The following is a 70,387-nucleotide window of genomic DNA, read 5'->3' on the forward strand; positions in this document are numbered from 1 at the left end:
GATCTATAATCCTATGGCCTGGTTTAAGGGTTGGGATATACTGAGCCAGTTGATCCATAATCCCCACCCCATCTAGCCCTGATATCTTTAAATGGTGAGAATCAATCTTAGATTGTTTAATAGCCTATGATATAGACTATCAGGACTAAGTGGGAGTGGGTGATGAGTTGATTGCCTCAACTGTTCACTACTCTTACAGTAGGAATCTTGCTTGTCATAAACTATATTGTTAATAATACATTTGGGGACAGCTAGGTGGCACAGTGGATAAAGCACCAGCCCTGGATTCAAGAGGACATGAGTTCAAATCTGGCCTCAGGCACTTGACACTTACTAGCTGTGTGACCCTGGGCAAGTCACTTAACCTTCATTGCCCCACCCCACCCCCAAAAAAAGATGTATAGGGCATCCCAGAAAATAAAATGGACAATTTAAAAAATGGCAGCTAGGTGGCGCAGTGGATAGAGCACAGGCCCTGGAATCAGGAATACCTGCGTTCAAATCCAGCCTCAGACGATTGACACTTACTAGCTGTGTGACCCTGAGCAAGTCACTTAACCCCAACTGCCTCACCAAAAAAACAAACAAACAGACAGACAAAAAAAAACAATACATTCTAGAATTTTTCCAGGAATATAAAGCAAGCTCACTAAACACTCCATCCTCTTCTTCATTTTGAAAACTGGGACATAATTTGCAGCACCTAGCAAGACATTTAATGAATGTTAGTTGAATTTTATTTAATTTTCTCACCTCCATTCCTGTAGCAAATCACCTGTTCTCCATAATTTTTCAACAATCTGGTAGTTAGGAAGATCATGGAAATGAGTCATAAGTGACCACTACAGCCAACATTCTAAACACCCTTACCATCACTCTAACAATAAGAAGAAGAGGGGCAGCTGGGTGGTGCAGTGGATAAAGCACTGACCCTGGATTCAGGAGGACCTGAGTTCAAATCCGGTCTCAGACACTTAACACTTACTGGCTGTGTGAACCTGGGAAAATCACTTAACCCTCATTGCCCTAAAAAAAAAAAAAAATAAGAAAATAAGAAGAAGAGGGGAAGAGTCAAGATGGTGGAGGAAAGGCTGTAACTTTTGGAATTCACCACATGATCTATCCACTTACCTCCAAAAAATACCATAAGACAATTCCTGGAACAGCAGAACCCACAAAAGAACAGAGTGATATCATTTTCCAGCCAAAGACGGCTTAAAAGGGTGGCAGTGAATGTCTGCTGTACCAGGGTGAGAGGGAGCACAACCACACTGCACAGATCCAGCCCTAAGCAGGCCACACTTCCAGAGCCTCAGAATCATCAGCCTCAGTGACTACTTCTGGAACTCAGCTCACAGACCAGTGAGGGGGTCCAGTGGTTGGCTGGGAGGAAATAGCAGGGGTCTCTGCTGGAGCTGAGGCGAACTGTTGTGTTGACCGCGTTCTGAACCAGGATGCAGACTTGAGTGGCAATGGCCCAGGGCACAAGCACACCAAGCTTACAACCACAGTGAATAAGATTTCTGCTTCTGGGTTAAAGAGTAATGGGGCAGCTAAGTGGCTCAGTGGATAGAGCACCAGCCATGGAGTCAGGAGTACCTGAGTTCAAATCCGGCCTCAGACACTTAACACTTACTAGCTGTGTGACCCTGGGCAAGTCACAACCCCAATTGCCTCACTAAAACAAAACAAAGCAAAACCAAAAAAAGAGTAAGTAGGCCTGTGGTTACTTACAGACCACAGCACAGGCCAGGCAAACTGAGAATGTTTCTCTCTTTAAATAATACTACCTGGTACCCCCTAAAGCTTGGGACAGTGCATCCTGGAAGCAGTGCCCCACTTTCAGAAGGAATTAAAAGCCAAGAAATAGGCTAGAATAATGAGCAGGCAGAAAAATATGAAAGTTTCTTTGGTGACAAGATCAAAATACACTCTCAGAAGAAGATAACAAAGTCAAAGCTCCTACATCCAAAGCTTCCAAGAAAAATATAAATTAGTCTCAGGCCATAGAAGCACTCAAAAAGGTCTTTTAAGATAAAGTAAGAGAGGTAGAGGAAAAAATGAAAAGAGAAATTAGAATGATGCAGGAGGGTTGTGGGGGAAAAAAAAAAGAGTCAACAGCTTGAAAAGCCAAATTGGCCAAATGGAAAAGGAGGTACAAAAGCTCTCTGAAGAAAATCATTGCTTAAAAATTAGGATTGAAAAAATGGAAGCTAATGACTTTATGAGAAATCAAGACACAATAAAGCAAATCCAAATGAATAAAAAAAAATAGAGGGCAATGTGAAATATCTCCTTAGAAAAATGGTTGACCTGGAAAATTGATCCAAGAGAGATAATATGAAAATCATTGGACTACCTGAAAACCATGACCTCCAAGAGATTGTCAGGGGAAATTGCCCTGATATTCTAGAAGCAGAAGGCAAAATAGAAATTGAAAGAATCCACCAATCACCTCCTGAAAGAGATCCCAAAAGGAAAATTTCCAGGAATATTATAGTCAAACTCCAGAACTCCCAGGTCAAGGAGAAAATATTGCATCAGCTAGAAAGAAACAATTCAAGTACTGTGGAGCTACAGTCAGGACAACACAAGATCTAGCAGCTTCTACATTAAAGTATCAGAAGGCATTGAATATGATATTCTGGAGAGCAAAGGAACTGGGATTACAACCAAGAGTCATCTACCCAGCAAAATTGAATATAATCTTTCAGGGGGAAAAATGGGACTTCAATAAAAAGAGGACTTTCAAGGAATTCTTGATGAAAAAAACTGAAATGAATAGAAAATTTGACTTTCAAATACAAGAACCTAGAGAAGCATAAAAAGGTAAACAGGAAAAAGAAATCATGAGGAATGTTAAAAGGTCAAACTGTTTACATTCCTATGTGGGAAGATGATACTTCTAACTTCATAAGAACCTTCTCAGTATTAGGCAGATGAAAGGAATATACTTAAAGGGCACAGGTATGAATTAAATATGAAGGGATGATATCTGTAAAACATTTATTTTTTTGTTTATCCTTTTTTTGTGGGGCAGGCAGGGTGGGGTGGCTTATGTCTAGGGCCGGATTTGGGCTTAGGGCCTCCTAGGTTCAAGGCTGGTGCTTTGTCCACTGTGTCACCTAGCTGCCCCATGATGACATCTTTAAGATAAAATTAAGGAGTGAGAGGAATGTACTGGAAGAAAGGGAAAGGGAGAGGTGGAATGGGGTAAAGTAGCTCATATAAGAAAAAGAAGAAAAAGCTTATGGAGTGGAGGGAAAGATGGGGAAGGAGTGGGGGAGTGATGGAGCCTTACTGTCATCAGAATTGTCTCAGAGGGAATAACATATACACTCAAGTGGATATAGTACTACAGTTTGCCCTGCAGGAAAGTGGGAGGGGAAGGGAGGACAGATTGGGGAAGAGGTCAGTAAAAAGCAAAACACTTTTGAGCAAGGATAGGGTGAAAGAAGATAGAAAATAGAGTAAATATCAAGGAGAGGGAATAGGATGGAGGGTAATGCACTTAGCAATGGTAACTATGAAAGAAATGATGAGCAGAATGCTATCAGAAGGACTTATGAAAAATGCAATCCATCTACAGAGAAAGAACTGGCGGTAGGGAGGGAGGGAGAAAAATTTGGAACTAAAAATCTTATGACAACAAATGTTGAAAACTATTTTTACATGTAACTGGAAAATAATAAAATACTTTTATGATAAAAAAATAAGACTCAAAAACTCAAATAGATCTGAAATCCCATCCACTTGAATGTGCCCTCCAAGAATGTAGATCACAGTCAATCCATGTCTACCCAGCCCTTCTTGCCCATGTCTTCCCATGAGATCACCACAGGAGTCCACCCAAGCCAGATTTAGGGAAGCAAATGTTATGCGCCAAGACAAAGACTGCCCCTTCAGAGCAAAATGCTTGAGGGATGATTCTCCTATCAATCCAGTCTTTGGAAGCCCCTCCTCAGGTACAAACTACTGGGAGAGAAGATTCAGACCTCACTAGAACACATGGCTTCCTAATAACTCACTTTGGAATTGTTTTCTAAGGTCCATTCCAGTTCTAAATATAGGATATCGTAATGTTAAAAATGTTTATCATCACCACCACCATTCATTCATTTATTCATGCATTCATTCATTCAACACCATTGAGATGAGAGCTGAGAGCACCCTTAAGACCAGATGCAGAAACAGAGCGGACTGTCTCACAGGGCTAGAACAAGACAGGAAGGAGCAGCATCTGAGCAGACTATGAGAGGTAGCAACAGTACCAAGACCAAGAAAACAAGGCAGATACTACTGAGCTGGAGCCCAGAGCTGAGGGTTTCTAAAGACAGAATCAAGCTTAAATATGAGCAAGTGACAGAAGGACCAAACCCCATAAGTAAGGTAAGCAAGCAAGCCCAGTCTTCCCTTGTGGTCAGACCAAACCATGGAAATCCCATAGAGCAGAACAGCAAGCTTCCTGGTAAGAATCAAGTGCCCTAAAGCCCCAGGGAGTCTTTAGGGGCAGAAAGGAAAAATTTATCATTCCCAGAAGGTGAAAGAGCCCAGACAGGAACTCATAGAGTAAAGGTAGCTATAGGACAGAATAAGTAGACCAAGACCAGAACGGAGAAGGGTCACATTTAAATATAAAGAGCTAGGTTTTGAAAAGGACTGAAGATATCACACACACACACACACACACACACACACACACAGCATACCTAGTAGTAGTGCCAAACCCAATTTCCCCCAGGCCAAGAGCTAAAGACCTTAGTAGGAATGGGTATCAGGGGTGTGCTGGTAAATGTTTAACATTCAGCTCTCCAGAAAAAATTGTACACTGTATATACTTCTTTGGGGGTGGGGGGGGCGGGCAGGGCAATGAGGGTTAAGTGACTTGCCCAGGATCACACAGCTAGTTAAGTGTCAAGTGTCTGAGGCTGGATTTGAACTCGGGTCCTCCTGAATCCAAGGCCAATGCTTTATCCACTGTGCCACCTAGCTGCCCCCTACTATATATACTTTTTAACATAAGTGGTACAGTAGATAGGTCTGGAGTCTAGAAGACTCATCTCCCTGAGTTCAAATCTGACCTCACATACTTACTAGCTGTATGACCCTGAACGAGTCACTTAACTCTGTCTCAGTTTCTTCATCTGTAAATGAGCTGGAGAAGAAACTGGCAAACTTCTCCAGTATCTTTGTCAAGAATGAGGTCACAAAGAGTCAGACACAACTGAAAACAGTCTGAACAGACACACTATCATTTTCTTCAGTCTGGGCAATCAACAAAACAATAACTCAAGCACTGATTTGTAGAGTTTGCTGATATCCAAGGTGTAAATGCTTAGAATGAAAATTTAACAACTGACTTTCCCAAGCTGGCTGAGGCTAGCTCCAGCATAACCCTCAAGGATATCTATTTTACCCCAGTCAGGGAAAGCTGAAGAACAGGAACAGAGGCAGATTCAGGTTAGACAAAATGAAATCAAACAGATTCCCAAGATCTCCAGTGAAAAGGCCTAAGTACCAGCAGTCCAGGCCACATTAACTGGGTTCTTTCTGTGAAGACTAGGTTACCTACTCTGAGGACTTCTAAAGTTCATGCTCATTTGTGTCTCTTTCCCCCTTTGTTTTCTTACTATTATTTTTTATTTATTCACTTTTTTATTCTGAACTTAAACACCAAATAAAAGTTCTTACACATAGTAAAAAGATGTACATAAAACTACAAATCTCTATTCTGTAGATCAGTGATATCCAATTAAAATGGAAATAGGGGCCACTAAACCATACACAAGGGTCCCAGCAGGCTATATATTAACTTTAAAAATCACATATTAACATTATCTATGCTTGAGTGTATTTTTTAATAATTCCCCATAAGTGTTGCCAGTTTACTGGGTCATGTGTTTGACAGCTCTGCGGTAGATCTTGCTTTTTTAAAGTATATAATAAATTCAACATGTAACTTTCAAAGCTGTTCAACTTATCTGTCATTCCCTCTTTTTTCCCTTTTTTTGGGGGGGCCACCCTATAAGCTAGCCCCACTCTCCTTCCTACCCACCTCCCCATTGAAAGGAAGAAAAAATAAAATGCTTGTAACAAATACGCATTTGTCTAACAAAACAAATTTCCACATTGACCATGTCCAAAAATGTATATTTCATGCTGCATTTTGAGTCCATCACTTTTCAGAATGTGAATAACATGCCTTATCATCAGTCTTCTCGTGTTGTGGTTGATCATTGCATTGATCAAAGGTCTTAAGTCTTTCCAAATTGGTTTGCTTTACAATATTTTTACTTTATAAATAGTTCTTCCGTCAGCACTTACTTTACTCCCCTTCAAGTTTATACAAGCCCTCCCAGGTTTGTCTGAAACATCCTTTTCATCATTTATTAGGGTGCAATAATATTTCATTACATTCATATAGTTTATTCAACAATGAATCCAAATGATGGATGCTCTTCTTATTTTTCAGTCCTTTGCCCTGCCTCACTTAAATACAATTCATTGCAAGTCATGATATCATCTTCCCAAAACCATGGTCTTCTTCAAGAATGAAGGACAAACAACAATAACAGCCTTTGCTATTATAAAAAAGAATCAATATAAATATTTCTGTAAATATATTTCCTTTTCCTTTTCTCTCTCTTAGGTATAGTCCTTATAGTGGCATTACTAGGTCAAAGGCTGTGCATGGGTTAGTGACTTATGAGGCATAGTTCCAAATTGCTTTCCAGATGGCTGGACCAAATCACAGGCCCACTGACATGTCTTTCCCTAGACCCTCCAATAATTGTCATTTTCCTGTTTTGTTATGGTGGAATATAAGAATTGCTTTAATTTGTATTTTGCTAATTATTGGTGATTTATCTTGGATTTCTTCCTCTGCAGATTTCTTGGATATTTTTGGAAGATTGTTTCTTCCTTAGGTTTCTGCCCCTTTATGTTCTTTTGACAGTTTGTCTATTGGAAAATGACTCTTAAATGTTTGAGTCAGTTCCTTATATTTCTTGGACATTAGATCTTTATCAGAGAAACTTAATGCAAAGATTTTTCTCCTGTTAATTGTTTCCCTCCTAATTTTAGCTACATTGGTTTTGTTTAGGAAAAAATTTTTTAATTTTTATAATTAAAAATGTCTCATTTTATCTTCTCTCTTTGGTCATAAATTCTTTTCCTATCCTTAGTTATGAAAATATTTTCTTCCTTGTTCTAATTTATTTATTATGTGACCTTTAAATCTAAGTCATGCATCTACTTGGGGCTTATCTTAGAATATGGTGTGAATCAGATATTACACTATATCTCATTTCTACCAGACTGTTTTCTAATTTTTAGTCATTTTTGTCAAAACTTGGAGTCTTTGTATTTATCCAACACTGTGCTACTATGTTAACTTTTTTTGTATGTCAAGTACTTAATCTGTTTCGCTGTTTGACCTCTCTGTTTTTTGTTTTTGGGGTTTTTTTTGCGGAGCAATGGGGGTTAAATGACTTGCCCAGGGTCAACCAGCTAGTAAGTGTCAAGTGTCTGAGGCTGGATTTGAACTCAAGTCCTCCTGAATCCAGGGCCGGTGCTTTATCTACTGCACCACCTAGTTGCTCCCTCTCTTTATGCTTTAACCGTTGCCAAATTGTTTCATTAACTTAAAGTCCATCCATCTCCTCTAATTAGCAGGACCTAAAAGACATGAAATTATTTTAGCAGAGTCCAAGAGTCCCCAGGAAGGGAGCTAATCTGACCAAAGGATTTGGAAGGAAAAGGATCATAGGTAAAGGGGACCCAAGAGGGCCCTGGGACATTTAATCAATATGCCACACATTCTTCCATATACTAAAAAATTAAGTTGATGGAGAGATCTCCCCAGGCAGAACTTGATTTAGAATCCATATCTAAAAGTGGCTTCAGAGTCACCAAGTTCAACTTTCTTTCCCCAGGCAATAACCCCCTCTACTTAGAGCAGCCCTGGCAATGGACATCCAGCCACTCCTAGAAGACCTGCAGTAAGAAGCCCAGCCCTCTTCCTTATTTCCCTATTTGTATCTAATGCCACATCATCCTTCCTTCTAGTCACCCAGGTTCCTAACCTTGGAATCAGCCTCAGTTCTACATTCTCTGTCACCCAAGATATCCAATCACCGGCCACTCAGCTACCACTCTAGTTCAAAGCCAAATCGCCCCTCACCTAGTCTATTGCAATCACCTCCTAATGGGTCCTATTGTCTTTAGTCTTCCTCCTCACCAACCCACTGACACAAAGGTATCAGATTAATATTCCTGACCAAATCATTCCCCTGCCCAAGAAGCTGAATCAACTACTCTCAATGCCTCTGTTCGGCATTTAAGGCCCTTCACAATCTTGTTCGAAGGCATCTTTCCAGACTCATTTCACATCACTCCCCCTCAGATACTACTTTCAAGCCAATTTGTCCCATTTACTGTTCTCCATATAAAACACTCCACTCCCACATGTTTAACTTTTTAAAGACTGCACCCTCACCATGGCTTGGAAGGCTCAGCCTCATGTGCTACATCCTATGTGAAGGCTTCCTGATCCTTCTAATTGCTGTACTCCCTCCCTCCTCCCCAAAATTACACACATGTGTATGTGTGTATACTCACACAGATATACACGTGTGCAAATGTATATGTACACACATAAATTTTATGAATGTGCATAAATACATATTGCCATGCATAAATATGTAAGTGTAAATTTGTATGTACACATACACGTATATGAGATCCATAGGTATTGTCTCCCCTAACGTATTTGACAATACCTCTGCAATTGAAAGTCTTGGAGAATTGACCAAGGAACTAAGAGATTAAGCGTTTACCGAAGGTCACTCAGCCCGTATGTATCAAAGTTTGGGTACAAATCCGGGTTGTGTGGACTTGAAAGCCAGCTCTCTATCCACACCCCACACTGTCTGTCTGGGAGTGAGTACAGTTCTTTTATTCTCTTAGTGACTCCCATATCATAATGCGAGCATTATACCCCCTTCTGTCCTGACCTACCTCTATTCTCTGTAACGAAAATGTAAAAAGACACAGAAAAAAACCAGTTCAGCAAACCCATCAAGTCATCCACTTGTCTCTCAGATGCACAACTCTCATCTCCAATATGTCCACCAGGTGGCGCTGTCTCTGCAATTGCAGGCAACAGGGAAAAGAGGTTCCCAAAGAAAGATTCAGTTCCCACGTCTGATGGGGTTCATTAGCGGTCATTTTATCCATTCCCCACCTCATGCATCATAGCAGAGGGCCCCTCCCCCGTGCCCTTTCCCGTCTTGAGATCCCACAGGAACAAAAACACCTTGACTTACTCTTCTCAAAAATCCGATTCAACGTTTTTTTAAATGCCAGCTAGATGCAGGGCACTGTGTTCTACAACAAAGATGTAAATGAAATAGCCCCAGTCCTCAAGGAGTTTATGGTCTAGGGGTTTGGGTGGCTTGCATTCAATTTTTTTTTTCCATATAACTGAATCCTTCCTGTTTCAAATTCCATGTGACCCAACAAGCAACTCACAGTGATAGAGACAATAAACAAAAGCTGATTATATCCAGCCCTACCTGTGTCCAAACTGTGGCAATACGGCCTAACCTGAGATATGGTGAGTAATCACCACTGTGATGATTGGCACCCAGTATGTGATCTAATGCCATTTGTAGCATACAAGATTTCCATCCCAGAACTGGAGAGTAAAGGAAACATCATGACCTAGGACTGGAGAAGGAGGCTGTCCTCAATTCTAACCCCACTTGGGCCAATCAGCCTCTCTTTGGGAATGAAAGGAGGAGTCTTCATATGCAGCAGGACTAACCTTTCAAAGTCACCATTTTCATTATTTCCCCTTTTAAGAACCTGGAAGGGGGAGCAGCTAGGTGGTGCAGTGGATAAAGCACTGGCCCTGGATTCAGGAGGACCTGAGTTCAAATCCAACCTCAGACACAACACTTACTAGTTGTGTGACCCTGGGCAAGTCACTTAACCCTCATTGCCCTGAAAAAGAAAAAAAAAAAAAGAAGAAGAACCTCTAGTGGCTCCCAAGGACCCACAGAACAAAATCACAGGATCAAAGAATTAGAGTTTGATGACACCTCAGGGAAATGGTCATCCAGCTTCTTATTAAAGGACTCCAATAAAGGAAAGTTCTGTTGCTCCCAAGGGAGCAGATTCCAATTTTGACAGCTCCAGTTTTTAGGATTTTTCTTCCTAATATCAAACTCAAATCTGCTCCTCAGTAACTTCTACCCAATGTTCCTAATTCTGCTCTCTGGAATCAGCAGCAGCAAGCAGATGATGATGGCTAACATTTATACCTTCCCTATTACTGAAGAGAGCAATCTCTCTCTCTCTCTCTCTCTCTCTCTCTCTCTCTCTCTCTCACACACACACACACACACACACACACACACACACAGAGGAGTCTCTTGCCAAGGTCTGTCAATTTCACCTTTAAACCTCTCTCAAATAAGCCCTCATCTCTCCTCTAACACTACCACAATTCTAGTGAAGGCCCTTATCACCTCATGCTTGGATTATTACAATAGCCTGAAGGTGGGTCAGCCTGCCTCAAATTTCTCTCTTCTCCAAGCTACCCTCCATTCAGCCGCTAAAGTCACTTTCCTAAAGCACAGATCTGATCGTGTCAGGCTACTCAAAAAACTCCAGTGGCTTCCTTGTGCTTTCAGGAACAAACACAAAATGCTCTGTTTGACATTCAAAGCCCTTTATAACTTAGTTCCCTCCTACCTTTCCAATCTTCTTAACCCCTTTCTTTCAGCGCATACCCTTCAATCCTGTAACACTGACCTCCTGGTTGTTCCCCCAATGAGATACTCAACCTCCTGGCTCTGGGCATTCTCTCTGACCAATCCCCATGCCTGGAAGGCTCTCCCTCCTCTGCTCTAACTACTGACCTTCCTGGCTTCCTTTAAGTACCAACTAAAATCTCACCTTCTACAGGAAACCTCCTCCCACCAACCATTAATTCCAGTGCCTTCCCCATAGCCTGTTTTGCATATATTTGTTTGCCTGTTGTAGTCCCCAGTTGAATTATAAACTACTTGAGGACAGGGGCTGCCTTTTGTTTCTTTTTGTATCCGGAGTGCTTAGTACAATGCCTGGCACATAGTAGGTGTTTAATAACTGCTTATTAATTGATTAAGGTAGTGCTTATTATGTGCCAGGCTTTTGACTTTTGTCTTGTCACTGGACTTTGATGACTCCAGAAGATATAGTGAGGCTGACGACTTTATAAAACTCTGCCTCACTTATAACCAGTTCACTCAGACATCACCTGGTGATGTGATTGGTCCTCTTCAAAAACCAAGGACGAGGGGCAGCTAGGTGGCGCAGTAGATAGAGCATCAGCCCTGGATTCAGGAGGACCCAAGTTCAAATCCAGCCTCAGACACTTGACACTTACTAGCTGTATGACACTGGGCAAGTCACTTAACCCCAATTGCCTCACCCCCCAAAAAAACAAAAAACAAAGGACGAACAACAGCAACATTATGTGCCAGGCCCTGTGCTAAGCACTTTACAAATATTATCTCATTGGATCCTCACAACCACCCTTGGAGGTAGGTGCTCTTATTGTCCTCATTTTACAGATAAGGAAACTGAGGCAGACAGAGGTTAAGCGTCTTACCCAGGGTCACACAGCTGGTTGTTGTTTGTCCTTTGTTTTCAAAGAGGACCGATGATATCATAGGGTGATGTCCTGACTTGTTTGTGAGTTGGATTTAAGTGAGGGAGAGCTGGACAAAGTCATCAGCCTCACTCTTTTTAATTTTTTTTTTAAGTGAGGCAATTGGGGTTAAGTGACTTGCCCAGGGTCACACGGCTAGTAAGTGTTTAGTGTCTGAGGCCGGATTTGAACTCAGGTCCTCCTGACTCCAGGGCCCATGTTCTATCCACTGCGCCACCTAGCTACCCAACCTCACTCTTTCTTGCTGAATCATCAATGTCCAGTGGCAGGACAAAAATCAAGATGACTGGCGATGCTTCAGGATGCAGCGGATGACCTTGGTGCCTTTGATGACCCACCTTCATGGCTGTTGAAATAAATTGTTTTCATCCACCCATTCCAGCAGGTAAAGTCTTTCCATACTTTGGGTAGACATCCCCGTAACTCACTAATAGGTTTGAGGTCTGTCAGTTATCCTCAACATTGCTTAGTCCATCTACCTAGACAGTTGTACGGGGGTGTGGCTGCTGTGCATGCTGCTTCTCGGAGCAGCTCGCCTGTGTGTGAGAGTAGGGTGAATCAGGTGACCACCAAAGATGGATGAGCAGCCCTCATATTAGAGATGCTAGTCCTCCTGAACACCCTGTACACCCCTTATTGTGCTAAACACAGAGAGACAAAGAAAAGCATAAACACCATCCCTGACCTTAAGGAGCTTGGCAGCAGATCGAATCTAATCCCTCTTGCTTATGACAGGTCTTCAAAGGGTTGAGGACAGCTATTCTGTTCTCCCTAATTCTTTTCTCTAGATTAAACTTGTCTCGTTCCTTCAACCAATCCACAAATGGCATGATCTCAAGGCCCCTCACCATACAGGTCACCCTGGTCCATTGGAAGGTATAAAACTCCAAGTGTTCAAAGTCTTCCCTAAAAGGTGGTACCCAGGAACACAATATTCCAGATATAGTCTGACCAGAGCAGGAGACAACGAAATGATTGTCTCCTTTGTGCTGAGTATGATGCCTCTCAGTGTAGTTTATGATTGTATTAGCTTTTGGAGGGGCTGCCATGTTTCACTTTGACGCATATACAAGGGCTCCCTCTCCTCCCTGTTTTGCCCTCCCTTCTAGCCCAGGAGATAGAATGGGAGCATTGTAGTTGAGGAAGCAGGGTGGGGATGTCTCAGGTTATGAAGGAGAAATCTGTACTGCTGACCTAAGCCTAGAAGACTTAGGGTCCCACACTTACACAAAATTACACAGCCCCAGAGACGATATAGAGCAGGCGAAGGCAGGCCTCAACTTCTTGGCCTAGGGAGGGGCCTCTGGTGCTTTCATACTAAAATTCCCATCCCCCAAACTCACATGCCTCTGTGAGACAAGCATGAGTATCAACTCCAGCTTGCCCAGGATTCTGGCCAGGCACTTCCCCACTCAGCACCACAGTATCCCTATCTCATTTTGACTAAGTCTCTGAAGTTCCTCCCAGAATACACCATTCTTGGCTCTCCAATTTAGGATGACCAAATAGTAAGACTTTAAATCCCAAGTAAAAGTGATCATTCCCTCCTCAAATGGCTCCCAGTACTTTGCCTGACTTTGCACATTTCTCACTCTTTGTATCAATAGTTGTTTCTGTACTTGTCCTTTAGACTGAAAGCACTTTGAGAACAGCAGCTCTTCCTTAGAGCTATCTTTGTCACCCTGGCAAGAGTACAAGTCTTGGAACATAACAGGAACAAACAAAAATTCTTCTCTTGAGTGATCATAGGCCCCTACTATATTGTGAGCTCGGTGAAGACAGCAATGCTATCAATTCCACTCTGTGTCTCCTCCAGGATACAGAACAGAATTCTAAATACCAGTGATGCTTAGTAAACGTTTCTTGATTATTAAAAGTATCTCCCTTTTCTATACTGCTTTACAGGGGGACTGCCAGTGAAGATGCACAGAGTTGGAAGATGGAGTGTTATATTTGAGGAACAGCAAGGACACCAATGTCACTGCATCATGGAGTACATGGAAGAGGACTGAAAAAGAAGGAAAGAGGGCTTAGATAACCAAATAGAGGATTTCCTATAATTCTGGAGATGATAGCGAGTCAATGGAGTTTATTAAATGGAGGAAAGGCAGCGGGTGATATGGTTGAACCTATGCTTTGGGAAAATACATTTGACATCTAAGTAGAAGATGGACTGGAGTAGGGAGAGACTTCAAGTAGGGAGACCAACTGAAAGGCTCTTACAACAGTCCAAAGGTGAGACAATAAGGACCTACAGCAATATGGTGGGGCATTGTCAGAGGAGAGAAGGGTATGTGTGTGTGTGTGTGTGTGTGTGTGTGTGTATGTATATGAAGATATATGTATATACACACATATATATATGAAGATAATAAGTATGTATAGTCTTCATATACGTACATATATATGAAGGTCATATATAGGTATATATGAGAAGGTAAAATCAACAAAATTTAGCAATTGATTGTATATGTGAAGTGAGAAATAATAATAATATACATATGAAGGTGTATATATATGAAGGTAATATATAGGTGTATGTATATATATATAGGAAGGTGTATGTATGTGTATGTGTATATGCATATATATAAAATATGAAGGTAAAATTAAAAAGATTTGGCAATAGATTGGATATGTGAGGTGAGAGATAAGGAGTCAAGGATGGCACCTAGATTGCTAGCCTGGATGACTGGGAAGATGATGGTACCCTCAACGTTAATAGGGTAGTTAGGAAGGAGAGAAAGTTTGGGAAGAAAAATAATGAGATCAGTTTCAGACATGTGCTTAAGATGTCTATGGAGACATCCAGTAGGAGATGTCAAACAGGTAGTTGAGTATGTATTTCTAGAGGTCATCTAAAGATTAGGAGAGAGATTAAGGCTGGTTAAGTAGATTTGAGAATCATTATCAGAGACATGATCATTGAATCCATGGGAGAAGAAGAGAAATGGTACTAAATAAATAGTGTAGAAAGAGAAAAGAACACAAGATAGAGCCATATGAAGACCAAGCAAAATAAACTGAGGAGTGGTTTAATAGCTAGGAGATGAACCTGAAGATAATAGTGTCACAGAAACCTACTAAAGAGAGTGTTTCAAAGAGAAGAGAATGATTGACAGTGTCAAAGGCAGCAGAGAAGTCAGGAAGGATGAGGATTGAAAAGAAGCCATTACATTGTTGGCAGAGCTGTGAACTGATCCAACCATTCTGGAACTGTGCCCAAAGGGCTATAAAGCTGTGCATACCCTTTGACCCAGCAACACCACTATTAGGTCTTTTCCCCAAAGAGATCATAAAAAAGGGAAAAGGACCCACATGTACAAAAACATTTAGAGCTGCTCTTTTTTGTGGTGGCAAGGAATTGGAAATTATGGGACTGCCCATCAACTGGGGAATGGCTGAACAAGTTGTGGTATATGAATGTAATGGAATACTATTGTGCTGTAAGAAATGATGAGCAGGCAGATTTCAGAGAAACCTGGAAGGACTTACATGAACTGATGCTAAGTGAGATGAGCAGAACCAGGAGAACATCGTACACAGTATCAACAACATTGTGTATTGATCAATTGTGATAGACTTGACTCTTCTCAGCAATACAATGATCCAAGATAGTTCCAAAGGACTCATGATAGAAAATGCTCTTCAAATCCAGAAAAAAAAAAACTATGGAATATAAATGCAGATTGAACCATACTATTTCGAAGGGGTTTTTAATTTTTCTTTTTTGAAGTTTTTCCTTTTTGCTCTGATCCTTCTTTTACAGCATGACTAATGCAGAAATATGTTTAATGTGATTGTACATTTCTAACCTATATCAGATTGCTTGCTGTCTTGGGGAGTGGGGAGGGAGGGGAAGGAGAGAGAAAAATTTGAAACTAGAAATCTTATAAAAACAAATGTTGAAAACTATCTCTACATATGACTGGAAAATCATAAAATACTTTTATGAAAAAATGAGGCCATTAGATTTAACAATTAAGAGATCATTGGTAACTTTGCAAAGAGCAGTTTTAATTGAATGATGAAGTTGGTAGCCAAATTGTAGAGAGTTAAAAGAGGAAAGGAAGTAGAAGCATCAATTATGGGAGTTTAGCTTTTCAAGGAGTTTTAACTTCTCCAGGACTTTAGCCTAAAAAGAGGTATAATATAGGGCAATAGCTAGCAGGGATGGATGGATCAAATGGGGTTTTGGGTAGGGTTTGAGGGGGTTGTGAGGCAATTGGGGTTAAGTGACTTGCCCAGGGTCACACAGCTAGTAAGTGTCAAGTGTCTGAGGCCGGATTTGAACTTAAGTCCTCCTGACTCCAGGGCCGGTGCTCTATCCACTGCGAAATGGGTTTTTTTGAAGGGGAAAGATGGGCATATTTGTAGGTGCTAGGAAAGCAGCCAGTAGAGAGGAAGAGACTGAAGATAAGGGAGAGTATGGATGATGGAGGGTCAATCTGCCAGAGAGGATCTGATGGAATAGAATCTTTTGTCCATGTAGAAGAATTTGCCTTGGCAAGAATAGGGACTGCCTCACCATGTGAGAAGAATAATGGAGGAGATGGGGGTGGGGTGGGGGGGGAGTGAGTGAAGTGAGGTAAAGAAGAGGGGGAAAAGAGGGAGCCCTCAGACAATTGCCTTATTTTTTCAGTGAAATATGAGGCAAGGTTCTCATCTGAGGGTGCAGGTGGGAAGAGAGCTTGGGGAGGTTTGAAGAGAAATGAAAAGGTTTAGAAAAAGTTCTGTGGTGAGATAGTAAATCATTAGGGAGATATAAAACTACAGGCTTGCTGCAGTGAGGGGCCAGTTGAGATTATGTCATATAAATTATAGTGGATATAGTCAGCACAGCTGCATGATTTTCTCCAGCTTCAGTGAGCAGCCCATGAGAAGAGCAAGGGCAGAAGATAGTAATCCAAGACTGAGGCTTAGCAGAGCAAGATTGATGAGAGGATAACGGAGCAAGGCACTCAGAGAGAGAAGGGACTCAAGAGAAAGGAACAGGGGGGCAGCTAGGTGGCGCAGTGGATAAAGCACCAGCTCTGGATTCAGGAGGACCTGAGTTCAAATCTGGCCTCAGACACTTGACACTAGCTGTGTGACCCTGGGCTGACACTAGCTGTGTGACCCTGGGCAAGTCACTTAACCCCCACTGCCCTGCAAAAAAAATAAGAGAGAGAGAGAGAGAGAGAGAGAGAGAAAAGAACAATGTAGAGTTGAACTGATGACCATGGGGTCAAGTTAGTAAAGAAAGTATAACAAGTGCAGAGATGATGACCTAGAGAAAAACTGAGGGATTTAGGAATTTGAGGTCATGGTGAGAATTAAGAACAGAGTTTGGAGTTGCAAGGCAGAGAGAGAGGTGGAATGACAACAGATTGTGATAAGATAAGGGAATTTCAGTGTTCATGAACATGGAAGTGGTTCATTTATGGGTGTTGGCAAGATCAACTATTTCTATGTAGCTGAGATGGGAAAGGAGGAGTAGGTCATGGAAAATGAGCAAGTAAAGGGACTGAGAGGTTGAGACATTTGAGGAAATATCAATATGGAAATCCTAGTATGATGGCAAGAAATGGAAAGGAGAGAAAAACTGAGCTGGGCACTGAACTCATTGAGGAAAGAAGGGAAGTGTCTTGGGGTCAATAAAGAAAAACAACCAGGATTTTAATTGGGAGATGATTTTTGTTTGAATGAAGCCCAAAGGAGAGGTTGCTGAGGGATGGTAGCAGAGGGAGAGCTTGGAAGTGACAGTTAGGATTAAGGAATATCCAACTCCCTTACTTCAGCAAAAGGAGGAGGGGAAGAGAAAAAGAAATGAGTGAAAGTGCCACAGGGGCAGCTAGATGGCGCAGTGGATAAGGCACTGGCTCTGGATTCAGGAGTACCTGAGTTCAAATCCCGCCTCCGACACTTAACACTTACTAGCTGTGTGACCCTGGGCAAGTCACTTAACCTCAACTGCCTCACCAAAAAAAAAAGTGCCACAAACACTGGAAAGAGTGGACAGTGAGAACGTGTCATTGTGGGAAACCAGGTTTCAGTGACATTCTGAGAGAGAAAAAATGGAAAGAATAGGAAAAGGGATTTAAGATGAAAGCAAGTTTGTTACCTATGGAGCAAGCATTCCAGAGAGCATAGTGGAAGGAATAGATGGCTTTAGAGTAGGAAATTGGGGAGGGAAGGGTTGGGTGGAATGGAAACAAGGGAGCAGGCAGTACTGGGAGCTCAGAATCCCTGGGATATGGAGAGTATGAGTGACCTTAAACTTGTTAATCATTGAATAATGAGTTCAGGTGGGTTATCAAAATCTCTAGCCTTAGGGTGTTGGCTCAAGCAATGTGGACCAGTGGAGGAGTAGATGATGTTTTTTCACCTTCCCCTGGAAGCAGGCTAGGCCAGGCAAAGAAGGAATCAAGATAGAATGGCAACTCTCCAACACTCCAGTCAGTAGTAAAGAGGCCAGTTGATAAGACCAGTGTTTGATGGAATGGTGTCTCTTTCCCTACCCTGAAGCCCTCACAACATCCCTCTGAAGGAGGTGCATGTGTTATTTATTTTTCCCTTTTACAGATGAAGAAACTGGGGCTCCAGAGAGGTTGTCATTTGCTAAAGGTCAAATGAAAGCTAGGTGGCATAGTATAGTGAGGAACTTGAACCAGGGAAAGACCTACATGAGCTGATGCAATGTGAAATGTACTGTATACAAAATAATAGCAATACTGCAAGATGGTCTGCTATGAATGACTTGGTTATTTTCAGCAATGCAGTGATCCAAGAAAACTCTGAAGATCTTATGAAAAATGCAGTCCATCTACAGAAAGAGAACTGATGGTGTCTGAATACAGATTGAAGCATTTTTTTGTTAGTTCCTTTATTTGAAGTTTTGTTTTTATCTGTTTTCTTTCACAACCTGGATAATGTGGAAATTTTTTGCATGACTACTCATGTATAGCTTATATTGAATTGCTTGAGTTCTTGGGGAGAGGGGAGGAGAGAACTTGGAACACAAAGTTTTAAAAATTGATGTTAAAATTTGTATTTACATGTAATTTGGGGAAAATAAAATTCTAAATAGAGTGAGGAACTTGGAGTCAGAAGACCTCCATTTAAATCCTGTCTCAGATACACTAGCTGTGTGAGTCTGGGAAAGTCACTTAACTAATGTCTGCCCCAGTTTCCTCATCTGTAAAATGGGAATAGTCATACCACTCACCTCCCAGGGTCATTCTGAGGCTGAAAGGAGTTCATTTATTGATGATGCTTTGTAAACTGTAAAGTGTTATATAAATGATAGCTATCTTCATCAAAGAGCACACAGCTAATAAGCATAAGAACTTAAAGTTGAAGTCAGATCTTTCCTGTACCAAAGAGCTGCTTTTGCAGAATCTCAGGGCTGGAAGGAGCTACAGAGGCCATTTATTCTAGCCTGAATCAGAATTCCCTGTAAGATAACCCCAATAAGTGATCAGTCAATAAACATTTATTCATCCACCCTTGGCTTGAAGAGGATTTCATTACCTCCAGGAACCCATTCTGCTAGGGGCAGTGGGAAGTTTTGTGGTTTGTTTGTTTTTTTTCTGACATGGAACTGAAATCTACCTTCCTATACTTGACCCTAGTTGAGTGTTGTTTGTCCTTCATTCCCAAAGAGGACCGTGACTTGCACTGAATTGGATTTAAGTGAGGGAGGGCTGTGCAAGGTCACCAAGCTCACTCTCTCCTCCATCTGTGTTCAGTGATAAGATAGATATCAGGACGTCTGGAGATGGTCCGGGAAGTTTAAGGCAATTGGGTTAAGTGACTTGGCCAGGGTCACACAGCTAGCTTCTGGGGTCACATATGAACTCAGATTCTTCCAACTTCAAGGCTGGTGCTCTATCCAGTGCCCTACCTAGCTGCCCCTACAGTTGAATGCAAGCTTCTAGAGAGCAGGTACTATTTCCTTTTTGTCTTTGTTCCCCCATCTCTCCTCCACCCCCTACCCCTCAGTCTAGCACAGTGCCTGGCAAACAGACACTTGATAATACTTGTTGAATTGCAGTGATCTCCCTGCCCAGGCACAACACAACTAATCCCTCTTCCCTGTGACAGTCGTTAAATATTTAAAGAAAGGAGGGAAGGTGAGACCAAGTATTTATTTATTAAGTGCCTACTATGTGTCAGGCACCTAGCGCTTAGCACTTTGTAAATATCTCATTTGATCATTTGAAGACAGCTTTCTAATCCATCCTGACTTCTCTTCTGCAGAGGGGACCATAGGACAGGCCCGAGATGTTCTCCCCAGCACCGAAGAAATCTGCAAAGTGGCGCTCTCCTCGTAGGACCAATCAAGGGGCGGGGTCGGCAAAGCGTGATTGGGGGGAGGGGAAGGAATGAGTGAGGGCCGAGGCAAAATGCAAGGAGAGGGCAACCAGAGCCACTTCAGACTGCAGTTACCCTGCCAACAGTGGCGTGAGCCCGGCACACGTTCTCTCTTCTCCGTTACCATGGACACGACACCCCCTTCTCCAGCCTCGCTTCAGCTTCCCGCCCCCGCCGCTGCGACTCCCGGGGCCCTGCGGCTCGGGTCTCCATGGCAACGCAGGAGCCCAAGTCTGGAGCTTTATTCACCTTCCTGGTCATCCCAGGACACGGTGTGTCTCTTTCCCCGTTCTCTCCACCTGCCCAGCACCTATCTGTGTCCTCTAGGACACTTTTGGGCCTGGGCAGAGTTTCTTGCTTCCTCACTGAAACAAGAGACTTGGGTCCATCCTTTCCCAAGGAGCTGAATCCACTGTAGGTTCTCCTCCCTCTCGTGAGACAAGGGGATGAACAGGGTCACCCTCTCCAGATCTCAACTGCCTCTCCCCCACCCCCCAAGCATGTTATCTCCACCACCACCAGCAGCAGCAGCCCCCTGAACCCCGCCGCCTGGGCTCATTATTGACATAATAGCATCATGGAGTAAACTGAGGCTGAGGTTGAGGAGATAATCTCTCAGAAAACAGAATGGATTCCAAATCTGAGCAGAAACCCAGGAGTCTTGTCTCCCAGGGAACCCCAAAGTTAGACACAAAGCCCAAGTAGTTCTTCTCTCCCCAGGGGGCTCCAGAAGCAGAACCCAGGAGTCCTACCTCCAAGACCTGGTGCCTGGCAACAGCTCTATGACCTCAGGCTCCAGGGCCTAGAGCAGAGACCCGCAGGCCTACCTCCCCTGCCCTCTGGGGGCTGCCCTCACTGACCATGGCAGGTGGCACCCCCCAGCCTTTGTCACTCTTTGAGGCTGACTCCACCTGGGCCCTCATCAAAGACAAGGTGGGGGAATGGAGCCAGTGAAAGGGGCCGGGTCTTGGACAGCCTTGGGAGGGACAGGTTGAAGGATGATGGCTGCCCCGGCTCTGACCCTTGCCCAACTGCTCCACAGGTCATCGAGGAGCGCTTTGGACCCAATGTGGTAGCTGTTCCCTTCCTGGCAGATGCAGCATGCTATGACCTACTCGGAGTGCTGGTGAAGCAAAAGTCAAAGCCACCTCCATGGCTCATCCGTGCCCGCCTGGGCCTTCCCTTGCCCCTTGGGCTAGGTCTGCCACGCCGGAGTCGGCGGGCTCTGCTACCTGTGGGACCACTGCCAGGGTTGCTGGAGCGTACAGGACCTGAAGGCGCCTTTGCCCACTGCACAAGGGAGTACTCGCCCAAGGGCAGGGCTGAGGTAGGCTATGAGGAAACAAGACTGGTAGATGGGCATCCCTGTCGCATCAGCCTGCAGCTGGGGGGCTTGCGCAAACGGGTGGCTTTTCTGCTACTCCCACCAGGTCAAGTAGGCCTCCAGCCAGCCCTGCCCTGGCTCCGTGGCACTCACAGCATTTATGTCATCTACCAGGTCTTCTCCTGCTCCTGGCTGCAGCTGGCCCTTGCACCCACAGCCTGTGAGCCCCGCCAACTGCACCTTCAGTGCCCCTTGCCAGTGGCCTTTTCTTGCCTCAAGTTTGCACTTCAGCCCAAGGGCATGCTGGGCCCACAGAGGCCACTGACTGGAGATAAACTGCCTCGGGAAGCCAGCTGGGCCAGGCCAGTTCCTGAGTCCACAGTGAACTCAGTGCTGACCCCATCCCTGTCCTCAACCCTATCCAATACCCTTCTTGATACTGATGCCCTGCCCTCCCAACAGCCACCCACACCACCCAGCCAGGGTCCCCCAGGACGGACAACCAGGTTCTCCTATAAGGGTCGCAACCCCTTCCGAAGGGGGCCAAACACGCTGTCGGGTACCGGGAAAAAAAAAGGTACCTGAGGAGTCAAGTCACAAGAAACAAGGGGATAGGGCTGGGGCATGAGATGGGGCAATAGAATTAACCACGTTATGGGATCTGAGTCCTTAGAGGACAGGACAGGACACAGAGTCAAGTGCTTAAGATGCTGGGACTATTATGGGACCTCAAATCTTTGGAGATAAGACAGAGGTGTAGGGGTCAAGGGGTGAATGGAGCTCAGGCCTTTAAGAACCAAGTCCCTGGAGCCTTGAGGGCTGCCATATGAGGCCTAGGGTGGGAGGGAGAGAGCTTTGGGGGAACACGTACAGTGGGTGGCCAGAGGAGCATCTAGATGATGGATTGGGCTGTAATGTAAAGTTCAAGGCATGAGGTCATCCAGGGGGAGGGAATAAGGGAATAAGCATTTTCTTAAGCAACTACTATGTGCCAGGCACCGTACTAAGCACTTTATAAATAATATCTGATTTGAACAAGGTAGATAGGTTGGGCAAGAGGATCCAAGAGATGGGTTCCAAGGGATCACAGGTCAGGTGAACTGTGACAGTATTTCCCCCCACCCCCAACAGAAAACTGGCTCTTCAGCCCCCGAAACCCCTCATCAGGTAACCAGGGCGGGGGCCCAGGGGACCCGGACCGGCACTCCATGTCCTTGCCTCTGCTGCAGGGCCTATCAGCGGAATTCGACAGTGATGACTAAGGGGAAAGTGGAGGCAGGAGGAGGGGCTCAGCACCAAGGGCTTGGTGCAAGGAGCCTAGTCCCCAATAAATACCAGCTACTACTCCCCCAAACCAACCCCAGACCAACATTGCCTCTTCCTTCTGGGTGCTGGGTGGGTGGGCCAGAGCCCCAGGAAGCCCAGGGTCTAGCTCTAATTAACCCTTCCAGGCCTGAAGCCTCAGGCATGGAGCCTGGGAGAAGAAATGAGGCTGCCCACTCCCAAGCAAACCTTCATGTGCATGCATCCCCACCCACCCAGTCATGAGCCTTGGGAAGCACAAAGGAGGCATCAGAGGTACTTAGACATTTCCCTTTTATACATATTGCAACAAGTTCTCCATAAAACATTCATCTCAAATAAATTAAAAAGTTATCTTTCTGCCTCCTTGGCATCTAAAAACGGAGCCCACCTCAGATCCAGCCCCCCTCCCTGGGCTCCTGATTGTCCAATGGGCAAGGGGGATGGAAAAGGAAGGACTAGGGTTCAGGGCTGGGCCTGGCAGGGGTCCTGGGCCCTTCTTCAAAAGCCTCCAGCAGAAAGGGCGAGGTGACTGCATGGGCCTGGGAAATGGCAGCCAGCTCCTTGAGGAACTCTGGGAAGACCACTGCACAATAGACAGCATTCTTGATGCGCAAAGCCTCACCCTGACGCTCAGCAGGGCCACTCCGGAGGTGCAAGGGTAAGGTCCCCAGAGCTGAATGGGAACCCAACCCCCCTCCAAGGCCCAGGGCCGGCCCAGGGCCTTCACGGCCCAGTTGTGGAAGTACTTGGGCTGCCTGCCGGGATCGCGTTGGACTGTGTGCATGACGAAGGAGCAGCTCTCCCAAGGATGGCTTCCGGGCCTTCACTAGGAAGTAGGAGAAATTAGAGAGAGGATTATGGAGGGGCCAAGGCTGAGCTGAAGATCCTAGTCCTACACATACACTCTTAGGGAGAGCCAGGCTTAGGACACATCCAAGAGCTGGGTTCTTTCTCTTCCCCAAGAATATAACCAGGAATGGAGGGGAGTGGAAGTTTGGGGAAAACAGGCAGATGCAACGTGCTTTCCTGGGACTAGGCCCACTTTCCACCTTTCTCTATTACCACAATTCCAGCAGACTAACCTCTACCTCCCTTTCCTCAACCCAAGCTTTCTCTAGTACTTTTGCCCTCAGGGTCAAGTGACAGGGAAAGAGATAGACAGCTCTTTCCTCTCCTTTAATCAATCTTCCAGTCTACTCTCCCAGTATAAGCACTCAATTTTTCTGCAAGCCACATCTACAGTCCTATCGAAGCCAATACCCATTCCTGCCCCTGAATCAAACCTGCCATTACTTTCTCTAATGAATACATGGGCCACTGACATTAGATCCCTCAATGTTTCTCATCTTTAAATATCTATTTCTTACCCCAAAATTCTCATCCTTCCTTCCTTCCTTCAAAGAAGAGTCTTCTACTTTGTCAAGGCTCACCTGTCCACCTGTGCCCTCCATGATCTTTTATCACCTCCTCCAGGACACTGCTCCCTCAAAAACCACCAGATACGAGTCACGCTTAAAGCCTCACAGACATCTTTGAATTCCAGGGCTGTTGAGTCCTGTCACTTCTCTCCATCTCCTTGTAGCATGGTGCAGTGTAAAGAATACTTGGTTTGGAGTCAGAGGTCTTAGGTTCAAATCCTGGCTTTGATACAACCAAATCACTTAACCTCTCTGGTCTCATTTCCTCATCTATTAAAAAAAGGGGAGGGGGAACTCTTAAATCTTTGCTCTTATGTTTCCTCTCACTTCTGCAACTCTTAAATCCTTGCTCGTACATTTTCCTCTCACTTCTGAGTTCAAGCTCTCATTATCTTGCCCCTGAACTACCCCTGCAGCCTCTTAGCTCATCTACCTAACCCTCATCTATGCCCCCCCCCCCCGAATCCAGCCTGTACCCATGGCCACCAGAGATCAGTCTTTCCCAAACACAGCTTGAGCATGTCCATCTTACCAGTCTGCTTCTCAAAGAGACCTTTTCAATGGCTCCCCATAAACTACAGGATAAAGTCCCAACTATCCATACCCTGCCCCCCCCCAATCATCCCTGGTCACCTACTCCCCTTTTATAGAAATTCTCCACTCCAAAACTTTCCAACCTCATTTCCACTTTCCCAAATGCTCCATTTCCATCCAGCTGCTCTCCTGTCTCCTGAAAGCTCCCCAGTCTCTCTGACTCCCAAACTCTGCTGAAGTTGTTTTCCCTTCCGAGAATGTCCTCCCTTTCCATATCTCCAAACCTTATCCTTCGAGGTCCAACTCCCTAAGGCTGCCTCTGTCCACCAGAGCTAGAAGCTACCTCTTCTTCCTCTCAATTCAAATCGCGCAAGTTGTCTGTAGTATTTATTATGTATGAAGTGATCAGACACTGCCTGATGGTAGTTTTGTCTATGTGAATGTTAGCCCCATGAGGGCGGCAACTGTATTTTCTCATTCTATGTACAGAGTACATATAGAGCGTAGTACAGAGCTTCATACGCAGCAGGCCTTAACAAATGCTGAAATGACTGATGTGACTCGGGCTTCACTTAACCTCTGTTGCTTCAATACCCTCATCTGTAAAAAGGGGATAATAATAACATCTAAGTGCCAGGCACTGTGCTAAGTGCTTGGCAATGATCTCATCTTAAGGATAAGATGGCACTTAGTAGGTGCTATGTAAATGTTGGCTATTTTCATTATTATTATTGTTTAGAAGTTGTAGTCCTCCACATGAGGATGGGAGGGACTTAGGGGCTCAAGACCTCACCAAAAGTCTCCACTAGGTGGAGATTCTGGGAAGATGGAGAACTAATGCAGGATGTCATCAGGATTAGAGATTTTAGGGCTTCACTGAGAGACTCAGAAGGATTAGAGGAACAGGGTATCTACTGGAGGGCTCAGAGGAATGAACAATTCCACAGGGCCCAGGGCTTGAGCATAACACCTCAGGAGGTATGGACTGGGTGTTTGAAAGGAGAATAAGGAAATCAGGATTGGGAGATGGGGAAGGAAGGGTGGAGGCTTTACCTAGCTGTCATAATAGTTTGGATGTCATCAGAGGAAAGAAAGGGAGGGAGGAGGGAGAAGGCTTCCAGAAGGGGTCAGAGAGATTGAATTAGAGGTCTTAAGAAGGAATTCAGAAGGCGGGAGGGGAAAGGACCTCACCAAGGGTATCTGGGCGTCGTGGGACAGATCCAGTCCCAGGACCCTCAGCCCAGTCCAGCTTGCCCCGGGCAATGAGGTACTTCTTGGCTTTGGAGAGTAATGCTGGGAAGTCCTCCTGAGAGGCTGCAAAGCTCTCAATCTTGTTCTTCACTGAGCCCAGCACCTGTGTAGCAGAACTCGGTGACAGCTTTTGCACAAGCCAGGCTGCTCCCAGACAGACCTCAAAGGTCAGGCTCATCACACTCTCCAATTCCTGCTCCAAGCCCTACAACTTGCCTATGTTCTTAATTCTGGGTTCTTTGGGTGACACTGGGCCTTTACCCTTACCCTCATTTTTCCTCTTGACACAAAATACATGAATATTCATCCACTGTACACAAACAGCCCTCTCCTCCACATCCCCATTGCACCACCCAGGATTTCTCTCTCTCATGAACATAAGATGAGGAATCTCAATGCTCAGCAAAGTTAAGTGCTTAACAGCATGGAGTCAGTTAAAATGGTAGCACCAAGACTTGAGTGTGGGCCTCTGGACTCTCGAGTCATTATACCACACTCCCTCCCTCCCTTCCTAAGGACTCTCCACTCTTACCTGAAGTAGGGACTTGACACTGGGCTGGAAGACCATGTTGGTGTTGAGCAGGAAAGAACGAAGCAAGGGTTGGGGATAACAGGCCAACTGAGCCACAAGCCCCGTCAGCAAGAAGTTGACATAGAGTGAGTTCTGCAGCATGTTCTCCAGTTTAGCAAAGAGCACAGCCATGAAGGGGCCTGGAACATGGTACACAAGGCTTACCCTCACCTCCCAAAATGAGATGACTCATGTATCTAACATACAAGACAGGACACCCACATATACCTCACAGAACCCAGACTTTACATACCTCACCTTTATCTTAATGATATCTTATGCATTCTTCTGTGTAAGCTTAATAGAACTGTGTATTGCTGAGGGGAGCAATTGGTTTACAGTGCCCTGCAGGGTAGGTGAATAACTCTACTATTAGTAAAATGTGAAAGATGTCATGTCGAAAAAGAAGTAAGCTTATTCTCTCTCCTCCGGGCAAAACCAGAAGCAAGAGGTAGAAGTTGTAGAAGTAGATTTCCACTCAATGTAAAGAAAAACTCCCTAACAATCATAGCTGTTCAGAAGTAAAATGGGCAGCCTTATAAGTTTACAGGGAAGTCTGAGAAACAAACACACACACACACACACACAATTGGCTTCACTCATTAGGGATGCTAATGTATAGGAATAGGTCACTTGAAGTCATCCCAGCATGGTGAAAAGAGTACTCTATTTGGAGTCTTAACCTGGGTGAGAATCCTAGCTCTGCTACTTTAGTACTTGGGTGATTTTGGTCAAAGAGCTTAAACTCCCTTAGTCCTCAAGTTGTGCCTTCTATTAAAAAAAGTAACTGGACTGCACCATAAGCTCCTTGAGAAGAGGAATTGCTTTAGTCATTTTATTTGTATCCTCAATGCCTAGCAGTGTCTGGCAAACAGTAAGCACTTAATACTTGTTGACTGATTGATTTATCTGTAAGATCTCTACAAACTCTAAATTCTATTATCTCTTTCAATTGATTATGATATGGATGATCAGAGAATTCGAGCTGGATCTTAGTGGTCATTTAGTCTAATCCCCTTTTATATCGAGATGCCAAATGATTTCTCCAAGATCACACAAGTAATAACTGGCAGAAATGGACACATACCCATGTGAGAAAGTAATGGAATTTGGCAGATACTCAAAGAAGGGAGCTGGGAGGAAAGAGAAGCCCCAGAATAAGAGGTGGAAAAGACCTGAGAGGCCATACCTGAAGTCTCAGGATCCATGATCAGAATGAGAGTTTTTAGATCACCTCTAAGTCCCCTTTCCATCTGAGCACTCTGAGTCTATGATAGAAACCACCAAATGGGTGGCAAGGCTAAGGTAAGGTGAAGAGAACAGAATGCCACCCACCCTCTAGGCAACATGGCTATCCAGGACACTGGACCAAGACACCAACATAACTTGTTACATACACCAGACAGAGACCCAGTAATGAGACTGGACTGCTAAGTGTGATTACACCAGGCCAATTAGGACAGAAGAAACAGGATGTGCTAAAGGAAATTACAAGATCTAGACTCAGGCCAAAGATATCAGAAGAGAATAGCATTTCCTGAGGCCAAGAATCAGAAAAATTTGCTGCTAAAGGAGATGACTCCAAAGTAAGATCAGGGCAGACTAAAGCCAAGAGAAGAATGTTCAAGGTCACAGATAGAAAAGTCCATTTGTTCTTTCTCCTGAGGACTATCAAGAAGGCATAGTGGAAGTTGCAGAATAAATAAGCAGTCCTGAAACCAAAGGAAAACAAATGCCTGACTCATATAAGACAAAGAAATGGTAAAGAGATGCTGGTTTGAGCCACTTCTGTCCAGAACCAAGAATTCAAGACCAACCATAATTCAAACAATGAGGAAAGGAGTCCAGTGAAAACCAGAATTGTAGCTAAAGCAGGAGAGCAAAGAAAAGAAAGAAGAAAGAAACCTGAAAAAGATCACAGAGGTCTCCCCTCTTTATGCCCAGAACTGATAATAGGTCAGGCCCCAACTCTACACCCAAATAGCCTTTTCCAGGATACATTTTAGTTGTTTTCTCCATGTTCTTCAGTTCAGTAGCAGGAAACATTTAGTAAAACTCAGACTGAGGGGGGAGGAAGTGATAAATTTGTTGATGGCTGTGGAAGCATATAGTGGTCAAGATGCCTCCTGGTGGCACTTCCTGGAGGTGATAGCTAATCAGAAGGGGAGGGCAGCAGACCCTTTACTTTGGTCCTAGAGAAAGGAGTTAAATTCTGGAGTTGAAGGACCAAGGGACTGCTTTGGCAACAGGGATATGGGGTTTCAGCTCTAATCTAGGACACATCATATACATGCCTCCCACATGTACACCAGAGTGCACATACACAGGCCTCCCACCCCAGACATGGCACATAATCCTGTAGATGACCAAACATAGATAAGCTTTACATAAATGAAACAGCATCTACATGCCTTCTAAATAGGACAAGATCACGGTACAGTGAAAAAACATTGGTAAACCTGAAACAACACAGGAGACTGATGATTCACTAGGACTAGAGACATAAATTCTGGGAGCAGGCCAGATACAGGAAGACATGGGTATAAGTCACATAAAGTCAGAACAGAACATTTGCAATGGGGAAACTCATGACCTCAGAGTGGGCCTTGGAACAAACATGACATGATACACCATGGGCCAAGAACGCTTACTCAGCACAAGATATAGAAAGCATGAGAAATTAGCGAGGGCAATCACACATGAAATGAGAAACACAAAAACCTAGGCCAAGAAACACATGATAGTGTCAGAATGAACAGAGCGCTAGGCTGGGAGTTAGGGAGGCCTTTGGGCTTGAATGTCACCTTCAGTCCTTGCTATCTGTGTGACCCCAGGCAGTAGATTCCTTACCTTCTTGGCATCTCAGTTCCATTGTCAATAAAGTGGGGCTAAGAATAGCAACCACTTTCTGGGTCATTATGAGGAACAAATGAGATGATATATGTAAATTACTTGGTAAACCTTCAATTCCTAGATAAATGTGAGGCCTTATGATTCCTATGGTCTGGACACAGATGAGACACTGGCCAAGAAGTCTCATCCAACCCACTAAGAATATAAGCCAAGGTGCACAAAGGTCAAGAAACCCCTCACTCAATACAGGATGAAAATGGGAGAAACAGGCAATAGCAGTAAAAGCACACTTGGGACACTGCCCAAAGACCCACAGCACAGTGATCATGAGGAAAAACAGCAGAATGAAAGGACTCACCTGTGAAGGGTTGGCTGGGCAGCTGACTGGGAATCCGAAGGGGGCTACTGAGGAGGGGGCCAAGGGGCTCGGGTGGGCAGCTGAAGCTCTCGTAGGATGCCTCCTCCTCTTCAGGCAATGGAGATTCATGCCGCGAATCTGGCCCAGCCCCCCCATTACTCAGTGCCACCTCCAACTCTCTTAGCTCCCTCCCAAAACCCTCCAGCCCAACCAACCCTCCAATCCCCCCCTTCTGTTCCCCTACTCCCTCACCTGGCCCCCGACGCACTTTCTTGGCCCCCTCAGGCCAAGGCCCTAGCGCTCCATTGACCTGGAGAGAGGTCAGCAGGCCAGAACCCTCTCCCTCCCCCAGAGACAACATCCGTGCCCCCACATGGCCCCCACTTCCTAACTCTTCCTCCTCTCCCTCTACCCCCTCCTCCCCATCCTCTTCCTCTGGCTGCAGGCTCCGTTTCTTAGTCCGAGGGCCCATGGGGCCAGAGCCAGGGTCCACAGGGCTAGGGTCAGCAGGGGGCTGCTCCCCATCATAGGGAGCAGACCAGGAACGGCAGGCATGAACACAATGGTCCACGCAACGCCGAGCCTCCCGAAGATACTCTAGGTAGTTGTCTTCCAGCTCTCCTGGTTCCTCCACAGGGCCAGGCCGGTGGCCAGGGCTGGGGGCCGGTGATGGGGCCAGGCTGGGAGAGCGGGGAGAGGGGCTCGGCGGCTCTGTGCTGCCCAGGCTCTGCTGCCGAAGGAAAAGAGCAAGGCGGGATGGTGTGGAGGGCCGGGTTACTGTCACCACTGATGAGGAGTCTAAGTTGGGGCTGCTGGGGCCTGGAGACACAAATGAGGAAAACAAAGGTCATCCTGGGAATCACTATGGAATGAGGGAAAGCTGATCATGGCAGAGGGCAGGACAGGCAAAGGAGGAAGAGTCAGGATGGAGGACACGGGAAATAAGAAGACAAATCAGGATAGCAGAACAGATCAGGACAAGCGAATCTTCTTCCACCTCTCTTCACCTTTCAAATCATCATCCCAGTCCCACCCCTCCATTCCCTAGGTCCCAAACAGAAAAAGAATGGAGAAGCTGATGGAGTGGTGCAGGCCAAAAACAAAACAAGGAGGGGGCTGGGATGGGACAGGAGGAAGATGGGGCTGGGGAGAGTTCTATTCAAAGGCAGGAGTTGGCCCAAATCCTTTCCACTCTAGACTTTCTATGTGGGATTAGAGATACTCTATGACAAGCTTCCTTCCAAAAAGCCAGTCCATATTTGCCAGTGGTTATCCCCACCTCGAGCCCAGGAAGCCTGCTCCAGGTGGGGCGGACTTGGGGCACGATGTCGGCAACATCGAGGGATCAAGGACAGGAACTTGTCAGCTGCCCGCCCATACAGGTCCAGGTCACGTACAGCTCGCTTCTGGCTCAACATGACATGGTTACATGGGACCAGATACCTAAGGGAAACAGAAAAGCAGCAGCTAGGGGTCAGATACTTGAAAAACAAGGAGAAACAGCAGTCAGGGGTCAGATACTTGAGGGACAAGGAGTCTGGAGACACAGAAACTAAGATTCAGGGAGCTTGGGGAGTTAGGGCCCAGGGAATCAAAAAATACAGGAATGAGGGAAGGCAAAGAGGGAGCCATGGATGGATGGGGCAGGGAGAAGGTAGTTGATGTTAGGAAGAGGACTATATTAGAGCCTTCTCTCATAACCTGCTCACACCTAGCTAAGAAAAATGCACAGCTGGGCCCACTGAAGTCTCCCAAACAGCGCCCTCCCTTCACCAAGCCCTCCTGGTGGGGGGGAGGGGGGGAAATCACTGAGGGTACTCGAAAGGGGGTTAACTATGCTCCCACTCACAGTACCTAAGCACCAGCTGCAGCACCACATCCTCACAGTTGAGGTTCAGAAGGGTCCTGAAGAGGCTCAGGGAGACCATGCAGAGCTGAAGGGAAAGGAAGGGGTCACTTCCGTAAAGGTCCCCACCCCCCACAAGTCTCCAGGCTGAGGGCAACAGTAGAGAGCTAGGAGGAAGAGGTCATCTGCATGAAATTCCCATTCCCTACTGCCCTCCACCACCTTTCAGGCAGAGACCATGTTGATATGAGGAAAGGCACAATCACCTACAACTCTCCCTCCCATCAGCTAAAAATAACAACTCACATTTCTATAGCACTTGAGGATTTACAAATGCTTTCCCCACAAGAGCCCCATGACACTGGCAAGTATTGCCATCCTTATCTTACAGATGAAGTTAGGTAACTACCCAAGGTCATACAGCTTACAAATGCTGGAACCTAGATACGAACCCAGACGGTCTGACTAGGAGTCTAGTCATCTTTCAAGGGATCATTTGCATTGAGTCTCACACTCAGCAGGGCACAAGGAGACAGCCCATGGGCATAGGGACCACAGGGTCAATAGTGAAAGACCCATTCTTTCCTTCCTAGGGGTGATGTGCTTATCGGTTTGAATTTTTGTCTCATTAGCTATGATGTCACAAGTTGGGTGTCCACAAAAAATGCTCTCTGGTCCTCTCTAATTCCACTCTCAACCACAATAGAGGCCTTCATTACCATTCACCTGAACTACTGGAGTAGCACTTACCAGGTCTTCCCACACCAATACATCTTTCACAAATTGCCAGAGTAATCTATCTGCTCAGTCCTTTCCTCAAAAATCATTAGTGGCTCCCTACGGCCTACTGAGCAAAGTTGAAATGACCCTCTGGCATTCATGGCTCCTCACAACTTTGTACCCCCTACCACCTTTCTGATCTTTTCCCATCCACAGTCCCTTTCACATACTCTGAACTGCCACAAAAAATGGACCACTCTCCAGCATCCTAGGAGTGTTTTTGCTCAACTGTTCCCTAAGCCTGAAATCTCCTCCATTCCCTCCTCTTATTCTGGTGCATTCCAATCAATCCTTTAAAACCCAATTCAAATGCTCCCCCTCCACAAAGTCCTCCCTCACTCCAAGTTGGCAATGACTTTCTAATTCTCAGACCCCAATCTACTGCACCCTGCTCAGTGACACTGCATATCCTAGTTTATCTACTGGTGTCTTAGGCCTCTACTAAACTACACACTCTCATGAGGGAGGCAGTAGAACCCAGCACAAAGAGTGGGGAGCCTAGAGTTAGTTGTAGGACCTAAGTTCAAATCCTGGCTTTGCCACTTGCTGCCTGGGTGGCCACGAGCAAATCATTAACCTCTCTAGGCCTCAGCTTCCTGATCTATGAAGGGGCCGGGCTAGGCGACCTCTAAGCTTCCTTCCAGATCTAGATCTTGATCCTTGTCTAGAAGTGGAAGAAGCGCAGCGCCTCCCACCATGCTGTGCACATAAGCTTGTCTGGAGAATGTTGAACTGGGTCCCTGAATAGCTGCAAAGCCTATTCTAAAACATTCTAACTGTGTCAAACAGTGTACTCAGTGACAATGTAGCTGAATATCTGTCTTTGGAGAGATTAGGTAACCAGGAAGGTTTGCCCTAGGAAGTAGGAGGAGCTTCACACAAGGAGAGATTCTGAGTCATCTTGCTTGCTCTACAGCAGGGCTGCTTAACATTTTGCATCATGGGTGCCTCGGGCAATCTGGTAAAGCCAATAGACCCTTCCTCACTGTAATGTGTGTACTTTTAAATTCATAATTGAAGGAAATGCTAAATTTCCATTTAAGGTTAGTGAAAATTAAGATGTAATTTTTTTTTCCTTTCCAAGTTCATGGACTCTCTAACATCTATCCATGGACCTTTTGTGGTAGGGACAGAGCAGGGGGAAAGGGGGGGAAGGGGATGGCTTGGAGTAGGGGGTATGGGGGGTTTATGGAGCACAGGTTAAGAACCCTACCCCTTTTCTAAAAGTAAAGGAAAGTACAAAGGGGAGAGACAGGAAAAGGAGGCAGGGATAAAGAAACTGGGAGGCCTTAGGGTTTCGAACAGGAGGCTGGGAGGGAGGACAGGGAGGCAGGGCAGAGCACACAGGAATGGAAAGGCTGTGCCATGGAGTATAATTATGTGTGCAGATGTCCTTAAGAAGCACTGACCCAGGGATGGAGGGAGACATAGTTCCTTTACAAATGAGCAAGTCTCAGCACTACCTGCTATTTTCTTTTATCCTAAAGAACCGACCCTCCCAAGATCTGTGGAGGCAAGAGAGCCAAGAGCTGGGGCAGCTAGGTGGCACAACGGAGAGAGCACCGGCCCTGGAGTCAGGAGGACCTGAGTTCAAATATGGCCTCTGACACTTAACACTTACTAGCTGTGTGACCCTGGGCAAGTCACTTAACCCTCATTGCCCTAAAAAAAACAAACAAACAAACAAAAAAAGAGAGGCAAGAGCTGCTGTAGCCAATTTCTCTATGGCTTCTGGGGTTCCTCGATTTCCCCACATTCTCTCTGCCTAGGTACAGACACAGAAACTTAGAGTTGGCTGGGACCTCTGAGGTCAGCTAGTCGAATAGGCCCCTGTATAGAAATCCCCTCTATGAGACCCAAGTAGACAGCCAGCCTTCACTTGAAGACCTCTTGAGGCAGGTCATTCCACTTTAGAAATTTTTTAATTGTTTGGTGTAAAGCAAAACTTTCCGAATGAAACTTCCCTCTCTAACTTCCCCTCATTGTTCTTGCAAGAAGTTCAATCCCTCTTGCACATGAGGCCCCAGCACATATGTGAAGGTACCGTGCCAGCAGCCCTAAATCTCTGCTTCTCCAGGCAATGCCCAACCCCTTTAGCCAATCCTCATATGATGTGAAACTGAGCTCTTTCACCATCCTCACTGACCTCCTCTAGACACTCTCCACTTTCAATGCCTTTCCTAAAATGTGGTGCCTGGAACTGAACTCTAGCTGTTGTCCTTCCCCTTAGCTTAACAAGTAGAAAGAGCATTAGCTCTGGGGTCAGAAGACCTGGGTTCATATCTCAGCTTTGGGGGTCACTACTTCTGTGACCTAAGACAAACCACTTGACCAGCCTGTGTCCAGGTTTCTTTATTTGTAAAATAAGACAACTGGATCAGAAGAACTCCAAGATTCCTTCCAGCTCTAAGGAAAAGAAGTTAAAGGAGAAGGAAAAAAAAAACACCAACTGAGAACATACATTGTCAAGTAACAGATCTTGGAGAGAAAATTCTAAAATGCTCTGGGGGAGACCAGTGTCCAAGACCAACCGGCCTACAAAGAGCACTGGACTTTGAAAGCAGGAGGTCAAAACCTGGCTCTACCACTTCCTAGCAGCATCAAAATGACCAAAGTTATCAATTTTTTTGAACCTTAGTCTCCTTATCTATGAGGAATTCAACACCAAAACCTCAAAGTTGTGAGGATCACACGAAAACCAGTAAAGCTGGTAAAGCTCTTTGTCAACCTTACAATGCTATGTACATATCAACTGCTATTAAAACCGACAGCAGCTATTAGTGGCTATGTTAACTATGAGAAGTTGAACCTCAGGTAAAGGGGAGGACAGCACTCCCTACCTCTCTGGCATATTCTAAGGAAAGCATTTTATAAATGATAAAGGATCATGGAATGTGAGTTATTATAAAAGGGGCCTGGTGAGGAGCCCTACATCTTTGATACTAGAACCAACCCAGCAGAGTTCAAAAAGGCTCATCACCAGGTTGGTTGACCAAAGTATGATGACATTTTGGGCCACAGCAATCAGTAAAGGCTGTCTCTTGAGGTAAAGAAGGATTGCAATCTGTGTTTATGGAAGGAGTACTCAACACTGACAAAATCATAGATGAAATAAATTAATAAAGCATTAAAAAAAAACACCATCATATCTACTTCAAAGAAGGCAGTAAAGTGGTAATAGATCTGCTCTCCACAGGAGGCCTGCTGCATGGTCATCCCCAACATCTAAACCTTTATCTCAAGTGACCTAAGAGAAAGAAGGAATTGTGTTCATAACCAAGCAAAGAAAGCAAAGAAAGTGTTTTGGGATGCCAGAGGTCAAGTAGAGACTGTTAGCAACAGGAAAAGCAGAGTTCAACCTCACCCCCATCATCTGTATGGTATGGTTCCTTAAGAGAAAATAATATTAGTCCCGGGGTCTAGCTATGAGTGTTAGCACCCTCCTTCCAAGTGTCACTGCTTAACAATCCTATCAATTTCATATCCCCACACAAAGCCTGCTAACACAGTAGGTGTCCAGTAATTGTTTGTTAATGAACACGGAAAACTAAAAGTAGACTGATAGCTGCCCCCTGGACCAAAAGGCCACACAGGAGACTGAGCCTAAAGGAGTTATCAGCTTATAACAAAAGGTAAGGAAACCTGAATCCATCTAAGTAATTGCCATTAGAAGTGGCCATTAAGCATGCCTAAGACAAATGAGGATAGAAGATCCAGTAGATACCTTGGAGACTATAGGGTCTTATCAGGATGAGGAAAAAAAGTGGAGAGAATAATTATCTCTTGAGGACAGTAACCAGCAGAGGCATTTGTAAAATCAGTGCAGGCATGAAGCCAAAGTGGAAAATCTAAGGCCCAAGGAGGATAGGAGCCTTGTTCAGAGATGAGATGATGCAGGGTGGGTCAAAGGATAGCAATAAGGATATGGGAGCAGACACAAATCAAGAAGCAGCCTGACCTAGGGGCAGTAGCCATGACCAAGGACAGGAGTTGTACCCGTGAGTTACTGCTGATTCGTGAGACGAGGGTGTCAAGGATGGTGTGAGCATCATGCCGGTGGAGCAGCAGGAAGCGCAGGAAGGTTCGGAGTAGGGCAGGTTCGGATACGCTGCGAAGGAATAGCTCCAGGTACGCTGTGCTGGCAATCATCTCCTCCACAGAGCTCTAGGGGTGGGGTGGGGGGAGGGGGAGGGGATGGGAATCAGGACCCCCTACACACACATATCCCAATCTGACAACTATTCCCCAGAGTGAGTACGAGGGGAAGACGTGAGGAGAGTGTGTGTACTGGGGGAGGGAGGGAGGAGAGAAGGGAAGAGGGAAGAGGATAATCTTCCACCACCACCATCCCCAGGGCCAGGGGGGTCAGGATAAGACTTAAAGACATACCCAACCCCACTCCCAACCAGTCCCCACCTCCTGTCCTGCTCCACACCTTGTGCAAGGCGGGGCCCATGACAGGCACCAGGAACCCATTGTGAATGTAATCGACCAGCTGCTTCTGAACCATTGGGTGAGCCACCTGCAGGGGAACTGATGGTGAGGGAGAAGGCAACCTGGCCCCCAGGCCCTGATGAGTAAAGGTATAAGGAAACACACGCACGCACGCAAGCACGCACGCTCACATGCATTAGAAAGAGAGATGGTACTCTTTGCTAGAGCTCCTAGCATTCCAACCCCTCCCTACCACCCTAAAGTACACAGTCACACCCAGGTCCCTTCCACTTGGATAACTGACATCTAGAACTTCAGACAAGTTTCCAACTGTCTTCCATCCCCCTGCTGCTTCCTGACTCCCCTTACCTGAATGACGGCATTGCAGAACTCCAGGGAGCTCATAAAGAGTGCGAGGGCTGGTACTCCCAGCCAGTCTTCCCGCCTCAGGCAGTGCCAGTCATCCCCCCGAACCTCTATCTTCCGGGGTAAAGATGAGTACAGAGCACTCAGTCCTGTAGCCAGCACCTGGGGCCATAGCAAATGGGGGGATAACCTGGTTACCAGATGGCTCATAGCTCACCAAAGCCTTCCCCGACCTAGGTTGCTAGCTCCCTGGAAGTTGTCTAAGGTGGCGGATGAAGGAGGAAGTAGGAATAGGACCCCAGGGCTCACCCTTGACTTTTCCGCTACCTCTGGAGCTCTACCATCCATATTAAGTCCCTCCCCTAGCCCACTGTCAGGGAAGAGGGGTCTGACCGGGCAGAAGTAGGAGTGGTCAGCGATGTACTGGCCCACAGTGGGGCTGCCAGCCGACAGTGCCATAAGTAGCAGCAGAGCATCTCGGGCTTGCTGACCCAGCGTCCCTTCACGGTGCACAAAAGGGACAAGGCGGGAGAAGAGCAGCAGGCGAGGTGCAGCTCCTGGCTCAGGAGGAGGCTGTAAGAAGAGCTCAAGTAGTGCAGGCTCCCGAGCCACACACACACACAGCTGGCTGAGAAGGAGCACAAGGCCAGCATCCAGTGCAGGACTAGTGGGAGGACCACAAGCTTCCAACAAGGTCAGCAGGGCCTCTCGAACCGGCCGGTGATGCAGTAGTGGCTGCCGGGTCTCACTCACCAGCATTTCGAACAGCTTCAGCTGCTCGGCCCGCCTTTCCTCGGCCCCTACCCCATCCCCAGGCCCATCCCACTGTAGCTGCCAGGCCAGCACCCTTGCTAGAAGATCCTCTTGAAGGGCAAACTCCAGAAGGGGGCCTGGGGCTGTGGGAGCTGAAGGAGTCGCACGGTCCTCCACCAGCAACGTCAACATCTGGTACATGTGATTGTGCACAGCACTGAGGTCATCTGACCCTCCAGGAGCTGCTTGTGGGGCCCTCCGCTCCAGGATCCTGACTACCTACAAATGAGAGAAGAGCAAATTGGAGAACTATGAGTGTAGTTCCTAGGACCTTCTCAGGAATTCAGCCCACAGGCACTGCCTCGTGATACCCTCTTCACCTACATAGGAACAAGGCACAGTGTTGGAAACCAAAATGCCCTTTTCCCCCACCCCTGCCACAGATATACACCCTTGTCTTCTTTGGCTCCCTAACCCCACATTTAGGGATGGACTCACTAAGGAAGCGCACGATACAAGCAGAGGGAGTGGTTCTAGGGGGAAAACTAGGGAAGAGTGATACAGGGTGCTTACTGAGAAAGGGCAGGACAAGAATGGACTTTTTTACACAGAGGCAGGTGAGAAAGTGGGGTCCTACCTGAGACCAGTGGTTCTTGAAGACCATGAGGCAAGTCTCTGGATCAGCAGTAACAGGAGCTTGTGGACTGTTGGTTCTGGGAGCACGGTGTCCAGGACCCCGAGGGGCCAGTTTGCTCAGCCAACTCATCTTCTCCATGGGGTGGAAGGGTAGGCTGGCTGGAATCCCAGGGACCACACTCCTGGGGTTCGCCAACTGAGGGCTCCCTCTCCTTGTGGCTCCTACTTGCTTCATCCAGTTTGGAGGGATCCACGATCCTCCATGGTGACAGGAACATACATCAGACTGTAGGGATAAAATGGAAGTGAAAGCTGAGCCAAGGACAGCATAGGCCCAGGCTCCCTTAGGCTGCCCATTCCACAGTTCTAATTATTAGGAAGGTTTTCCTTGATTGAATTGAAATCTTCCTCTCTGCCACTTCTACCCAGTTAAGAATCTGAGGCAAAGTTTAGAGAATCTGGCATTCCAATTGAAGGAGGGAACCTTAGCAAAATGGTATAGGGATAGGTCTTCTGAGAACAGTCTCTCCACACCTCCCTCCCTCCCTCCCCATCCCAGTGTTGTTCAGTAGAGTGACTACTGGTCCTGCTGATTTCCTTTATGTCTGCTGCCTGAATGGAGGCTAAAGTTTTCACCCTGCCACATAAACACACACATATATAGAACAAACACACACCAACACATACTCTCTCTTCAAAAATACATAGCATTCAGAAGAGGCTCAGGATGGCAACTAGGAAAAGGGAAAGTGTGCACCCCTCCTCCCACCAAAAGCTGAAGAGAAGTCAGACTAAATAAAGAGGTAAAGGTGGCTCTGGGCTTCTAAGCACACATGCAGGCAGGTACATGCGGGCAGGTACCATCAGTTACACACAACAGCCACCCACGTGGTCCAGAATTACACAAAGTATGAGGAGGAAGGAGAAGCATGCACAGGCCTGGATCAGTGACAAGAGGAACTCAGGATGGTGCCTGTCATCCTGACAAAGCTAGGCCTTTCCTGTAAGCCTCCATCCTCACCACCCCCATTCCTCCTCCCTAGGGAACTCCACAGCAACCAGGAGTTAGGAGTAGGCTCTACGTAGTCCACTTGGTAAACAAGCCTCTCCTGCTCTTCCCAGAGAAGAGTTCAGAGAAAAACTTTCAAAGTTCTCTTTATCTAGGCTAGTCTAGGTCCAGCTAAATGTCTTATGGATATTCACAACTCATTGTCTAATGCCCACTAAGTATCCTACTCCCCACTTAATCTATAGGGAGTGGGGCTGGGAGGAAAGAGACAGTACCTGGCCAAAGGTGGTGCAAGGCCTGAAATTCCTAACCTTCTCTCCTCTCCCTGACCCCTATCCAAGCACAAGATAGCAGTGCCCCCTCCCTCATATACTAGACTAGTGCAATGCCAGAGAAGAACTAGGTAGAAACATACCCTCTGAGAAAGGTATTAGGGGTAGAAGAAAGAACCCAGTATCACAGTACCCTGGGACCAAAAAGCCAGGAGGAGAGAAGCTATAAGAGATGACCACTGACCTGAAACCAGGCACTCAGTCAGGAAGTGCCAACAAGTCACATGGGCACTGAGTAGCCAAGATGCCAACGTGCCCACTGAATTCTACCCCTTAGCAGCACTGGGGCAGGAAGGAGTGGCCCAGTCTCAACCATCAACCTTTGCTCTGGGTGTGGGCCTCACCCCACCTAGATGGGAGGTCTTCAACAGAACTAACTCCCATTCCTCCCAGAGCATTTGTCAGGGAAGTTCATCTACCTGCAATTGCCTGTGAATCTCTCTCTCTCTCTCTCTCTCACACACACACACACACACACACACACACTCCACAACACCAAACAAGATCACCCATGGCAAAGATGAGATGACATCTCCTCCTCAGAGAAAAGCAAAGACAGGGATCCATTCACCTAGCTCTAGAAGGGCTCTTGAATGACCTCATATAAATTCACAGCAACATCCACCCTATCCATAATTCACACACCATAACCCCTAACCTGTTATGTATATGTAGTGACCACATAAAACTTTCCCCATGTAAGCCACACCATCCCTATCATAATCTCCTCCCCATTACCTATTACTCCTCATCCAAATATTATTTAAGTCAGATTATATCACAATATCAAGGAATCTCCAAGTTGCAAGGACCTTAGACATCATCTATTACAATTCAAACCTGAAAAGCAATCTCTTTTATAGCATCCATGACAGGGAATGCATGAGATCCTAAGGTAATTTAAAGAATCAGAGAATCTACCAACTGGAAGAGATTTCAAAAACCATCTAAGCCCAGCCTGGTAAAGAACCCTTCTTATACTACCCCAAACATGTGGTCATCTAGCTAGGTGACACAGTGAACACAGCACTGAGCCTAGAGTCAAGAAGAACTGAGCTCAAATCTGGCCTCAGACACTTACTACATGTGTGACTCTAGACAAGTCAGCCCCTATCTGCCTCAATTCCCTCAACTACAATATAGGAATAATAACTGTGAGAAACAAATAATACAATATTTGTAGACCCTTCATCACAATATCTGGTAAATAATAAGTATTTAATAAATCCCCTTCCCTTCCCTTCTACCTTAGACTTCAATTAAGAGGAAACCCGCTACTTCCCAAGGTACTGCTATCATACCTACAGACTCCAAGCATTTTCACTGGCTATCACCCAGCCCCAGAATACTCTCCCTCCTCATCCCTGCCTCTTAGCATCCTTCTCTGGCTTCTTTCAAGTTCCAGCTAAATTTCCACCTTCCAAGAGGGCAGGGAATGACTATCTTACTTTTCTTTGTATCCCCAGCACTCAGTACAGTGCTTGGCACATAGTAGGTGATTGATAATGTTTTATTTTATTTTCAATCTAAATGCGGAAATTGATATTTGACCCATAAACTTAATCTTATTCAACTTAGGTAACTGCTTCAATAAGACAGGACCAATCAAAAACCTGGATGAGAATGAGAGAAAAGAGTCAAAGTGACTCTGAGGTTTTGAGATTAAATGCCTAGAAGAAAGGAAGTACTACTTCAAGAAGGGGTTCAAGCTGGGTAGGATACAACAAACCACAGCTAGAAAGGGGAACACCCATTTCAATGATTCAGTCACAGTGGTGGACACAAACACAAAATCTCAAATGAGCCCATGTAAGATCTTCCTTTACCACTTAAAAATTGAAGTTGATCAGTGCTTCTTCTCACCTATCTCGCTCTACAATTCCTTTTCGCTCTGTTTGTTCTATTCTTTCCTGGGTAAAGTACAAACTCCATAACCAGACATGCAGAGCCTTTAATAATCTGACCACATCGATCTTATTTCCTACTACTCCCTTACACACAACCTTTGTTCTAGTCTCACTGTCCCCCAAATATACTTTGGCGGTTCCTTCGTTAGCACCTGTGTTTGATCCATTCACCCTTCTTCTTCCTCTTAACCTCTCTAAATTCGAGTTCAATTCCTACCTTATCCCAGAAGCTGTGCCTGCTCAGTACAGCTCTCCCTGATCTCACTCTGAACCACTATAGCCCTACCCTACAGTCTATCCCATTCATTTAGTAGATATATACTGCCTTAGGCTGCCCATTCCACTTTTGGACAGTTCTAATTATTAGGAAAGTTTTCCTTAATTGAATTGAGATCTTCCTCTCTGCCACTTCTACCCATTGATTCTAGTTCTGTCCTCTGGGATCAAACAGAATAAGTCTAATCTCTTTTCCACCAAAAAGGTCTTCAAATACTTTTTCTTCTTCTTTTGGTGTGTGTGTGGGGGGGGTAATTGGGGTTAAGTGTCTTGCCCAGGGTCACACAGCTAGTAAGTGTCAAGTGTCTGAGGCCGGATTTGAACTCAGGTCCTCCTGAATCCAGGGCCAGTGCTCTATCCACTGCGCCACCTAGCTGCCCTCTGAGGCCATATTTGAACTCAGGTCCTCCTGACTCCAGAGTCGGTACTCTATCTACTTCGCCACCTAGCTGCCCCTTCAAATACTTTAAAAGAGAAATCCCATTGCCCTATTTACTAATATACTTTGTACTTTCACAATCATCATCTGGGATCTACTTAGGTCCCACCCTTCTTCCCCCTCAATCTCCTCCCTTAACAAGCTCCCTTCAGGTTTTCCTCCCAGATAATCCATGTCTACTACATCCTTCAAGTCCTAGAGCAAAATTCACTTTTCTCATGGACTCTCAGTCAAAAGACCTCATGGAGATAATTTAGTCCAAACTTTGCCTAAAACAGGAATCCTCTCTACAACGCTCAGAAAGATGAGCATCCAGCAGCCACTTCTGCGTACCTTTTCTGAGGTACTTCCTCCAAGCAATCTTCCCTGTATCTAATGTATCCAATCCTTGTATTTAGAATATTATATGTGGCTTCTCTATATGTTGTTTTCTAACTGGGTTTGGAGTGAGAATACCAGGATTAGAATAGAGTCTCTGCTATTTGCCACCAGTGTGGCCTTCTGTAAGTCATCTTACTTCTCTGGCCTCTGTTTCCTCATCTATAAATTGGGGATTTGGGAGGGAGAGTGAACTAGAGGATCCTCTAAGTTCCCTCTTAGCTCTTGAGTTCTATGAATGTCTTTTCCCTAAGTTAGATTATTACTGAGACCTGTAACAATAAAGATCACTGAAATAACAAAAATTTAACTAAGCTACAATCAATGGCTAATATATCGAAAGATCTGATACAACTACATAACTTGGTCAGTCCCATAGAGTCTTCCTACAAACTTGCAACATAACCTTGCCTTCACCTCCTGGTTATCATCATTCTATATTCACTCTACCACCAGCAGGTCATTCAATAGGCTTTCTACCTTCCTCACTTTCACCCATGTTGAATATACCATGTTCCCATATTGCCTTAGTGGAGAAAGGGTTCTTTCCTATACTTTTTTTTTTTATTTTTTGCAGGGCAATTGGGGTTAAGTGACTTGCCCAGAGTCACACAGCTTGTAAGTGTTAAGTGTCTGAGGTCATATTTGAACTCAGGTCCTCCTGACTCCAGGGCCTGTGCTCTGTCCACTGTGCCACCTAGCTGCCCTTCCTATACTTCTGATGGGAATTCTCTAAGAAATTATTATTTACTAATGTCTATCACATACTTGTGTGTCTAACATTTTCCCAGAGAATGGGGAAACCCCAGAAATAAACCAATAAAGCAACTTAGGTGGAGTCAAGCTAATGTGGAAAACTGCTGGCAAGTAATGATCATTCATACATGTCCTAGAGTCTTAATACCCACCCACCCCCTAACCCCCCAAGTCCATATGGCTCCAGATGGAAAAGTTTCTGGGACCAAGGGGGAAGGTAAGTGAATATGAAGAAGAGAACAATTCTGAAGGAAAAGAAAAACCAGGAGTTGGGTTCTAGGTAAACCTGGAGAAACACCAACGAGTTTGTTCCAGTGATGGATAGCAACTGGCCACATGTGAAGTACAATCCTAGATAGAAGCAAGGTTTATTTAGCTATAAAGTTGTACTGGCCTCTATGGTCAGATTAGAGGCATTTTAGAATAAACTTTACGTGCTCTATTTAACATGACAAATTTGGGCTTCTGAGGGTTGGTTTGTTATTTTACCCTATTTTCCTAAGCAGTGAGAAAAGACCTTTTAAAACCCTCATCTTAGCCTAGTCTGGAACCAAGGGAAAGAAAAGAGATGTATGGGCCACAAAGGGAGTACAAAGATTTCACAGGACACATGACCTGAATGGATTTAGGCGTCTTGGAGTAAGAGTCTCATATAAGGCAATTGCATAATGAGAAAGTAAACCAATTAGACACCCCCTTCCAGGTGATATGAATCTGGTCCCCATTTTTCTGCCCAGGGTCACATTTCTTCATACTCTATATAACATTTCCATGTCCCCCTTCGTCAATGTTGTGAACACTCAGTCCTCAAGGTCCAGTCACTCCTTATATATGCCCTGTCCAAATCACTATCACCTGTCATGTATGTCCCCCTTGTTCACCCTACCTGTCATGTGTTCCCAGGCCCCAAATAGCCCCCCCACACCTGTCACGTGCTCCTCACAACAGTCTCACCAAGATGCAGATGTGTGTGTATGCATGTGTGCAGAAGCCCTCCCCTCTGGGCCTTACACATACAGACACCCCCCACCACCCGGAATCTAACGCACTCAGCCCCCTCCCCAGGAGTGCTTTACACACTCAAGCCCCCTCACGGGGCCTCCCCCTCCCAAGCCGTCACCAGGAACCCCATCCCACGGGCCGGACCTCACCGCTCCACTCTCGCGCTGCCGCTGACCCCGTGCGGACTCCGTAGCAGCCGCCGCCGCCGCCCGCGCTCTCAGGCCGCCGCCATAGCTGCCCGGTCGCCTCCGCCCGCGCCCCGCCCCTCGGGGCGGAGGGAAACCGCCCCCCGACGTCACCTCGCTCAGGTACCGCCTTGCGTCTCATGCTCTTGACGTCATCAGGCGCAGCTCGCCTTCCCATTGGCCCGACCCTGAGCTCGAGCGAGCGCCCCGGGAGACGACGGGCGTCCCTTGGCAACGGCCGGCGCGTGGGGGTGGGGTGTGTACGGGTGGCAATGGCTGAGCTGAACGGGGAGGAAGGGAAGGGTTCTGTTTGGAAAGGGCATTGAGTCCTGATGAGAGACACCCGATCCCTGCTTCCAGCCCAGCCCTCCGGGTTCATACCTCAGCCTGAGTGTTAAAGAGGGAGGCGGGCCCTAGAAGAATGGGCCTGCCTGCCCAAGGGACCAGGGAATGGAATGGGGTGGGCCTGGGTGAGGGAGGGACTTGTGCGACGCTAGGCGGGGCCTGGAGTGAGCCGGCAAAAGGATGGAACCTTGTAGGATGGGGCCTTCTACGCCAGAACTTGAAAGAGGCGGAGCCTGCTAAAAGGGAAAGGCTGATTGAGGGCAGAGAATAGATGGGTGGAGCCTAAAAGGGGCAGTCCTAACTTAGATGCGCCGGGGATTGGGCAATACACAGCGCTTTCTCTGTGTTTTTTTCCCCTTATATTCTGAGGCTGCGGAGGGCGGAGCCTCCTTCGTGCTAGAGCCGAAGGGGTAGGACAGGAGGCGGGGCCTCAGCGGGGTAGAACAGGGCTGTAGGCAGAGCCCGGTCTCGCAGGTGAGGGCGGGGCAGGGCAAGAGGCGAATCCCCTGTGCAAGTGAAGTGTGGGTAGGACGCCACCTGGGGTTTCAGTCTCTAGGGCTCAGACTAGGCTCCGGCTCAGGCTCCGGCGTTTCTGTAGCTAAGAAGGAGAGACGCCGGAGTCTGAGACACGGATGACCTGCAGAGCCGCGCCCAGTGAGAGCCCGGGGGGGCCTTCCCCTCTACCCCTACCCCTCCAATAGCTAAGAGCCAAAGAATCCTCCCTTCCCTTGCCCACCCCTAGAATCCTCTCCACTCATACCTCTTGTAACCTTTCTCCTGCCTCCAACCCACACAATCATCCTCCCCAAATCTTCCATCCTTCACAATCTCCAGCATCTTCTGTCCCCCCATCTTCTTTTCCCCTCCAGAAATCCCAGTATCTTCCATCCTTCACAATCTCCAGCATCTTCTGTCCCCCCCATCTTCTTTCCCCCTCCAGAAATCCCAGAATTTTCTGTTTTCCAGCATCTTCTCTTCCCCCCCCAATCTCAAAATCTTCCCCAGAAATTAACAGAATCTTCCTCTCAGGTTCTTCTTGATCCCCCCACCCACCCTCTTCCTTTTCCACCCCCTTGACCCACAAAATCTCTCCACAGATCCCATGCCCCATCGTGTTTTCCCCACATACAGATATTCTCCCCTCCACAAAGCTGTCTAAATCCTCCTCAAGGTATCCACATAGCTAAGCTTCCTTTCTTCTGCCCACCCCCGGAATCCCATTTTCCCAAGAATCCCCTAGAATCTTCCCACAGAATCTTCCAGACTTCTTCCCACAAGGACCCTCTCAATCTCCTACCCAAAGACCCCATTTTTCCTTGTATAGATTTTTTTTTCTGTGCAGAACCCCCAGAATCAATTCAATAAGCATTTATTAAGCACCTAGTGTGTGCCAAGGACAAGGGATATAGAATCAAACACGGGGAAGGAACAAAAAAATGTTTAAGTTCTTTCAATGTGCTAGACATTATGCTAAGCACTATTTCATTTGATCCTCACAACAACCCTGGAAGTAGGTGCTATTATTATCCCCATTTTACAGTTGAAGAAACTGAGGCAGGACAGAAATTTGACCTTCCTAGGATCACACAACTAGGAAGTATCTTGAGGCTGAATTTGAACTCAGGTCTTTCAGGCCCTTTATCCACTCTATCTTGCACTCTATGTACTATGCCACCTAGCTGTCCTTGCCCTCAAAGATCTAAGAACATTCTGCTGGAAGTATTTTTCTTTTTTCCATCCTTTATCTTTTTGTGCTTTACAAGTAAGATGTGATGCAAGTTCTCCATCATTTACCCATAAGGAAACTGAAGCTAAGGGACTCAGTTTCAACACTCAATCTGCTATATTTCTATGCCTATTAGTGTGGGTAAACTTCCTCTTCCCCACACCCTTCTCCTCCAAGAATCCTCCTCTTCCGATTAGTCCTTCCTCTTCTTTCTCACAAACTCCACCAGGATTTTCTTTCCCTTCCTCCACCAAAACCCTCAAATTTCTCCCCACCCCAATCTTATATTCAACCCTCCCAAAATGATAAGATCACAGAATTTAGAACTGGGAGGGACTTTAGTCATTTAGCACAGTGGTCTCAAAGTCAAGGAGAAACAGATCCCCACAGGTGGCATATTGACTAAGAAAAAAACAAATTAACATTATTTTGTTATTTTAGCTTATTAAACATTTCCCAATTATCTTTTAATCTGGTTCAGGCTGTATTCAGGAGTTTTGGAGATGATAACTTGGACACCTCTGATCTAGTCCAACCTCTTCATTTTTTTTTCCCAACCTCTTCATTTTATAGATGAGGAAACCAGAGGGATTAAGAGGTTTGTCCAGTCACATAAATAGTATTTAATCCAGGTCTCCTTGATCCAAATCTATGCTTTTTCTGCTATGCCACAGTGGCACATCCCTCCTAGGGATCTTTGCTCTCAGACCTCCCAGACTTCAGTCAGAATCTTCCTTTGCCTTCCCAGATCCATCTCAGAATCCTCATACACAACACCCACTCTTCCTTTTCCTCCCTCTTTTGCTTCTCCTAACAATCTTCCTATTCAGAACCTATTCAGAATTCTCTACTTCTCATAGATCCTTCTCCAGGATCAACTTCTTCCCTCTCCCACCACCATAAACTGCTTAGAATTCTTCCCTGTGTAGAAACCCCCAAAATTATTCTCCCAAGTCCTCAATGATCCTGCCACCCTAGGAATCTTCATCCCCCCACCAGAGCAACCTACAGGATATTGTTTTCCTTCCTACTCCCCTAGAATCTATCTCTCTCAATCTCAATCTCTCTCTCTCTCTCTCTCTCTCTCTCTCTCTCTCCCCCCCCCTTTTCACAAGCCCCCAGGTGCTACTTTCTCCTCACCCCTTATACCTATACCATACTCCCCCATAAATTGCCCATAATCTTCTTTTTCCCACAGGATCTCCACCACTAAGAATTTGGTCTCTCATAGATGCCTCAAAATCCTTCCTCTTACTGTTTCCCCAGAATCCGTACTCCCACTGATTCCCTATACTTTTTCTTCCCAGCCCATAATCTTCCTTCTTTTGCTGGCCTCTATTTTCCTCTTCCCCTCAGAGATGCGCCGCTCCCCCTTCATAAATCCTCAAACATCCGCCTTTCCTGCCCACACATTCCCCAAAATCTTCCCCATTAATCTTTCCCCTACATGCCTACCCTAAAATGTTACCCCCTTATCAACTCTTCAGAATTCTTTTTCCCTCCCCACCAACTCTTCTTATATCTTTCCCCTCACTGATTTTCCTCTTATCCTCTTCAATCCCACAGGCCCTCCTTTTCCACTAATTCTGCAAAATCCTACCCCCCCAATCTGACTTCCCCTCAAAATTCTCCATCCCATCTTTAGCTTACTTATCCCCTCAGAATATCTATCTCCATGGACCCCACCAGAATCCTCCTTACCCACTATCCCTCAAAGTCATTCTCTTCCCATAGATCTGGTAGAATCTTTCTCATACCAAAATCATCCTCCTCCAACAGATAACTGTAGCCAGGCCTAGACTCCAGCACCATGAGTCAAGAGTCCAAAGTGAACACCAAAGAATCATCTCCTCAGGCACCTTCCAAACCCAGGTGAAAGGGGAGGGGACCCTAACATGGGGGTGGGGAGAGATGAGTAGGAAATCCCCTGAGATAGAGCCCAGGAATTAGGAGTGTAATGGGAAGAAGGATGCTCAAAGCCCAAATTCTTGGGGGATGAGAGAAGGGAAGAGGGTTTCCACTGAGAACACTGAGCCCTCAGTCCCATAACCCTCTCTTCCTGGGGGGCCTTCTTCAGCGGTCATACTCTAAAATCCCCCCTCCATTACCTCCAGGAAGTCAGTACCAGTCCTTGACCCATCGGGGGACCAGTATTACTGGTGGCTCAACACCATGGTGTTCCCAGTCATGTACAACCTCATAATCCTTGTCTGCAGGTAAGAAGAGGGAAGAAGGGCACAGAAAGAGTGTGGAGAAAGGAGAAAAGGGATTTTCTCATGCTGCTTTTTGGGAGACTCTGGGAGGAATAGAGGGGCTTTCACTACCAAGGCCCTGGATCACAACCAGCTGCAACCGGGTCCCTGTGAAAATATTCCTTGGGGGGGAAGGGGTGGCGGGGTGTGCAGCTAGGTGATGCAGTGGATAAAGCACCGGCCCTGGAGTCAGGAGGACCTGAGTTCAAATCCGACCTCAGACCCTTGAGACTTACTAGCTGTGTGACCTTGGGCAAGTCACTTAACCCTCATTGCCCCACCAAAAAAAAAGAAAGAAAGAAAAGAAAAGAAATTTCCTTCCTCTCTCCCCAGAGCCTGCTTCCCTGACCTCCAGCATGACTACTTGGTGGCCTGGCTGGTCCTGGACTATATAAGTGACCTGCTCTACTTAGTGGACATTGTTGTGCGCTTCCACACTGGTCAGTGACATACCAGCCTAGACTCCCCAAATGCCTTACAACCCTTGCTGTTCCCCCCCCCAACCCTTTGATTTCTGTTGATCTATCCCACCAACCTCTCTACTCCTATAATTCAACAGACATTTATCGAGTGCCTTCTATGTGTAAGGCATTGTGCTATTTGTTAGGGATACAAAACCAGGCCCAGACCTCAAAAAATATACATTCTAGGGGGGGTGAGGGTGGGGGTGGGGGGATTAAGCTAGCAATAAATAACTTGTACACAGATAAATAAAGTAAATATAAGACAATTTGAGCAGGGGGAGAGCACTAATAATTAGGTAGATTGGGGAAGGCTTCAGGTAGGAGGCAGCACCTCAGCTGAGATCTAGGGGAAGTATGTGAAGATGTAGAACTACAGATGAAGTACATTCTAGGCATGGGCATGGAGATAGGATCAAATGTTAAATACCATGAAAGGCTAAAAAGACCCAGAAGACTTCCCCATTAACCCCACTAAAGCCTTCTGACCCCTCTCTATCAACCCTGAAAACTTGTAAAGACCCCACTCTGGCTCTTTGTTGCATGTTCAGTACTAGAGCTAACCCTGCTATCCCTTTCTAACCTCAGGGTTCCTGGAACAGGGCATCTTGGTATTGGACAAAGGCCAGATTTCACGGCGCTATGTGCGAACGTCAAATTTTTTGTTGGATATATTGTCCCTGGTGCCCACAGACTTGGCATATTTGCGCTTGGGCCCACATATACCTACACTAAGGCTCAATCGTTTTCTTCGAGTTCCACGCCTTTTTGAGGCCTTTGACCGAACAGAGACACGTACGGCATATCCCAATGCCTTCCGAATCGCCAAACTTATGCTCTATATCTTTGTTGTCATCCACTGGAACAGCTGTCTGTATTTTGCATTGTCACGCTACCTGGGCTTTGGCCGTGATGCGTGGGTGTACCCTGACCCAGCACAGCCAGGCTTTGAACGCCTTCGTCGCCAGTACCTCTATAGTTTCTACTTCTCTACACTCATCCTCACCACTGTAGGTGACACACCACTGCCAGCCCGTGAGGAGGAGTATCTTTTTATGGTGGGTGACTTCTTGCTGGCTGTCATGGGCTTTGCCACCATAATGGGTAGCATGAGCTCAGTCATCTACAATATGAACACAGCTGATGCCGCCTTCTACCCTGACCATGCACTCGTCAAGAAATACATGAAGCTGCAGCATGTCAACCGCCGACTGGAGCGTCGAGTCATTGACTGGTGAGGGTCTGGCTTCCAAGAGAGTGGGAAGTATTGGGGCAAGGGGAGGAGCTTGGCCAGGAGGGCTCAATGACTCTTTGTTGGGTGTTTGTTTGTTTGTTTTGTTTTTTTGTTATTGTTTTTTGGTGAGGCAATTGGGGTTAAGTGACTTGCCCAGGGTCACACAGCTAGTAAGTGTCAAGTGTCTGAGGCCGGATTTGAACTCAGGTCCTCCTGACTCCAGGGCCAGTGCTCTATCCACTCCATCACCTAGCCACCCCTTCAATGACTCTTGTCTTATGGGGAGTATTTGCCTGCTGGGGCTTGTTCATTGGGAAGGCTTTGCAAGATATGAAATATCTTTTACTGGTGAGAATTCAGCCATAGGCAGAAGGAGACTAGGGGGATATCAGTGGCAAGGAGGTGGGACTCAGGGATGGGAAGCAAAGGGTGTGCCATTGACTATTGAAGACACAGTGGCAGGAGTATGGAAGTACAAGGGAAGAAATGGGAAAGGAGAGGAAAGCAGAAAAGGATGTAGAGGGATGAAGGCACGTCTCATAAAACTGGGAGAGGAGATACCAACTTGGACCACCACTTGTCAGAGAAGGAGAGGCAATGTCATGGAGTGGAAAAAATCACTGGATTTGGGATTAGAGGTGCCTGGTTTTGAATCTCAGCCCTGCCAGTCACTTCTAAAACCTTAAAAATAAGGGTAGGGGTAGCTAGATGGCACAGTGGATAGAGCACCGGCCCTGGAGTCAGGAGTATCTGAGTTCAAATCCGGCCTCAGACACTTAACACTTACTAGCTGTGTGACCCTGGGCAAGTCACTTAATCCTCACTTAATTGCCTCACTTAAAAAAAATAATAAAAAATAAGGGTAAACTTGAATAAGGAACGGAATTGTTCTGGATCTCGATTTCCCCATGTATAAAAGGAAGTTGGACTCAGATCCCTTCTAACTCTAAATCCTATAATCCTATGATGTTAATGAAGAGATTTTTATTTAGGAATGGTCTAGACCAGCTAGCCCTTCTAGCTTTAAGATTTGGGGATTCTGTGAGCCAATCAGTCAATGAGCAATTATTAAGCATGTAATATGTATCAGGCAATGTACTAAGGACTGAGGTTACAAAGAAAGACACACAAACCCAACCTTATTCCCAGAGAACTCACATTCTAATGGGGGAAACAACATGTAACCAATCAGATACATATGAGATATATATAGAATAGATGAAGGGGGACATTAGTGGCTGGGAGGACTGGGAAAGAGCCCCTGCAGAAGATGGCATTTGAGCTGAGTATTGAAGGGAGCCAGGGTAACTCAGAAACAGAGGGGAAGAGGCAGAGCCTTCCAGGAATGGGAGGCAGATCTTGCATGGCCTTGGAGATGCTGGATGGAGTTTCTTTTTCAAAGAGCTACAGTGAGGCCAGTGTAGCTGGATGGTAGAGTTCATGGAGGAAAGGAAGGTGTAAGAGGGCTGGGAAAGTAAGGAGGCGTCAGGTAAGGAGGGTGACCTGAGGTGATTTTTCTAAATCATACATCTGTCTATTCCCCCTGTCCCTGATACCCTGCTCAAGAAGCTCCTCCCTATGACCTCCAGAATCTCTTCTACAAAAAAGGATCTTACAATCTAGAACTGGAAAGAAACATAGAAATCATGTATATCCCATTAGCACTCGAGTTTCCTAAGGGCCAGAACCTTTTTCACTTTCTCCTTGTATTTTTTTTGGGGGGGGGGGTTGAGACAATTGGGGTTAAGTGACTTGCCCAGGGTCACACAGCTAGTAAATGCCAAGTGTCTGAGTCTGGATTTGAACTCAGGTCCTCCTGAATCCAGGGCCAGTGCTCTATCACTGCGCCACCTAGCTGCCCCTCTCCTTATATTTTCAATGCTCAGCACAGTGCCTAGCACAGAGTAAATGCTTAATTAATGCTTGTTGCATTTTATAGATGAAGAGACTGTGGCCCAAGAAGAACAGTGATTTGCCAAAGTTCCTACAGATAAGTTAGTAAAGCCAAAATGGGAACAGAGGCTTCTGACTCCAAATTCAGCTCTCCTTCCACCACACTGAGCTTGTCCTGTACAGGGTCCTGGGACTGTTAGATTCCCAGACTTTGGCATGTGACAGACCAGATGTGCCCATGCATGTGTGAAGCTCCACTTCTCACCTAAACCTAGAACTTCCTGATCGAAGGCAAGATTCAGCATTGCTCCTGGGAGATGTCAAAAAAACCTGTGCATGGCTTAATAAGAATGGTAGCGGATGTTGATACAGTTCTTTAAAGTTTTCAAAGTGGTCTGCATAAGTTATCTCATTGGGTTGAAGAAGACTTTTGACAAGTACAAACAGTAAGAGCTCAGGAAAGAGAAGGATTGTTTGAAGAAACTGGGGGTGTTTAACTAAAAGGAAGACTTAGGGGACACATGATCAGCATCTTCAAGTATCTGAAGAGCAGCTGTATTAGAGAAGAAAAATCAGACTAGTTTTGCTTGGCAGACTTAGGAGCAATGGATAGAAGCTGCAAAGAGGCAGATTTCAGTCCCAGGTAAGAAAACAGTTCCTAAAAGTTAGAGCTGACCCAAAGGGAAATTGGCTCCTTGGGAGATATCATTTCTTCTTACTGGAGGACTTCCAGGTGAGGGTGGGTCACACTCCCATATCTGTAGAAGGGATTCTTATCAGGCTACTGGTTAGATTAGATAAAGTCAGACTATTAGCCTCCATAGTCTGAGATTTTGTGATTCTTAAAGGAGCTAGGATCTGATCTGGTCCCCATGAAGAAACAGGTAATGTTGGGCCAAGCAGAGTATCTGGGCTTGAGCAGAGGCAGCAAGGTGCGGGTCATGTGGCAGATCCTTCTGCCCATGACCCACCACCACCTCTGTTACCACTCTAGGTACCAACACCTACAGATTAACAAGAAAATGACAAATGAGGTGGCGATCCTACAGCACCTGCCTGAGCGCCTTCGAGCTGAGGTTGCAGTATCCGTGCACCTGCCCACCCTAAGTCGCGTGCAGATCTTCCAGAACTGTGAGGCCAGCCTCCTGGAAGAGCTGGTACTAAAGCTGCAGCCCCAGACCTATTCACCAGGAGAATATGTGTGCCGTAAGGGTGATATCGGCCGTGAAATGTACATCATCCGGGAAGGCCAGTTGGCTGTGGTGGCTGATGATGGTGTTACCCAATATGCAGTGCTGGGTGCTGGGCTTTACTTCGGGGAGATCAGCATCATAAATATCAAAGGTGGGACAATGGGGGTGACTCAAATGATAGCCCACGAAAGGGACTCCTGGCTCCATTTGGGGCTAAGGATGCTCTAGATCCTGAGTCTAGAAGAACTCCTGGGAAAGAGATTCATGGCTCAAAGACCTAGGGAGTATTGGGTAGGGGTTGGTGAAGAGACCTAAGGATGGTACTCCTTATTTAATACTTGAAAAGAGGGAAAAAAACAAACAAACAAAAAGATAGGGGCGGCTAGGTGGCTCAGTGGATAAAGCACCAGCCCTGGATTCAGGAGTACCTGAGTTCAAATCCGACCTCAGACACTTGACACTTACTAGCTGTGTGACCCTGGGCAAGTCACTTAACCCCCATTGCCCTGCCCAAAAAAAAAAAAAAGAGGGGGGATCCAGAGGTGGCCTTCAGAGGGAAGGCCTGAGAGACAGGTCTGTCTTCCAGGTATTGTGGCCAATAAAACAATGTGTTGAAGAGTCTTTCCTTGGGAAGAGAACCAGATAAAAGGTTTTAATGGATGAGGGACAGGGTGAACTTTAAGGGAGGGACTTGAGGAATAGAGGAGTCTTAGTTGTAGTCAAAGGACTTTACTTCCCATACACTTACTCCCACTCTTCCCTTGGGTCACTCTATATAACAATGTCCTACTTGCCATTCCACCACAGGGAATATGTCTGGTAACCGTAGGACTGCAAACATCAAGAGTCTGGGCTACTCAGACCTGTTCTGCCTGAGTAAGGAGGACCTTCGAGAAGTGCTGAGTGAGTACCCACAAGCCCAGGCTGTCATGGAGGAGAAGGGCCGAGAGATCCTGCTCAAGATGAACAAGCTGGATGTGAATGCAGAGGCAGCTGAGATAGCACTGCAGGAGGCTACAGACAGCCGCCTGCGGGGTCTTGATCAGCAGCTAGATGAGCTGCAGACCAAGTTTGCCCGCCTCTTGGCTGAACTGGAGTCCAGCGCCCTCAAGATAGCATATCGCATTGAGCGACTGGAGTGGCAGACCCGTGAGTGGCCAGCTCCTGAGGAGCCTGGGGCAGGGGCTGACGATGAAGGGGATGGTGGCGAGGAGAAGGCCTCTTAGGCTCAAGGTCATACACACGCGTGTACACACACAAACACACACACATACACACACACATTCCCCCTTGACTTTAGCTTTAGGGTAACCCACTATAACCTTCACCTTTGGATGACACAAACATCAGAGGAGCCCCAGAGATAGAGGAAACCCTCTGTAGATACTCCATCATGTCCCAACAACCAGACTACATAGGCAGTGAGAGTGAGAACCTACTTATTCTCCTTTGCCCACAAAGAGGAGAAAGATGAAAAAACAGAAACTCAACCTCTCTTTGCACTGCCACATTAATTAGCACACAGTGAGCCACTGACAATTCTGATAGAAGCACGCCTGTATGTTAATCCATGGATATACACTGAAGTTCTCACACACATTCATACCAGTTTTCTCAGTCTTTTACAGAGATAATCACAGTCACATATCCCTATGAACACATGTGCACAGTCACATTACATATGCATTCACTTTTTTTCCCAAATAGCAAAATATTTAGAGTAGAATAGCAAAAATAAACAACAAGGGAAAGACAAGGAGCAAATCATTCTTGGCCTCCCCCAAAATGAAGACATGCAGTCCTCCATAGCTAGGTTTCTACTCTACAGAAGGAGAAAATACTTCCATGAAAAGGCCATGTATATCCTTTTAAGTCTCATGTTTCTCTCAGTCAGACAATCCCAGCATTTCTCAGTCTGAGACCTTCATCACAAAGCTTGCCTTCCAGGAAATCCCAGGCTCCCATAAGGGTAACAGAAATGACATTGAGTGCACAATGGCTATGTTGCATTCCAATAAAGTATTTTGAACTTTTCAAGTGTCTTTGGTGGCTGTAGGCCAAAGAAGAGCTTTATAGATTGGGGGTGGGAGATGGGTGTGGAGTATGCCTACAGGACTTCTCCCACTCCAAATCTGGAAAATAGAGAGATTGAGGCATGGAGGCCAGAAGGCATAAAAATCTCTCCAGGCAATGTAATCCAGTAGGTGGAGATAGCACAGTATGCAACAATATAGTAAAAGTTTGTGGACAAAACCTTCTGACCCTTCTACCCAAAGACTTTCTCAGTCTTGAAGTCTTGTATTTCAATGCCAGCACAAAGACTTGCCACTTCAGAGCTATGATTTGTACTTTCAGTAGTTCTGGCTCTCAACCTTGTCTCTGAGGATTATTGATGAATACTCAGAAGTCTATTGGAATTTCAGGGCAAACACAGTGCGGAGGATGTTCTATGGAGTTTGAAAGGTCCTAAAGTATCAGAGTGTTTTAAGACCAGTGGCTATGATAAAATTGCATTATAGTTTTCATGGTGCCTTATTCTATTCCAGAAAATCAGCCATTTGTCTTTTGCCCTCATGTTTTAGAATGGTCTTCAGACTTCAAATGTTCCTTTATCCCAACTTCTCCCATTTGACCCACCCTGTATTACCTCTACTCCTTTGTCTGATTTCTGGTGAAAGGCCTCTCCTTTTTGGGCCTTACCTTTTACCATCCATTACCCATCACATCCTGTATTTCCTCTACCAATACCTACTTTTAAGTTTCTTCTGTCTTCTAGCATCTTTAGGAGAAAAGTATTCTCCTCTCTGGTCCCCAAGATCATATCCTGACTGTAGGATGGCCAAATGACCCTGAAAACTTATTTGACCTTTGCTGAATTTCTTTCTAGTTCCTGGTCTCAGAAATTCCCTGTCCCTTTTGTCCTTTCCCTGAGAATAGGCTCTGAACTTTTAGAATAATAAGTATGTGATTTAGAAGGAATCTTAGAAATCACTTTATTCTAGTCCCCTCCTAAATAGGAAAAAAAAAGCCAAAAGAAGTAGAGCCATGTGCCCGAGGTCATAAATACAATTTAGGGGCAGAGCCATAGCTCCAAACAAAGCCTTTAAACACGAAATTCAGTGATCCTTTACCATGTTAACTCATAGGATCTCAGATTTGGAAGGGAATGAATCTTGTCCAACCCATACCTGACCAACCACACGAAAACCAAATTCAATTACCAACAAACATTTAGTTGGTTTAAGTAGAGCACTGCACTAAGAGACTGGGGGGAAGACAACACTAAGAGACTGGGGGGAAGACAAAGCCCCCATCCCAAGGAGCTGGCTGTCTCGAGTGGAGATTGGAGACCAAAAAGAACAATGGAGTATTATATGAGAGATGCATTTTTTAACCCAAACCTATATTTTGTGGGGACCAGTTTTTAATTGGGAGTGCTAGCTAAGCGGCTCGCCACAATATTGGGGCAAGGAAGGAGACCCGCAGCCTCCCTCAAAACAGAACAAGATTTATTTTAACAAGAACGAACTTTAAAAAAAAAAAAAACACAAACAGGATCAGTAGGATCAAGGGAAAGGAAATAAAATGGGGAAAGGGAAATTATAATACCTGAAAAAATACCACCGCCCAGGAATCAGCTGAAAATACGCAGCAAAACGCCTGTCACTTTCCAGCTTCCACCTAGAATGCCCAATTCTCCTCCCCCAAACCTAGAAACACCCCACACAGTCCCAGCCAATGGGATGGCCGCTCTGACAGTCACATGACTGCCCTCACTAGGCTTCCAATCATTATAATTTTGCCAGGCCCATGTAGGCATCAGCGAGTGGTGATGACATGAGGTGCCAGAGCCCTGGCAACGGCTACAACCAGTGGGTGGAACACCATGCGGAGCCCCAGGCCAGTGCGCGCAGAGGCATAAAAACCTCAAATAACAATTAATTCTTTACAGTTTTTAATCCTTCTAATTAATTTAATTTTTCTAATCCCTGAAATTTATAGCTTTAGAGTTGTCTGAGGCACTGAGAGTAAGGGATTTTGCCCAGGGTCTCATAGCCAGCATCAGTCAGAGACTTGTCATAATCTACATCTTCCTGACTCCCAGGCCAGCTCTCATTCTCTATGCCACAATGTCTCCAGATAAAAGTCCAATGAATGAGAGTGTGGGTTGTATTCATTAGAGAGTTACAAAATAAAATGGAGATGAGAGGTCTATTAGAGATAAAGGTTCTCTAAGGACAAGAACTAATCTGTCTTTATATTGCCAGCACCTAGCAAATAGAGGTACCTAGTAAATGTTTGTTAAATTGAATTATTGAAGAGCAGCTAGGTGGTGCAGTGGATAGAGTACCAGCTCTGGATTCAGGAGGATCTGAGTTGAAATCCAGCCTCAGATATTTGACACTTACTAGCTGTGTGACCCTGGGCAAGTCACTTAATTGCTTCACCAAAAAAAAAAATTGAATTATTGAATATCATTATCAACTGAGGTGAAAAGGGGAAGGCTTCTTGGAGGTGCTAACATTTATGTTGGTCTTTAAAGGATAGGTTCAACAAGCAAAGATGGGGAGAGAGAATATTCCAAGCACAGAAAACAGCCTCAGTAAAGGCACAGAGGTATGAGATGATGGTGCATTTTGGGAGAGGAAAGAATTAGCTAGTCTAATCTATATAGCATCTAGGGGATGAGGCTAGAAATTCAGTGTGGCACCAGACTGTAGGGACTCTGTATATAAGCAATGGCCTAGGACCAAAACCCTGAGTTTACATGGGCCAGCATAAATCTGAGGGACTTTTCATAATCCTCCTTTTTTCGCTTATAACCCCATTCAAGGTTTTCTCTGGGAATAACAAGATTTGCCTTATTTCTAGATCTCTGTGAAAAAAAAAAAATCCCTCAGCTACCATTCAAGTACTTACTCTAAGAAGACATTAATATAGGGTAGATTTTATTGAACCTAATTTTTAAAATTGAAAGAACTCACACCTGAACCTATAAACAATCAAGACAATTGTCTTTCTGTCTCTGGTGAATAGCTGCTTTTCTTGGGTGCGACATTTCTCGCCAGAGAGAGAGAGAGAGAGAGAGAGAGAGAGAGAGAGAGAGAGAGAGAGAGAGAGAGAGAGAGAAAGTGAAGGAAACCATTTGCATTCACTAGAGAGTTGATCCCTTTCCATTGACCTTCATAGTAAAAGACCAGGCCTGAGTTTGCTCTTTCACATTGAGACTCTGTCCCTTGCTGCTTCTTGGCTCCAGACCTTGCTTTTACTAGGATACCCTCCCCCAAATTCAGGAAACCTGTTGCAGGAACCCCCTCCTCTAGTTCCTGAGAGTCCTCTGTCAAATCTGGGGTCCCACAGTTCCCAGCATCCCTTGGCTCCCTCATAGAATGACTAACTGCAGATTCCCTTATGAGAAACAGAATCCATGTATGTTCAGCTCCTGTCTGTCTAATTTCCCAGCTCTGATTTTCCTCTCTTCCAACTTTCCAACCTGCCTTTTAAAATGCCAGCTCTACAAGTGTAGCCTAGGTGTGTGAATTGGCTGTGAATCATTCAGTTATGCTCTGGGTGGTGTTAATGGGATAATTCAGGATAAGGCAAGAAATCCATACCTTATCAAAGGAATTTCCTTGTCAAGGAAATTTAAAACCTTATTAAGGAGGCTTCATTAATGCCAAGAGGGCAAAAGAGACCTTTTACACCTTACATGGGGAATTTCACACCTGAACTTAGGATAATGCTGAGAGCATAAACTTTATTCAGGAGACAATAGGGGCCCACAGATGGCTTTTGAGTAGAGGAGTGACATGACTAGATGTATACATTATTTTGGCAACAGTATGAAGAATGGATTGGAGGGGTAGAGAATAGAGATCAGAAAACCTGCAATGAGAACTGAGAAATGTCTTTAAGATGGATTAGACAGGACCTGTTAATTTGACTGATTAAAAATGAATAGTGAAGGAATGGAAAGAGCCAAAGACAGGGCAAGATTATGAACATAAAATAACTGGCAAAGTCAGAAGAGCAGATTTAGAGAGAAAGGTGAATTCAGTTTAAGACATATTATTTTGAATTACTAGTGAAATATCTAGTGAGATGGAGCTATCTTATAGGTTGTTCATAAGAGAGGCCTGGACCAAAGCTATAGATTTAGGAAATTATCTGCAGAGGGATGATAATCAAAAGCATGGGGATGAGTAAAATTGTCAGAGAGGTAGAGAGAAAAGTGAATGCTAAGGACAGATCTTTGGAGTATGCTCACATTAAGGGGTAGAAAAAAAGGAGACAGACGGATTATTTAGACTGATTTTTTTGTGAGGCATTTGGGGTTAAGTGACTTGCCCAGGGTCATACAGCTTAGTGTTGGGAGTTGGCGTGGGGGCCCATGCCTGACAAAATGGGCCAAAGGCTTAGTTACCAGAGTCCTACATCCAGGAATATGCCAGAGCCAGCTCCAACCTCTCCTGTTAAATTTTTAGTGAGCTGAAAATCCACAAACTACAAATCAGGGCTTGATTTATTGTTTTGTTGATTTTCTAGACTTAAGGAAGTGATGGAAAAATGTTGATAATGCAAATTAAACTTTAAAAGTATGTCCTTGGGGCAACTAGGTGGCACAGTGGATAAAGCACCAGCCCTGGATACAGGAGGACCTGATTTCAAATCTGGCCTTGGATACTTGACACTTACTAGCTGTGTGACCCTGGGCAAGTCAATTAACCATCACTGCTCTTCAAAAAAAAAAAAAGTATGTCCTGCATACTCCACACACACACCCCCAAGCTGGTGGTTAAATATTTACAGCATGCCACTGCTTGCATCCTAGGCAGGGGTAGAATTCAAGGTACCAGTAGGAAGAAAATTAGAATTATGGCCAGAGTAGAGGCAGTAAAAGTATAGAGATGATCAAGGGGGAAAAAAAGGTTTAGAAATCTTTCAGGAATGATATTGCGAGTCAAAGGTAAAATAGAAGAATATTCAAACAGCAGCAAAAGCCCAGTTGAGATTATGTACCTTGAATCCATAGATAATAAAATCATCTTGATTTCAACATTTCTCCAGCTATGCTCAGCAACCTTAAAACAGAATTGGAGAAATCAGATGGTGGGAGTTACCAAGGGAGAAGGATTTGAAAGTCAAGAGGGAGAAAGGAAAGGATGGAATGGGGAAAGAAGAAGTATTTATTAATTCCATGTACCAGGGTTTTGTTTTATTGACTATGTGCTACACACTTTACAAATATTATCTTCACCACAACTCTGTGATGTGTGTTTTTATACACACACACACACACACACACACACACACACACACACACATATGCTCTTATTATCCCCCATTTTACAATTGAGGAAACTAAAGCAGACAAAGGAATGGATGGAAGATCAGAAGGCAGAGGATTTAAAAGATGCTGGAGTAGTAGAAGTGGCAAACCATGGAGTCAGGGCTGGGAATGAAAGCAAACAAAGCCAGAAGAAGAAAGGAAGAACAGAATACAGGTGACATAACAAAGGTCACAATAGTGATAAAGGGTTAGTTTAGTGCAAATGAATGTGCAGGAGAGGGAAGAGAAGAGGAGAGATCAGAGACTGGAATTTCAAAATTCTGGATCCTAAAGTTGGAGTGTGAAACTCCCAACTAAGTGTAGCCTGTGCCTGAGCATCTCCAAGAATAGAGAATCCTTCAAGGCAATCTATTCCACTTTAGTACAGCATAATTATTCAGAAGTTTTTTCTTAGGTGAAATCAAACTCTACCACCTTGTAACTACCATCCGTTGCTTCTAACCAAAGTTGTAACATCCAATTATGACCCCACAAAATATGCCCAAGAAACTACAAAAAATACCCTTAAATCAACTTTTATGATCAGTTTGGATGAGAGGGCTCAGGGGAGAAAGGTGACATAGTCACTCTGTTTATACTGTAGGGCTGAGGTTCACAGTTCCTCCTATTTATCAGTCCTAGGGTCCCCTGGGGAAATTAACATCACCTTATTAGCTGTTGCAGGAAGACTTTTAGTTCCATTATTGTCATTGTAGCCTCAACTATAAGAGGCAGCAGGCGGAATGGATAGAGAGACATTCTTTAAGTCAAGAAGACCTGAGTTCGAGTCTTGCCTCTGACATATCCTGGCCATATGGTCATGGGCAAGTAATTTAACATCTCAGTTCTCTAGGACCAAGAGTCCAGAGTCTAAAACTATAAAGTGCAGAGAAAATGCCAACCTGAATTTATGGAGGGAGTTCCTCCTCCCTTTCCCCTAGGAGTACCATATACCAATGAAATCATATGCCCAATTCCTATCTGGAGGAAAGCTGAGAGGCTGCTATGTAAGGCAGTGGATTGAGCACTGGGCCTTGAGTCAGGAAGACCTGAGTTTATATCCTTCCTCAGACACTTACTAGCTGTGTGACCCTGGGCAAATCACTTAACCTCAATTACCTCAACTCTTTTTTTTTTTTTTTGATGAGGCAATTGGGGTTAAGTGACTTGCCCAAGGTCACACAGCTAGTTAAGTGTCAAGTGTCTGAGGCCGGATTTGAACTCAGGTCCTCCTGAATCCAGGACCGGTGCTTTATCCACTGCGCCACCTAGCTGCCCCTACCTCAACTCTTAAAAAAGGGATATTAATAGTGCTTACCTCCCAGGGTTGGTGTCAGGACCAAATGAGATATTTGTACAGTTCTTAACACAGTGCCTGGCATATACTAAGTGCTTAATAAATGCTAATTTTGTCCCTTACTATCTTAGAGTTTGCAGTAATAGGACTTCATATATGCATCCAAACATATAAGGTATATTAATGACTCCAACCAAAGCCTGAGAGGGTCATTTGACATAGTCTGTAAGTCCTAGTGATCACAAGGAATGAGAGAAGCCTTAGAAGCAGGTGAATGTGGCCTCAGACACTTGACACTAGCTGTGTGACCCTGGGCAAGTCATTTAACTCTCATTGCCCTGAAAAAAAAAGAAGCAGGTAAATGGTTCTATGATCTCTTTAGGGGGATATGTCATGATTCTAACCAACATAAGTTGGGACTCCGCCAGGCCAAATCTGGTTCCAACCTACCTTTTCCAGTTATATTTCATATTATGTGCCTCCTTTCCGGCTGTATTTCATGTTACTATTGTTAATAATTCTATGTTCCAGTCAAATGAGATATTTGTAAAGTGCTTAGCACAGTGCCTGGCATATAGTAGGCAACTGATAAATGCTTGTTCCTTTCCCCAAACTATACTTCTAGCTGTTCCTCAAACTTAACATTATATTGGAAAACTCAAAGGTTAGGAGGTTTACATGCACACACACACACACACACACACACACACACACAATGTCTTCGCAATATTACTCTACTTAGGATTTTTGTTCTTTTGTTCTTGTCTTTTCCCCTTCCCCCTTTTATTTGCATGGGAAACCTAAAGGATCTTTTGTGGTTGGGGAAATTACAGCGCCTGAGACCTACCTCAATCTTGTGAAATTTCTTGACAAAGTTCTCCCACCCAAAAATGGCATTTGAAGACACAGTATCTCCAGAAGGAATTGAGCAGGAGTTACAAAGCATTTCTTTTTTTCTTTTTGTTTTTTGTTCCCCCCCCCAGGGCAATGAGGGTTAAGTGACTTGCCCAAAGTCACACAGCTAGTATCAAGTGTCTGAGGCCGAATTTGAACTCAGGTCCTCCTGAATCCAGGACCGGTGCTTTATCCACTGGGCCACCTAGCTGCCCCCGTTACAAAGCATTTCTAACCCTCTATTAGTTAGTTTACTGGGTCAACAGACTGCATTCAGCTCCAGATACAGAATTTTCAGATGCCTGTAGGTGTAACTTAGCTGTCTGGCTGTTCTGTGTCCCAAAAGAGCTTGGGCTCCAGAAATACTTACCTTCTGCAGGGAAAAGCTATGTACAGCTTGGACTCCAAGATTTGATGGATCGTTTTGGAGAAGAGGTATGCAAGTCTTTAATCTATATTGGGTGTATGAGGGGCCTTGATGTCCTTACTTAAATGGAAGTTTAATCAACTGGGCTGTAAGCTAAAAGAGAGACAGTTTGCTTTCCCTCTTAAGGGATAGAAGTAGCTCAACAGTTCCTAGGAGTAACCATATGCCCAGTGGAGAGCAGAGAGAGACATACAAGATCAACTTAGAAAGCAGCTTGATGACATTACCAGAAGACAGTGGCAATATTGAACCATCAGAAGAGTTGCCTTTCCATAAGTGTGCCCTGTCCACACAAGTGTCCTCGCTATGTCCCCCCTTCCTACCAAGAATACATATTTGTGTCTGCTCTAGGTTTATGGGGGAAATGTTCCATTACTACTTATCTCCCCATGCTGTTTCATTAAATGCCTTTGCTTTGAATTAAGTATTTGCTCTGGTTGACTAGTAAAAGTAAATACATTATTAGGGGTCTCATTAACTATGGTTTTTATGTGAATTTAGAGAGAGTCCCTTAATTTGAAGTATCTCATTGGGAATAACCCACATGCAAGCAAAGGTTGCCTGCAGGTGCTCTGATTCCATCATCTGTATCTGTTATTGTTTGTTCTTCATTTTGAAGACCAATGACATTGCCCAAGAACTGGATTTAAGTGAGGTAGAACTGTACAAAGTCTTCAGCTTCACCATCTCTTCCAAAGTCAAAGAACTCCAGTGGCAAGACAAAAGTCAAGATGACCGGTGATGGTCCAGGATTCAGTGGATGACCTTGGCACCTTCCATGTTTGACCAAGCTCTAACCTCTCCATATCACCTGCTTTAGCCACTTTATGGTCATTGGAACAAATTGTTTCCATCTGCCCTTTCCACCTGGGAAAGACTTCACAAGGTTGGAGTAGACATCCCCTAACTCACCCCACAGGTGAGAGCTGAGTGCCAGGTGGACACCAAAGGTGGATGAAGAGCCCTCACACCGGAGATACTCGTCCTCCTTAAACACCCCATAAACCCCATCTATATGTGTACATTATTACAGGTGGTACCTGATGCCCAGAATGCCCTCCCAACTCCCCTATGTCTTTAAGGTACCTTATCTTTTTTTTCAAGCCTCAGTTCAGGTGCTTCTTTCTTAGTGAAGAATTCCTCTATCTGACTCTATCATTCCTCATATTGCATTATATTTACCTATCTATGTACATGCCAGATCTCCCTCTTAGAATGTAAGCTCCTTAAGAGGAGAGACTGTTGTGTTAGTTATTGAGCCTCCAGTGCCCAGGGCACTCTGCTTTACAGAGTTCACAACAAATTGTTGGACTGAATTGTATTGACCCTCATGTTATGCTATCTATGTTTTAGGGGTTCCATCATTTCTTGTCCCTAAACTCTAAATTTTTCTTATTTTCTCTATCTCTGTCTCTTTCTTCTCAATCTTCATGCCCCACCCCATCATTCCCCTTCTCTGTCCCATTCTGCCCCCTCCCCAGTCTTCTCATCTCTGTTCCTTCCTAGTTCCTTGATCTCTGTCCCATATTCTCAGGTCCTCAATTTGTCTTCCTCCAATTTCATTCACCCCTCCCCCTTCTCAGTGGGAAAATACCGGCTGGTTATCAGTGTTTTCACCTGGGACTCTTAGCTAAAGCAAATAGGGCTGCAGGCCCTGGGATCTGAGAGTCAGCAGAGCTGGGTGAGGTAGCAGTGTCAGGAGACTGTCTAGGACAAGAGGTGGGAGGGGGAGGTGGGCACCCTTCCCACATAGCACGTGCCCTCCTAGTCAGATCCCAGCTCTCTTCACTCCCTGCTGCAATATACCTGGGTCATAAGTTTCCTTCTCCTGACTTGGAATTCTCTAAACTGCCCCCATCCTTCCATCCCTGCCCTTCCTCCCAACCACCCTGCCCATCCCTTCAGTCCCATCAGTCCTCAGACTTTGGAGGCTATCAATCATGGAGGAAGGGAAACTGATGGACTTTTTTCCCCTGGAAGATGGGGGGGATGCATTTGGGAGATGGACACCATATCCCTACAGCCAAGGAGATGATAGATGAGAGACTGAGGGTGGGGAGGGGATATATGTGAGGCTGACGCCCTCACAAGAAGGGCTAGACGTCAAAGACCTGGCAAGCACCTCCGTCCTATTTTCCTCATCAGTGCAGCTCCTCTCCTCTCAGTCCTTAGGAGCTGATGTCTCTCTTTCAAGATAGCTCACTTATTCTTACCTTTGAGGAGCCTGAACTAGCCCAGAGTGGGTCCTGTGGTGCTAGAGGAAGTGAGATGAGTGCTGGGGGGTGGGGGTAGAGGATCTCTATCCTCTCTTCATTTCATCCAACACCTCCACCCCAAACCACTTTGGCCTCACTTTTATCTTCCCATCCTTTGCTCTCCCCTCCTCCCCGTGGGAAGCCTAGGCTGGTTATCTACATCTCCACCTGCTCCCAAGAGCAAACAGAGAGCAGAGAGGTGGTGGTGGCAGTGCTGGAGCTACCAGGTGCCAAAGGGAGCTGGGGGCTCCTCTTTTACTGGTACTCTGCCCCTGGGAAACTCCCAGCAGAGTCCTTTCTAAGGTCAGAGTCCTTACTGCATCTCAGCTCCCTGAAATCTGCCGCCTGAGCCTGACGAAGAGAATTTGAGAGTAACTGTCAAGTACTGTTGGAGTTGGAGGGTCACTGTGACCTGTGTCATTGGGGCCTGGTCTGTCACTGGCTGTAGTATCCCTGGGATCAGAAATATGACTGGGCATGACAAGGTATCAGTGAGTCCAGAGCTGTCACTGAAGAGATTGTCATTGAGCTTTCACTGGGTTCAGATGTCTTTGGAGCCAAGCTATTATTGGGACTTGGGATGGCATTGTGTCCCTAGGGGTATTACTGGGGACAGCCAGGGTTGTAGGAGGGGTGTGCTGAGACAGAGGATTCTAAGTGAAAGGCTGGGAGCCTTCCCGGCCCCAATCCGCTCCTCATACCTGCCCCCAAATTGGCACACTACTCACTGGTGTCCCGCTCTACATTTTGGTGCCCCACAGGTCAATACGGTAGCATAACTAAAGTACAGTACAATTAAAACGTCGGCTCTTGTCTCCTACCACTCCTTCGTTGCCTCCCCCGCCCCCCGCCCCCCATCCGCAGCGGCAGCCGCAGCCCCGTCTGACTCCTTTGGGATCCTGGGGCTGGAGCAGCAGTAAAGAGCACCACCCCCCCCCTCCCCGCATCCCCCTACTCCCACCCCCAGGCCGAGTGGGCCGAGCTGCAGAGAGGGGGGCGGCACCCCAGGTCGGGTGGCTCCGGAGAAGAGGGGCGGGGCTCGCCAGACCACCCCAGCCCCGGCAGCAGCAGATCCCGCCGCGCGGGGAACGAGGTTGGGAGTCCCCTGAAAAGGGGGAGGGAGATTTTAGGGGCTTGGGGGAGCGGAGGCGGAAAGACACAGGGCACAGGAGGACACGGAGAGAAATCCGAGGGAAAAGATTTGCGGGGAGTCAAGGAGAGACCCCGGGGTAGAGAAACGGGAGGAGAGGCACGCGCAAAGGGAGGGACGGAGGGACGGAGGGACGGAGGGACGGAAGGAGGGAGGGGGAGAGATCCGCGTGGGAGCGCAAGGTGCCGGCCGGAGGCAGAGGGCGGAGCGGACACACACCAGAAGGGCCAGTTCTGGGGCACAGAAGCTGCAGACGCGGGACCAGGTGGAACCGGTGGGAAGCGGCCCCCTGAGCTCCCGGCCAGCAGGGGGGTCTTGTCCCAGGCCCGCCTCTACCCTAGGACCATGGAGCTGCTAGGGCTGAATCGGAGCGCGCCGGAGCCAGAGTCCCAGTGCGGCCCGGGTCCCCTGTCCCCCAACAGCAGTGCTAACAGCAGTGCCAATAGTAGCTGCGAATCTCCCCGAGGAGGCTCGGGAGCCAGCAGGGCGCCCCGAGGTAAGTATGCCCCTTGTTCCATGTCCCCTACCCCACCTCTCTCCCATTCCCGTGCCTCTTCCACCTAGGACCCTGTCCCTCTGGGCCCCAACCTCGCCCTTCCCCAGCTTCCTCTGCCTGTCCCTTATTACCCCTGGTGCCCCAGGGACCTTACCACAAACGCCAGAATGGCAAGCCCAAGACCATGGGGGTGGGGTGAGGGGAGCAGCAGGGGTAGGGTGGCAGGACTGGCAGAGAGCATGGGGGGACTATTTGTGAGCATGAGGGGGAGATTGTTCTGGTGATCAGGACGCTAACCCTATAAGGAAAACTCTTGATCTGCAGGACTTAGAAACATTCTGTGTGTAGGGCCCAAATGGACCATAGATTAAATCTGGCATTGAGCCTAAGAAGCTGTCAGAGCTGTGGAGGCACTGGAGGCCCAGAGGATTAAATACCCCTGTCCATTAAACCCCAAATGTTTCAGACCCCCTCCCCCTGGGAACTGGGAGCCTTCTCCCCCGGATTTTCTTCCTGTTGGAGTCTCCCTAAACTGACCCCACTCCCTGTCCCATGACCTCTTTTCTCCCTCTCTCCAGCAGTCTTATCTCCACAAAAGCACTATTGCCCACCCCATCCCCACTCTAGGCTTGCTGGTTCCTCTCACATATGCTCCCGTTACTGAGCTCAGTTCCCTCAAATCCCTCATTCAAAATCTCTTCCCCCTTGCTCCTTTCCTCTGGTTTCCTTGCCATCTCCCCACAGAACGCTGTGACATCCCTGCCACACCCCTTCATCCACATCTGGATGCTGGTCTTTCTGCCACCAACTGATCCTCCTTTTAGCATGTCTGCCCCTATCACCTTAGGACCCCCTTCTACCTTCCACAGGCCCCTGGCCTCTTTGCTACCCCAGGTGCCCTTCCCTTTCACTTCAATCACTGTCCTTCATTATCTGGAAGACCTGAGTCACCTTTTCCAAGGAGTCTTCCCAATTTGCCTCCACTTCACTCTTGCCCTTCATCTGGGAATCCTTCAGAGCTTATAGAAATTGAGCAATTACTTTGTACTTGCTTTGTGTTTTTCTTATCTCTCTATCTGGAATGTATACTTTCTCAGGGCAAGTATATCTCTCACTGAATGGATTTTTGAATGAATGAATGAGTGCTAAAAACTTTGGAAATCATAAAGTGCCATATATGTCATGTGATATGAATAAAAATAAGAAATTAATTAGAGAGATGAAGATAGAGGAGAGATACTGAGATGGATACAGGCAGACTAAAAGCTTTCCATCCTTTTTTGGTCCAAGAACCATTTTGGCCAGAGATCCCCAACAAGCATAACATGGTGGATTTGGAATTAGAGAAGCCCTGATTTAAAGCCTGCCTGTGACACCCTCTAAGTTATTTAGACACTTCAGCCCTCAGTTTCTTCATCTGCATAATTAAAGGGAGTTGAACTAGATGTCCTCAGAGGTCCCTTCTAGCTTTAAATCAATGACTAACCTAAAATAGGGAAAACAGTACCTGGAGTGCCCACCTCACAGGATTGTCATGCAGGTAAAATGAGGCTTTGTATATTACAGCAGTTTGCCAACCTTAAAGTCCCTTCCAGTGATAAATACTAGCCTGGACTAATGGATGGAAGGTCAGCCTGGGCTCCAGAAAAACATCGTTTAAAGTCCTGCTCCTGACAAAGACTAGCCGTGTGACCAAGGGCAAATAAGTCACTTGACTTCTTAGTAGCCTAGGCATTTCTTACAACTTTAAGTTATAAACCAGGTAGTTTCCACATATAGGAATTCCTCAGATTTATAAAGCAAAAATACCCCCTGGAGAAGAGAAGCAGTGCTTTTAAGACCTCATGAGAACATGTCTGATTTGTATGCAATATCAGAAGTAAATTAGTAATTCCCTCTTGGGACCAGCATATTGATAAGCCCACCTATAAAATAATATAGAGACAAGAATATATGTGAAAGATATAGGAATGTGTGTGAGAGAGAGTGAGAGTGAAGGGGCGGGAGTGTGCTTGTTCGTGAGAGACAGGCTGTGTGTGTGTGTGTGTGTGTGTGTGTGTGTGTGTATGTATATGTTTGAGACAGAGAGAGAGAAAGAGAAATAAAGAAAACTGAGAAGTGTGTATAATGAAATGGGAGAGAGAGGACTGAGCTAGGAGAATATATGGGAGGGTTTCTGAGGTGGAAGAGTATGTGAGAAAGAGAAGAAAAGAAGACTAAGCTAGGGAAATGTGTGTGTTTGTGTATGAGAGGAAAAGGGTGGGGCAGTTCCAAGTGATGGAAAAGTGTGTGCATTTGTGTGAGGTTGTGGGGTGGAGGAAGCCTGGGAGATGGAGTGGGGTTAGGGCAGGAGAGTGAGGGAGTGAGATGGATGACCGGAAGACAAGCAGACTTAGAAATAAGGCCCAGTAGCTGGACTCAGCTAATGAAAAAAAGGCAATGTTCCCTGCTCTTTTCTCATACTCAGTTTAACCTGGTATTTAAATTTGCCTTGGCCACCATCCCTGATGAAGCAAGTTGGGGCTGGGAAGGGACAGAGGAGACATAGCTTCTCTCTTCCCTAGCTGAGCCCTGTCCCAGTGTCCCCAAGGTCATCAACTGTAACTGGCGTTTTGATCAGCCTGTGCTCCTTTCCCTCAGTCCACCT

General features: G+C 45.8%; 4 protein-coding genes across 7 annotated transcripts in view; 3 read left to right on the forward strand and 1 right to left on the reverse strand.

Moving 5' to 3' along the window:
* The first annotated feature begins 20,920 nt into the window (after positions 1-20,920).
* C3H11orf42 (chromosome 3 C11orf42 homolog) lies at positions 20,921-22,772 on the forward strand. Its single transcript, XM_043995113.1, has 3 exons — positions 20,921-21,007; positions 21,117-21,957; positions 22,530-22,772. Exons 1-3 carry the CDS (start codon positions 20,936-20,938, stop codon positions 22,658-22,660), a joined length of 1,044 nt encoding a protein of 347 aa, XP_043851048.1. The 5' UTR covers positions 20,921-20,935; the 3' UTR covers positions 22,661-22,772.
* A 205-nt stretch (positions 22,773-22,977) lies between these two features.
* On the reverse strand, positions 22,978-44,866 carry FHIP1B (FHF complex subunit HOOK interacting protein 1B). 4 transcript variants are annotated; one of them, XR_006355653.1, is made up of 13 exons: positions 44,747-44,851; positions 38,505-38,789; positions 37,508-38,146; positions 37,118-37,276; positions 36,750-36,836; positions 36,311-36,478; positions 31,543-31,622; positions 30,968-31,131; positions 29,689-30,507; positions 26,439-26,617; positions 25,847-26,009; positions 24,134-24,391; positions 23,392-23,529 (listed from the first exon to the last, which is right to left on the reverse strand). XR_006355653.1 is itself a non-coding variant. In XM_043995110.1 (12 exons), the coding sequence occupies exons 2-12, from the start codon at positions 38,736-38,738 to the stop codon at positions 23,159-23,161; spliced, it is 3,063 nt and encodes a 1,020-aa protein (XP_043851045.1). In that variant the 5' UTR covers positions 38,739-38,789; positions 44,752-44,866; the 3' UTR covers positions 22,978-23,158. The 4 variants fall into 4 exon arrangements, 3 of the variants coding, with proteins under 3 accessions (XP_043851045.1, XP_043851044.1, XP_043851046.1); XM_043995110.1 differs by lacking the exon at positions 24,134-24,391 and having other exon boundaries at positions 22,978-23,529; positions 44,752-44,866; XM_043995109.1 differs by lacking the exon at positions 24,134-24,391 and having other exon boundaries at positions 22,978-23,529; positions 44,747-44,849.
* Positions 44,867-44,969: 103 nt separating this feature from the next.
* Positions 44,970-55,831, forward strand: CNGA4 (cyclic nucleotide gated channel subunit alpha 4). The gene is made up of 7 exons (XM_043995112.1): positions 44,970-45,043; positions 48,638-48,730; positions 48,973-49,074; positions 49,444-49,550; positions 50,160-50,805; positions 53,693-54,042; positions 54,699-55,831. Exons 2-7 carry the CDS (start codon positions 48,669-48,671, stop codon positions 55,115-55,117), a joined length of 1,686 nt encoding a protein of 561 aa, XP_043851047.1. The 5' UTR covers positions 44,970-45,043; positions 48,638-48,668; the 3' UTR covers positions 55,118-55,831.
* Positions 55,832-67,112: 11,281 nt separating this feature from the next.
* CCKBR (cholecystokinin B receptor) overlaps positions 67,113-70,387 on the forward strand; it is an 18,735-nt gene continuing 15,460 nt past the window's right edge. The window contains exon 1 of the mRNA XM_043991129.1: positions 67,113-67,740. Within this exon, the coding sequence (XP_043847064.1) occupies positions 67,590-67,740 (151 nt within the window). The 5' untranslated portion in view covers positions 67,113-67,589. The remainder of the gene's footprint in view (positions 67,741-70,387) is intronic.

Source organism: Dromiciops gliroides, chromosome 3 (assembly GCF_019393635.1).
Source record: "Dromiciops gliroides isolate mDroGli1 chromosome 3, mDroGli1.pri, whole genome shotgun sequence".
In the NCBI taxonomy this organism is placed as follows: domain Eukaryota; kingdom Metazoa; phylum Chordata; class Mammalia; order Microbiotheria; family Microbiotheriidae; genus Dromiciops; species Dromiciops gliroides.

Bases quoted from the DNA above. Each gene is read 5' to 3' on its own strand.
- FHIP1B (XM_043995110.1), bottom strand. From the start codon at position 38,738: ATGAAGCAAGTAGGAGCCACAAGGAGAGGGAGCCCTCAGTTGGCGAAC. The intron at 38,147-38,504 runs GTAGGACCCCAC...TCTCATTTGTAG, and splicing joins TCAAGAACCACTGGTCTCAG to GTAGTCAGGATCCTGGAGCG. The intron at 31,132-31,542 runs GTACTGTGAGTG...TGTTTCCCTTAG, and splicing joins GTGCTGCAGCTGGTGCTTAG to GTATCTGGTCCCATGTAACC.
- CNGA4 (XM_043995112.1), top strand. From the start codon at position 48,669: ATGAGTCAAGAGTCCAAAGTGAACACCAAAGAATCATCTCCTCAGGCA. The intron at 49,075-49,443 runs GTAAGAAGAGGG...CTCTCTCCCCAG, and splicing joins CTCATAATCCTTGTCTGCAG to AGCCTGCTTCCCTGACCTCC. The intron at 54,043-54,698 runs GTGGGACAATGG...ATTCCACCACAG, and splicing joins CAGCATCATAAATATCAAAG to GGAATATGTCTGGTAACCGT.
- C3H11orf42 (XM_043995113.1), top strand. From the start codon at position 20,936: ATGGCAGGTGGCACCCCCCAGCCTTTGTCACTCTTTGAGGCTGACTCC. The intron at 21,008-21,116 runs GTGGGGGAATGG...ACTGCTCCACAG, and splicing joins GGGCCCTCATCAAAGACAAG to GTCATCGAGGAGCGCTTTGG. The intron at 21,958-22,529 runs GTACCGGGAAAA...CACCCCCAACAG, and splicing joins GGGGCCAAACACGCTGTCGG to AAAACTGGCTCTTCAGCCCC.